At 33.9% G+C, this 72,089-nt stretch overlaps 2 protein-coding genes across 3 annotated transcripts; one reads left to right on the top strand and one right to left on the bottom strand.

Moving 5' to 3' along the window:
- Positions 1-15,069: 15,069 nt before the first annotated feature.
- On the bottom strand, positions 15,070-34,812 carry LOC129222617 (rRNA-processing protein FCF1 homolog). The gene is made up of 8 exons (XM_054857144.1): positions 34,746-34,812; positions 31,964-32,025; positions 28,605-28,670; positions 23,196-23,344; positions 21,697-21,769; positions 19,637-19,724; positions 18,688-18,782; positions 15,070-15,159 (listed from the first exon to the last, which is right to left on the bottom strand). Exons 1-8 carry the CDS (start codon positions 34,746-34,748, stop codon positions 15,111-15,113), a joined length of 585 nt encoding a protein of 194 aa, XP_054713119.1. The 5' UTR covers positions 34,749-34,812; the 3' UTR covers positions 15,070-15,110.
- Positions 34,813-35,066: 254 nt separating this feature from the next.
- LOC129222281 (negative elongation factor B-like) lies at positions 35,067-67,490 on the top strand. 2 transcript variants are annotated; one of them, XM_054856765.1, is made up of 11 exons: positions 35,067-35,365; positions 48,514-48,837; positions 50,405-50,521; positions 54,045-54,356; positions 56,050-56,198; positions 57,455-57,557; positions 59,222-59,317; positions 60,175-60,234; positions 65,134-65,287; positions 65,600-65,898; positions 67,070-67,489. In XM_054856765.1, exons 2-11 carry the CDS (start codon positions 48,529-48,531, stop codon positions 67,199-67,201), a joined length of 1,731 nt encoding a protein of 576 aa, XP_054712740.1. In that variant the 5' UTR covers positions 35,067-35,365; positions 48,514-48,528; the 3' UTR covers positions 67,202-67,489. The 2 variants fall into 2 exon arrangements, with proteins under 2 accessions (XP_054712740.1, XP_054712741.1); XM_054856766.1 differs by lacking the exon at positions 35,067-35,365 and adding an exon at positions 35,510-35,530 and having other exon boundaries at positions 67,070-67,490.
- The last annotated feature ends 4,599 nt before the right edge of the window (positions 67,491-72,089 follow it).

The following is a 72,089-nucleotide window of genomic DNA, read 5'->3' as shown; positions in this document are numbered from 1 at the left end:
CACGAAATTTAAGCATATATAAAATTGAAGAATGGGGGTCGTTTCCAAAATTATAAAAGTATTTTTTTCTGAAAGAGCATGCTTAAAAACATAGGATCTGACCATTTTTTAAAAAAATTGTTTAAGTTTAGTATTTAAAAAAAATGTTTAAATCGGTGCCCATTCATGGTTTACGCTCCTGCTGATGATATCACAAATGATGAAATGCCATTCAGTGTTGCCATTTACAGAGCAAAATATTTAATTTGCATCATAACTCACGTGTATTGGCAACGATATGGTTGATAGCAAGCGTAGAGCGCAATTTTAATTCGCTTATTGATTATCATAACGTGGAAACGTAGTAGAAAGATGCGCCAAAGAGCATCATTTGTGGCGTCATCAAGACCACGCCGTGTTTGAAAGATCAGACATTTAAAAAAATTAATTAAAAAATAACTGTTGGGAAAATGAAAGTATTTTCTGGGTCCATGTTATTATTTTTCTTTTGCTTATTCTATCAATTTCAGAGACAAAAAGTAGTACTTTTGACTGAAGGAAACAACCCAATTTCCGAAATATGAAATTTAACTTCACATGTTTCAACAGATTTATCAGTTAATACTTACTTTTTTTTTTTATCTTGGAGTCGTACCTTCTCTGTATGTCTATTGAAGTACGAACTGTTTAAAAAAATGTATCCGTAATCCCTTTATACTTGCTTTAGTTACTTTGGGAAATTTCAATTTCTGTGGGTTCTTTCTGTGATTTTAAATCTTACCGAATTTGCAGGAATCGTTTTGAGATACGTTGGATAATGCTCCTCCTCATTACTTTGTAAAACGGTATATGTTACTAATTTTCGTTAAAGAAATATTGTCATTCACCCCCATATTGGGTCTTTGATGCGATAATTGGAACTAAAATTGGAATAAAAAAGGAACTATCAATCGGATTTTTTTCGAACTGGTCTACAAACCTCCTCAGTACCAAAAAGAACAAACGGTGAAAGTTTCAGTCAAATCTGCCGGGTAGTTTCTGAGATCTTAGGGAACAAATTTACCAACTCCATTTTTATATATATAGAAGATTATACAAATTATATAAACAATGCCTCACCTGCTCTCCTAACGTCTTTAGCATTTAACCACGATGATAAATAAGATGAAGATTGTTGGGGGCCTCTTTTTCGTGGTCTTTCGCTCTCTTTCTGAATTCAGCTTCAGATAGTTTTTTCGACATATCTTAAAATTGATTTAAAACTAAACTATACAAGATGAGCAAAAAATATCCTGAGAACGGAGTAAAAAGCAGAAAAAAATTTCGTGGCACGAACTAGAGAAGATACTCTTCAGAGAATGGTTGTGTTGGATAAAGATAGTGGCTCCAATTCCTAAGCCATGGGCTACGGCCAAGGGAACAGTGTAACGATTTTCCCTTGCCCGTGGGGTGGGGTAGACAAGTTCTCGTGATTGTAATAAAAGCTGAGAGGAAGACATCATGTTGACAGCTTTATGACGTTTAATTGTAGAAAAAGGACATTTGAGCATTTAAACTGTTTTGTATTGGTGTGTACTTAACTCAGCTTAGCTCCCCTCCTCCGAGAGGAAAATTCTTAGATAAGATGTAACAAGTATTGTTCACTCTGAGAAAACACATTCATGCTATTTATTGCGCCCCCCTACTCTCTCTCTCTCTGTCTATCCTTCCCACTCTTTATCCACATAAAACCATGCAAACTTTCTGCCAGCGTCTTCACAGCTTGTTTTTTTTTTCGGGGGGGGGGAGGGTGGCTTTTAATAGCTTAATAGTTCTAAATAACTTAATTCTAATAACTTAATAGTTAGGCTTCTAATAACTTAAAATTAAATTTAAGCATTTATTTAGTCAGTTTAGCTCCCCCAAAATCTGGCGCCCGGGGCACAAGCCCCGTCTGCCCCCCTCTAGTTACGTCCCTGCACCTAATAGCACCAAAAATGTTGTGAAGCCAGGCAGCTCTCTCATGGAAAATTTCCGTAATTGACGCCCGACTTTAGGCTTTGTGTGATATTGATAATGTTAGGAGAAAAAAGGGACAGAGGGAGGTTTCCCTCAGTGGCGTACCGAAGGGGGGGGGGCGGAGGGGGCGGTCCGCCCCAGGCCCCGCTTTGACATAGGCCCCTAAATTTCAATTTTTGGTTTTCACCAATATTGTCGCATATCATGGTTTGAATGCTTAAACAAGTTGGCTTAATAAATCATAATTTTTTTAAAGAACAAATATTTGTTCACAGTGACTCCTCTTCGGGATCAATGTAGGGTTCATGATACCCAGGCCCCGCTTTGACATAGGCCCCAAAATTTTAATTCGTTTTCTTTTTCGCCAGACCTGCCTTATGTCATGGTTTAGACAAATAAAAAGTTGTCTTTTTATGTAGAATGAATATTTTCTCAGTGCCTCTTGCCTAAACAAAGAGAGGGCAAATTATGTCCCACCGACCCCGCTTTGACATAGGCCCCGAAATTGTATCTTATTTTTTTCCAATAGACCTGTCATATACATCACGATTAGAAATATTAATCAGTTACCTATATATGCGAGTATATATCATAAATTTTGTTAAATATGACTTTTTTTTCACAGTGACCCATCCTAGTGTACAAAGGCACATGAGCGCTTGGACCACGAATTTAAGGGGGGGCCCCAAATTTTTAAATTAACCAAACCTATTAAAATCGTTTGCTTTTATTTCGTTAAGTGCTTTCAGCAAAGTTTTATGCATTTTTTTTTCAAACAATTTATTTAAAAAAAAAAACGAATGCATAACAGATGCACGTTTATAATTTTTGATCATTACAGTATACAGCTAAACTATCTGTTTTATGTATTGTTTTGTGTATTAAGACTACGATGGTCTAGTCTTTTGAAACCAAATTCAAACATATAACCAAGAAAATCCATTCCTAAATGAGCAGTTGTCTATCCTTTGTGGCGTTGGAAGAATCAGTCAGATAAATTTTTCTTTTTACCAGCTGCACTTCTGTGGTTTTAAGTTTTGTTTTCTGCCCGAAGCTATATATAACTTCTAAGAGCAAATCAGACGGACCCCTTCTGACTCAAGCAAAGGGGACTTCCTTTTTGCTATGCCCCTTTCGACAGAATAAAACTGTTTAATTGGTCAATCCTTCGGGACTTTTGACCTTGATTGCATAATACCTCTTCCCATCCATTCTATACTCGATTGCAAGCTTACTTGACTATGGAGAAATGAGCTGCGGCCAAGAGAAAGAATTAGTTCCTAGCGCTTTGTCCGATATTCGGGGGAAATTACGCTCTTCGCTTTAGAAATCGGTTCTATATTTTGAATGCTCTCATTTTTACACGTGCATAAAAGGTCAGTAAAATGTAGTTACTAATATTTTTAAAAAATATTTCAATTTATGAGTACTAATTGAATTTTGTAATGAAGAATTGCAACTTCTATACAACTAGATTAGAATTAGCTGCTTTAATTTGTTTTATATGTTTTTAAATATATACTTGGATGTTCAGATGCAATAAATTTTTAAGATACAATATAATTTTAAGACTTTTTTCTGTTTTTGATATTTTCTGACAAAGCACAATTTTATTAAAAATATAGTATTTACTTAATTTCACTTAAAACCATGTGTTTTACTGTGGTATTTACAATAGTGTCCGAAATCAAACCAACACTACCTGAAATATGTAAAAATGTACCACATAAAGTAATTACTGTAATATATGGTACTAAGACATAGTTTGAGAAACTTCAGTTTCAATACCAGATAGGCCCCCATTCCGAGTAGCGCCCCAGGCCCCCATCCGTCTTGGTACGCCACTGGTTTCCCTCCCAAAATCTTTCTTCAAGCTAGAGATCATTTTAGGCTATCTTTAAGAGGAAAGAATTAGCGAACTTCCCACCCTCGCAAATTTCTATGAGCGAAATTTTAAGCTATCTTTGAGGACGTTGGGAAAAGGTCTGAGACGTTCGGCTTTCCTTCTATGAAAATTTTTCAAAAGTTTCCAAAACGCAGTTTTAATGAGTGGAGACGTTAGATGAGAAGGGAGGGAGGGGAGGGGTAATTAAGGTATCTTTCTCGGAAAAATTCCGAGTCCTAAAAACATATTTTAAGCTATCTTTGATCACGTTAGGAGATAAAGCATAGCCAAGGTTTAAATGCTGTTTTCAAAAATTTCGGTTTTAAATATGTAATTTTAGGCTATATGTTGAGACTTTAGAAGAGAGAACAGGAGTTTTCTCCAGGAAAGTTTCTAGAATTAAAGTCCTAAATATTTACTTTTTGGTTGTGTTTTCTACGTTAGCGCAAAAGACAGGGTTCGAGGCTCTGCCCAGAAAATTTTAAACATTGAGCTCTAAAACCGTATTTCCTACCTAACTTTGGTGATATCAGGAAAAGAGATGAAAGATTCGAGAGCTCTCCCTCCTAAAAACATTTTGAAGCTATCTTCCACGCTGTTAGATTACAGAATGGAGGTGGGAGAGGTTCCCAACCGGAATCATTTGAAATTGAATGCGCTAAAAAGCAATTTTAGACTATGCTAGGCTAAGTTGAGGAACCAAACCAAATGTTGATTGAAATTCGCTTACCTTCCATAAGAAATAGACTAACATGTGGTCCAAAGTTGTCGGATAGCTTTTCTACTCTCAAAAGAGAGAAAACAGAAATCCCTTTTACAGTGGCGCCGACTCCATGGAGCCTGAGGGGGCCCGAGCCCCCTCAAAAAAAATTTTGAGGGGGCAGAGCCCCCCCAATATTTTAAGAAAATTATTAGTTATTTAATGCTTTCTAAACTCACAAATTTGTCTCAGTATTTTTTATTTTCCTTGTTTGAAGATAGTAATCTTTCCTTGTTTGAAGTACCTTGTAAAATACATTCAGCAATGAGTTACAACAAATAATTTTTATGGTTAAAAGCAGGTTAACGGAAAACGAGTGGTGTGAATAATGATAGTGTTACGGTGCTGCGAGTGCTTAAATTTGTCCCAGTGTGCGAACCTGCGGATAGTCTGCCCGATCAACAATGGGATGCGATTGAACAACTTTCATAACCACCGGGATATTTTTGATGAATTGGATATTCGACCAGACGTCAACGACTTCAAATTCAGTAATCTAGTCAGGCGGTCGACATTCGCACCTTTCTAAAGACAGCCCTAATATTGGTATTTAAAGCAAGTTTAAAAATCTCTGTAATAGAGAATTAACTACATACAGAATGTTAGATTCAAAATTTCGAAATATTAGTATTATTTTATTACCGTATTACTATAGTACTGCATTAGTTATTTTCAAATACTTAAATATTTTTAGGGTATAAGACTCTATAAAAACCCGCTATTTACATACTATGTTAACTTTATTAAACAAATTAACTGTGGGATATTATTTTTATTTAATGAACTCTGAGCCTTATTCAAAGCAAGTTTAAATTAGCTATTTCACTTATTAATCAAAGTGCGACAGCAATATCTTATGCTTTATTTTTTTTAATGATAGTTTATTTAAATATAATTTCAATCTTTTCATCTTATACATATAAAATCTGAGTATCTATCTATCTATCTATCTATCTATGTCCAAGCTTCTTCTCCCGAACGACAGTGAACTGATCATCGAACCAGGTATCGATGGATTCGTCATCTTCCCGTCTTCATGTTTGGCTATTTAACATAATCCTCCGATAATAATTAGCGGAGATATCAATTAAAAACTATTAATTATGACTCTTAGATTTCAAAATCAAATCCCTATTTTTCGAAGGCTTTCCTCCATTCAAATTATTATTCAGTGCTTCATCTCAACTTTCCATAACAATGCTTTTATTAAAATGTATAGCGGGTGAAGAAAATCATTGAGATGAAAGATCTGTTGCCATTTTTTTTTCTCGAATATGAACAGGTAAAATTCTTGTTTTTATTTTGAGGCTTTTCCTGTAATCAGGGGATTTAAAATGTTTACTTTTTGGGGTTTTCCGCAATCTGCCGCAAAATTTCAGTGACTTTTTTTTTTTTGGTTCAAGCCTGATTGTTAAATACGCGTCACATGACATAACTTTCATTTTCGAGGAGGACCGTGCACGTCGTAAAGTAAATGAGTGATTTACAAGTTATTTGAGTTCTTTGAGGGTTTGTACCTGGAAAACGGATTGATGTAATTCTTGTACGACCATGTGGATAGAATCCATCCAAATATTTATCTGAGTGGTATGTTGCATTAATAAACACCCGGGCAACGCCGGGTAGTAGACTATTTTATGTAAAAAGCGGATTGTTATTGTGCATAAATATTTCCGATATAGTCTATCAGATGTAATTCAGTTTAACGTGAGTAAAGATTATAGTTGATAATGCATATATTTTCCCCTTTTGTGCTGACTGAAAATGTACTCAAAACTTGTATCATTGATAACGATTATTAACGTTGATGAGGTGTTTTGGCAAAAATATGTTTTACTGGTGTTTTGCAAACCTTGCTTTACGCGCATTTATTTATTCCTTAACGCGTTAGAAACTAGTGTCAGTGTACTACAAAAGCATCAACTGGACTGCTCTTACATTTTTTAGGTAGCCCGTGCAACGCCGGGCACGCAGCTAGTCTTATACATATAAAATCTGAGTATCTATCTATCTATCTATCTATGTCCAAGCTTCTTCTCCCGAACGACAGTGAACTGACCATCGAACCAGGTATCGATGGATTCGTCATCTTCCCGTCTTCATGTTTGGCTATTTAACATAATCCTCCGATAATAATTAGCGGAGATATCAATTAAAAATTATTAATTATGACTCTTAGATTTCAAAATAAAATCCATATTTTTCGAAGGCTTTCCTCCATTCAAATTATTATTCAGTGCTTCAACTCAACTTTCCGGATGAACGCTTTTATTAAAATTTACAGCGTGAAGAAAATCATTGAAAAGAAACATCTGTTGCAATTTTTTTTCTCGAATATAAAGAAATAAAATTAGGCTTTTGTTTTAAGGCTTTTCCTGTAATCAGGGTGTTTAAGTTGTTTACTTTTCGATTATTTTGCCATAATCTGCAGCAAAATTTTGCTGTTTTTTTTTTTTTTTTTTTTGTTCAAGCCTGATTGTTAAATACGCGTCACATGACATAACTTTCATTTTCGAGGAGGACCGTGCACGTCGTAAAGTAAATGAGTGATTTACAAGTTATTTGAGTTCTTTGAGGGTTTGTACCTGGAAAACGGATTGATGTAATTCTTGTACGACCATGTGGATAGAATCCATCCAAATATTTATCTGAGTGGTATGTTGCATTAATAAACACCCGGGCAACGCCGGGTAGTAGACTATTTTATGTAAAAAGCGGATTGTTATTGTGCATAAATATTTCCGATATAGTCTATCAGATGTAATTCAGTTTAACGTGAGTAAAGATTATAGTTGATAATGCATATATTTTCCCCTTTTGTGCTGACTGAAAATGTACTCATAACTTGTATCATTGATAACGATTATTAACGTTGATGAGGTGTTTTGGCAAAAATATGTTTTACTGGTGTTTTGCAAACCTTGCTTTACGCGCATTTATTTATTCCTTAACGCGTTAGAAACTAGTGTCAGTGTACTACAAAAGCATCAACTGGACTGCTCTTACATTTTTTAAGGTAGCCCGTGCAACGCCGGGCACGCAGCTAGTATATATATAAATTCCCTATTCTGTAATAGTCTAAAAACAAAATTATTATACTATAAATTAAACTATTTTTTTACGAAAACACCGTACATGTGGGGTTTTCTTTCTCTCTTTTTTTTTTTTTTTTTTCGTTTTTCAAAGCCAAAACATGTGTCGAGTTAGCGAGAGTAGAGTTTTCGGGGTTCTAATGTTGATAATATATTACTCTAAAATGCTTAAAAAACTGTAAAACTTACTTTCTCCATCTCCAATTTAGAAAATTTCCCGGGGTTAAACCCGCGGCATGCCCCCCACCCTCCCAATATTTTTTTGTATTTAGGCGCACTGGGTATTTAGGTGCTGGGTATTTAGGCGCCCTTCCATGCAAGTCAAGCGCCCTACACCTTATATCAATGCCTAGCCACGGAACTGCACGACTTCCACCAAAATAGAACTGCAAAAATGTCCCACACTGAAGATAAGTGACATGATCTAATTGAACCAGAAAATTTGTATACAAATTCTTAGATTGACTTTGAAAACGACATGCCACATATTGTTTGTTAGTATAAATCACATACACCAGAAAATATATAAATTGGCATTTTCAAGGTTCAAAGTATCTGAACTTTTTTTTTGGGAAAAGTGTGGGGGGGGGGGGGGGAGCGCCGTGGGAGTTCATAACCCCAGGACCACCGGTGACGTCTAGCCCCCTCAATAATTTTTGCAAGTCGGCGCCCCTGCCCTTTTACTTCTTTTGAAATAGAGAACTCTTGTAATGAATGAGAAATCAAAGCAAACCCTGCAACATATAAAGCCACCTTTGTGATTAGCAATAAATTGCTTCGTGTACCATTTTTTACCTCCACTCCCTTTCTAACTCTTCTCACTATTTTCTTGAAGTTAAAAAAAGAATGATTTTGTTTCACTAGAGGAGGTTTTCAATAAACTCTTAAAATCCATTGTTAATTTTTTTTTTTTAACGAAAATTGGAAAACTTCATTTTTTTCTTCCTCCTGGGGTTAAGTTCTACAGTCTAAAAAACATTGGTCCCATGCTCCCATGACTGTCCTCTGCCGCCCCCTCAAAAAAAAAAAAAAGAATTGCGCTGATAGGCTATCAAGAAAGGCTTTTGAAAGTTAAAAAAAGGCAGAAAGTATTGTATGAAACTACAGTCGAACCTCCATATATCGAACTTCCACATATCGAAATTTTCTATACATCGAAATCCCAGCAAATTTCTATGTTCATCATATAGAAAAATAGTTTCTATATATCGAAAAAATCCCTATATATCGAATTTTTTTTCGAGACATTCATAGATTTTTTTTCCTCTTTAGACTGTTTGTCTCATGAAAAATGAAGGTTAGAGGAGAAAATTACGTCCACTAAAGGTTACTACGGAACTCATAAGAAATCTGGGGTTGAAAGGTGTGTAGTTACGTCGTTGTTCCGTTCTGAAGTTCTTAAATTCCCTTAAGTTTATTTCAAAACTTAGCTGTAACCAGTAACACTGTAAAATCAGTTTCAAATTATCTGTTTTGTTTGTTGATTATCATTTCTAGTCTTCTTAGCTTCAGTAAAAATGAGTCAAGTTAAGTAGATTAATTTTTTACTTTTCTCTCGATCACATTTGTTAAAACGAAAATCCCCTAATGTTGCGATCAAGTTGAATTGCCGAAGAATATGAAGATGTATAGTTGGCGTAAAAATATCATTTCTGTTAATTTTTTAATCATCAACATTTAATTAATCCGATACTTGTATAAATTATAAATTGGGTATCATACACGAAAGTCAGCTTTTATTTTAATGTTTTAGGAGACTTTTATGATAAAATAAGATCGTTTCCATATATCGAAATTTCTATATATCGAATTTTTTTCCGGCAATTTGCTACTTCGATATATGGAGGTCCGACTGTAATTTTAATCTGGTAGTGACACAAAATTCTTAGAATTCGAAGATTTTCTTTTTGCCTGCAGTAACAGATTAAAATCATAATTTCCTTATTTGAAAAATATGTTTATTTTTTCCACACCAAAAGGGGTAATTTGCCGCCCCTCAAAAAGTGCCGCACAGGGTGGAGCGCCCCCTCCTAGCTCGCACTGCCCCCCGCCCAGAATCCCTCATTTAGTTTTCACCAAAGACTGTAAGTTTGTGTTTTAGATTTATGTTTCATAGAAAGAGCAACCCCCTCCCCTCCCCACATCGCCAAAGACAACCCAAAGTTTTAAGACTTCAACCTCGAAAATTTATCGAGAGATAGAGACTCCCGATTTCCCTAACTCTGAACTTACCCAAGGATAGCCAAAATAGCATTTCAATGATTCAGCATGGAGAAACTTTCACCGGGAGAGCTTTCCAAACTCATTCCCCAAAAGTCACTAAATTTACGCCTTTGCGATTCCAGTTTCAGAAATTTGAAAGAAGCTCCCTCCCCTCCTCCCTTGCCACCTTTTCATCATAAAAGACAGCCTTAAGTAAGGTTTTAAGAATTTAATTTCTCAGATTTATCGAGAGAAAACCTTCGAATTCCTTCTTAAGTCTCCCAAATATTGCCTAAAACAGATTTCTGAATACTTCAGCTTTGAAAATTTTTCGGGGTGAGCGGAATCCCCCCCCCCCCCCCCCCGATGTTTACTTAAGATGGTATAAAATTCTGCATTTAAGACTCCAGTTTTGGAATTACGCCTAAAGAGAGCCCTCCTCCCCCTAACCTATATTAAAAACAGCCTAAACGTTTTAAGACTTCAATTACAAACATTTCTTGGGGAGGGTTCCGAATACCCATTCCTTTAAGCCATCTAAGTGTAGCTTGCAACAGAGTTTTTAGTACTTAGCCACTAAACATTTTCAAGTTAGAATACCCGAACTCTTTTTCATAAATTCACCAAAGATTGCCAAATTAGTGTTTGGTTTTAGAATTTTTAAGGCTCCCCCGTCCCTACCCCACTTTTAGATCACAAAAGACAGCCTACAGATTTTTTATTTAAATTTCCAAGAGTTTGTACAGGAGAAATCCCAAACCATCCCTAACTTCAATAATGGCCTACAATTGCATTTTAATGACAATTTTCGATTTTTTATTCTGGAGCCGTCGTGTCCGCCCTCCCCTTCACTCTTAGGTTATAAAGATCACATATTAAGACTTCTGTATCGTGTGTAAATCTGCGGACTTACTCTTTGTAAGAGCAAGAGCCGCTTTTTATTGAAAGCCCATACAGCCGTTATTTTTCTTGCCCTCCTACCCACTTCCATTCCAGCGAATCTTAGATTGAAAGACATTAGAATTTAGTGATTCAAAGCAAGCTTTGGTCAATATTTAAGAGTAACATGTCAAAAATGCAGGAACAGTGTCTATCGTTGCTTCAAACCGGCTTGAGATTTTCTCCGACTCTTTCCAGAATTTCGATTTTTATCGAATCGTATAGGCTTATAGGCATTACGTTAGTGTAAACATTTCCTCCCGTCAGCAATCACTCTCAACCGGTGATTCAGATGCAACTTCGGATATTTTAGAGCGCACAAGATTTTCCTATATGCTTCTAAAGTTCGCAAAAAAAAAAAAAAAAAACCCCGCAAATATGAAAAAGCAAAAGGATGATCGAGAATGGTGAGAAAAAAGACTAAAGTTTTAAATCGGTACAAAAGGAAATAAATTCAAAAAATCAGCGAGAATAACGAGCAACTCCGCCGTCTGTGATGCAGTAAGTAAGCAGTAAAAGAGTTCCCTAAAAAAATTCAAGAAAAAACCACGCCTCCAAAAGCATGTTGCAAACAAAACCATGGTGGAAAATCGAGAAAATACACATGTCGATGTATATGCATAGTTAAGGAACGTTATAATGATTAAAGCAAATTTGCAATTTTTCTTAATTTTCCCCCCCAAGTAAAAACCAAAGGAAAGTCATTGAATTTCATTTCCTGTCCCGGCAACTTCGTCAAGACAGAAACGTTCATGCACCCGTGGTTTATGCAGCCACCGCACTGCAAATTCCCAGTACACATTGGACGAACATTTGGAACACTTCTATCAGAAAAAAAGAATTTCAGTTGCATATTTGTGCACTAAAATGTGTTCCACATCTTATCTAAATATAGAAAATTTAAAAAATTCTTTGTAAAATTTAAAAAAAGAGAGTGTACTGAAATGTGATTGGAATCTTTTCTGAATGTCTCGCTCAAGATAGGGTAACAGTACCAATGCCGTTACCACATGCTTATAATATCACTCTCAGGTTAACTCAATTTTCTGAGCTTTTCAATGTATTTAGACTTTGTAAACTATTTTTCTCTCATCCAACTACATTTCATCTAACGGTTGGCCCCTTCTGGATCCTCTGAATTAGTTAGTTCTACTTTTATTTGCTCAATCTTGAAAAAAGGTTGGAACCCCAGTGACAGACACCGACAATTCTGATGATACTCAGTAACAGTTAGGATGAGGAAAAGATGAGTAATGGACATAATTCTCCTTCAAAATATGCAAAAGTTCTTCATTTTTAGATCTAAAACCTCAATAAATTCAAATGAACATGAAAAACAAAAGCATTCGTTTTAGCTGTTCATAACCTTCTACCGCTGTCTTGTAAATACCAACTGGCTCATAAAATTCACTCTGATAACACTAGTTGGTTACACCGTATTCATGGGTCGCAGCAACATCAGTTTCACCTGAAATTAAATTCTTATTATTTAAATCGAAACTTACAACTGTCTGTTACGGGACCCTTGTCTGTTACTGATGCGGTTACTGTATTTGCTAAACTTAAGTTTGGGAACACATTTGAGGAACACACTTGTAAAATCATCGCTTTCCTTTGTAGAAATATAATTTCAACAACTTTCTTCAACTAACAATCAATACGCCCAAACCTGTTTTTGTGCGGTCTTTTTTTGTGAGAATTTTTTTGTGCGGTATATGAAAACTATTATTTATAAAACTAGAAGGAAATTACTTATAAAACAAGTGTGAGGTAATATTTTCAAGTGATGACGGGGGCATCCCGATGGGAAGTCACTGTGACCTCTAAAAATTTCCTAATTCGGTAAAATTTTCAGGAGTCGGCAAAATTATCATCACTTAGTTTATTTTGATTTTGTTTAAATATAACATTTTGGGATAGTTTCTACGTGAGACTTTTTTTATGCGGTCCCTATTCACCACATATAAAAAATATTTTTGAATTGTGTTGGAAAAACAAATTTTTATAGCTACTCATGAAGTTTTGAACTATTTTTTTTAATGCGATTTTTTTATGTGGTCCCTATCCACTGCATAAAAACAGGTTTGGTTGTATAATCTTTCAATATGATACTACTACAATTTTTTTTCAATGAATTGCTGTCAAGAATGTGGGTAAAAAGGATGGCCTTCCCTGGTTGAAGCACGTCCATAGCCCAGCGGCAGTTGACAGCAGCCACAAGAGATTGCTGTAAAATGAGCAGCAATAAATACTGTAAAACTTCATCATACAAAACTTACGGATTGCTGGATCCCATCATTTAAGATTGACAAGAAAGAAAACTACACAAATTTATCTGCTGTAAATGATCTTTATATGAATATTTAAATATTATATGTCGGCCATATAATCTTTATTTTTATTACCGCATACAAATCACCATTTCTTTTTAATAGATATTCCTCGAATTACTTATGCTAGAAAACCAACAGTCATAAAATGACGGGTGCAAATTTCTTGGCCATTTCTATTCCACTTGTAAAAATAAGAAACTGAAGGAGTAGGCTTCTATCAAAGTTCATGATTGCGAAAAATGTCACTTGAATTCAAGACACCAAAAATCAAATTGAATGTTGGATGCTGTATAGTTTTAAATATTTTATTAGTAATGGTGCTCATTCTTTACTGCATATAAATAATTTATTTCCTGATGCTAATGTAATACGGCGTAACGTTTTACGATTCAACAGTGTTCTTTTTCATGAATAAATGGAAATTCGAAAAATAGATTGAAATGTAATAATAAATTATAATTTCTCAAACACAGATTTTTTTAAACTCCCTCGCTTTAATCATTGATTAGGAAAATCTTACTTTATCAGAAACGAGGTCTAGTTCATTTTTAGCTCTGTTTTGTATTTAAAATGGTGATACTTGACATGTAAAGAAATATATGTCCCTTGTAAAAAATTCAATTTTTGAGTTAGTAACATTTTTTAATTTTTTTCTGAACATCATGTTTTTACTTCTGATCCATGCTAGTGAAAATAATAAGCTGGCTGGCATCAAAAAGGAAGAATTAGTCATTTTGTTACCAATTAAGTTTAGAAATCATTCTAAAAATGATCAAAAAAAATCCGTTCGAATCTTTAACTACTTGATGTTTTCATTATATATAGATGATATGTATTTTTTGTATACTTGTAGGTAAGGCCTTTGTTTTTCCTCTGTTTAGTTTCCAGTTTTAGGTTTTTTTCATTCTTATCAATATTGTTATTATTTCAGAACTACTAGTTACTAGCCTAGGAAGCCTAGTGGCGCTCTAGGCTTCCTTAAGAGGTTTTCCATCTCCAGCCCAGTCACTCCTATGCCGGGCTGATGAGTGCTAATAAGCATGAAACTGCAGTCCTCGGCTGGAATTGACTGAGCTGGCGGTGTATTTCATGTACTAGTTATAGAATTTGATTCTAATTTAAGATTAAAAATTTAAGTCATTTGCCACAAAATGAAACATATACTAAACCAAGCCCAGTTACCCCAAAACTTTAGTTAAAAGAGATAAAAAGAGTTCTGAGAAAATATTATGTGTGACGGATGAGTTCTAACTGTCACCTAAGATTTTATAATTGAGCAGGTATATATTCAACCCCCTTCCCCCCCGTTTAATACACATTCAAGTTTAATGATGCCCTATTTTAACTAATAACAAAATAACATTAAGAGTACTTAAAAGCGCCATTCAGTGTAGTGATATTTTGAGAGAAGCTACGTTGGCTCACGTTGGGTTCCGTCAACGCCAGACAGCAACACGCCTCCCATTCAAATTGAAAGGGAGTCTACCACACCTCCTATTACACGCTAGAGTGACTAAGGGGGAAGCAAAAAATGATGCTACAAATATATTTGTAGCTTGTCGTTTTCAGTACGAAAATGTCTTCGAACATATTTGTAGCCTGCCGCATTTAATATAAAAATAATTCCGAATATATTCGTGCTCGCCGGCAGGAGTGTTAAAATAGTTAATACATTAATACCTTTTTATTGAAAAAAGGTAAACACTATAAATAATAATTATTTTTAAAAAATCATCTGAGCAAAATCAAAGAATCTTGTCCATTTTGAAGAAGTGTAAGAATTTTCTAAAACTGCAAAAGAATTTTTAAGAATTTCAGACAGCTTTGATTGCTATAAGTTCATGAAACTCACGGGAGTCATTTAACTGATTGGACAACAAAAAGGATTCATGTAATAAAATAAAAATAATTTAATATAATAATTACAAAGCAGGAGCACCATAAGCATCTGGCATTCTCTCAATGGAATACCTGAAAAAGAAAAAGTTACGTTTTAGAAGCATGGAATTTCAATAGTCATTTCCAGCCAATTATACTTAATTGCTAATTGCTGGTAATACATTATAAATATCCCGTGCTTAAGAACATCCTCATACATATATATATATATATATATATATATATATATATATATATATTAGGGTGGTCCTTATTTATATGGGAAATTTTTTTTTTCGGAATTCAACAAGTGACGCCCCCTAGTTTTGTGACACTAAAATAAAAAGTAACGTGTGCAAAATTTGAACTCGATCGGCCAATAATAACACGTGCTCCTAGGCCGTTGAACTTTAACATTTTTGATAATTTTCCAACAAATCTTCGAGTTTTTACTTCAGACCCAGTACATCGTTTCTCCTAGGTTTACAAAATATTTTTACAATGAGGTAGCACTAAAATTAATCTTTTTAATTACTTTATATCATTTAAAGATTTTACGTTGAATAAGAATGAAATAATGCTTTAGAAACTTTCCTTATTCGTACTCTTTTCTCAATGTATCTTGATAGTGTGTATTTTTTTCCGTTAGTCTTGGACGGTCTGTAAAATAAATTGCTTTGTGAACCATATTTGGTAAATTAGTTGTGAAATTCTTCGATTAATTGTGCTCCTCTTTCAGTTGTATCATTCACAATTTTCAATATTTTAACAATCTCTCTTCCCTTTAAATAGCTTTCTTCATTTTGCCGTGAATCAGGATCAAATAGAAAAAAATCTTTTAGTATTTGCAACAGCAGTTTTAGTATATCAAGCAGTTTTATTGACTCGTAATTGATTCTATAAAGAGGAAGATCTTTATTAAGAAAGTATTCCAAATCATCTACTGTTATCTGAAATTTGTTAAGCAGTCATCAGACACGTCATCCTTATCACAAGCATTTTTGGACTAGTCTTTTCTTATCTTCAAAGTTAATTCTTTCATCCAATACGGACAAAGCTACTAGTTTATCCCCTAAATATCATAAGTGATTTATGAATTTTCCAATCATTGCTTCTGTTGCATGTTTGTCGTCATTTTGTACGCTGCTAGTTTTTCAGACATATTATATTATTCAAAGGAGCCTCGTTTGGGTTGCTGCGAAAAACCATATCTTCATACAGCATTTAATTGTGAAAAAGCTTTGTAAAACAGCATTGAAGGGCTTTCTTTTCATGTAAGGTCAATTTAAATTGTTTCCTAAACATAAAAATTTTCAAACAAAAATTCCTTTTGCCACCCATGTAGCCTTTGCAATAAGCTCCAGGTTGCCGAAAATATATCCCTGTAGGAGGAAATTCACCAGGAAATATTATTACAAGTTATGAGAATTCTCTGTAATCTTTCTCAATTCCGCTTTTTACGAACAATAATATGTCATCAACTTCTTCTTTTAGAATTTAAGTGGTATGTGTACTTGATTGAAATGTTATAAGTTCTGAATGATGGAGATCTTGCCACAAAATTTTAAAGCGCTTAAATACATGAATATCTGATCTAGAACTAAGAAAGGCAAGAATTTCTTTAAGGACACACTCTGCAGTACGATTTCAAGTGCATGATGATGGCAATCCAAATGTAATACATCTACGTTCAGTTTTTTCTCTAAAAAATTGCATGCACAATTTATACGGTTGGTATTGCAAGTCGTTGTATCGAACACTACAGCTAGAACAGTTAGCAATAAAAAGCTATCATCTAAGTTATCATATACAACTGAAGAAATATCTAAGGAATTCCGAGTAGCTGTTCAATATTAGGACCTGAAGCTATCACGGTAATCCTGTCGGCGTTCTTTTTTCAGTTAAAATTTAATTTTACTTATCGAAGAATTTCTTTTGCTCTCTTAAGGAATGTATGATTGATCTCTAGGTCGTTTGGATTTAAATTTACTGCATCTACATAGGCTGTAAATAAATGAACAACATCTTTATCCCTAGTATGGCATTTGTCTAACAGTGATGAAAGGCCAGCAAATATCAATAGTTGTCAAGCTTTTTTGCATTGTGGTAAACCAGCTGTAGAAAACAAAAGTTCAACAGATTAGGATAGATACCCATTTTGGTTTCTAAATCTTGTGAATCGCAAGAATTTGATGATAATAAAGGACTATGTACTGAAATAGAAGAAAATTAATTTAAAGTATAGATTTCTACATTGTTTCGATCTGGAAATTTTTTTTAAATTTATATTTTAGCTATGGAAAATGCAGTATATTTTTATGTTCGGAGAAATTGAGGATTTTTCGAAATCTATATTTTAAAAATTAAAAATATCATAAGCATTTAGGTATGTTTATAACTAAAGAACAGCGAATTAAAATATAATTGCAATTACTTATATTTATAGCATTGAAACCTTGCCACATCTATTACATACACTGGGAATTTTGTAAATCAACACCCCAAAGCTTGGAGGAGGCAATTTGTTGTTGTCAAAGATCGTTCATTAATGGCCTAGGCCATTCATTAATGGCCTACAGAATCCCTTGTGTCCACCTTGATGGGAAGAAACGTTCCCCTGTCGCTTGGTTGGAACAAGCGCAGAAGTAAAACGGTACGCTTGACCCAAGGCCATTGGTGCACATTTTATTCTCTGTAACATGTTAAATTTTACAGAATGAAAGTGAGAGAATCGTCGGTCTGGAAGTAGCAGCACCTATTGAGGTTCAAAATTACTTTAAATATAAAATGTTAGAATATTTTTACATAAAAATGAGAAAAATCCGCAATTTTTTCTTCGAAACTCAAAGAAGGGGGCCCTAGGGGCACGTGTTAATATTTATGGATTGACTTGAAATTTTGCTAGGATCATTTATTTGTACAATGGAACAAAATGGGGGGGGGGGGGGGTGCGTCGCATAAAATATCTGCAACTTCACAAATAAGGACCACCCTAATATATATATATATATATAATAGCAAATGATCGAGTAACGCTCCTGACATCACCAACAATGAAACTAGGGCCACGTCATGAACATTTGAAACATTTTTTGGTAATGTTAGACATGCAGGGCAATGCTTTACTTTGACAAGGTTGAACTGGATCCGGTAGCTTAACCGTTTTACTGGTAAGACTGTAATTCAAAGAGAGTGAAGAAACGAAAAAAAAAGGTCAGCAATGAACGCTATCTACTGGAGTTTAGGGTTCATCCACTGGAGTTAGGGTTAAAATTTCAAGTATCAAAATATCCTCAAACAGGCAATTGATTCATTCGAATGTAGATGCAATTTTCCCTCCCCATACCTTGATGGGCGCTTTTCTAGTAAATCAATAAAGGCCATGCACAGATCTTACCATGCTTATGGCTACTTTTCATTAATTCAATAGTCACTGTGTTTTCAAGCTATCTCTGGTAAAATCCTTGTTTGTGAGTTTGATAATTTTTCCCAGCAAATCATACAAAAAGAACTTAATGCAGTCTACCTGAAATACTGCACTGAGCTTCGTTATGAACTATATATTAATAATTTAGCTTTACTGATGAAAGAAAGTTAGTCTACATTCATTTATGTACTTACCTGTGTTTATTTATGTACATGATGGGTACACCAGGAATTTTTCTAATTCTCCTCTTGAGATCTTTGTCACATGTTGCAACAATGTAGCATTTGTGCTGAGGGGAAAAAAAAAAAGAAAAGAAAAGAAAACTTTGTCAATTATGGTGGCAGTTAAACATATTAGACTGCATTAAATAAAGAGGAGAACAGGTAATTAACAAGAGGTCAGAAATTACAAAATTTCTCCTCCACCAGAAATCCTCTTCTTGAAAATCATGGTCCCACCAAACTTCGCTTACACATATAGGCTGTGACAATCATTGAAACTCATGGCAACAAAGAGGACACTACAGATAATCCTTGTTTTTCATTACGTTGCCATTGATTGGTGGATGCACAGGATTGGGTTCAGCCCCTCGTGATCAAAATGGGCTACTTCCAATCCAAAATAAACAAACTTTGAAACATTGACATTGATTGGTGGATGCATAGGATTGGGTTCAGCGCCTCTTGCGGTCAAAATCAGCGTTATATAAATTTCGAGTTTCAGGAACAGATCAGAGTTTCATCGGTTTAACACAGAGAAGTCATAAATAGCCGAGGCCTGTAAAGCATCAGCGCCATTTAGTGGTGCCATGCAAAAGTACAACTAATAAACTAATCACAAAGCATTTTGTATACAGTCATTCAGGGTATCTTTGAGTCAGTTGAGATAACTTTGCACCACTTGACCATCTTCAGTTTATTTGATTAAAAAAAAAAAAAAAAAACTAGAAGTCCCAATGCTGCATTTTTTTTTTGGCAAGATCTTAAAAAAAGATTTCTGCTCTTAATGATTCTAAAATATATAATAGTATAAAAAATATGAGATGGCACAAAGTTACTCTTATTGGCTCGGATATACACTGAAAAACTATTCTCAAAAGAAAGTAAAAATAAAAACACTCCAGCATCACAACAAGAGCCTTACCTGAGTGACTCGCTGTACAATACAGTCGTCCGCATAAGTCCCCCGGTGCATGCAGTTTAGCCTCCCAAACCTTGGATCTTTCACAATCCTGAAGAAGGGAAATGGATCAAACACAAGAAAAGTAATTTGTTTAGTTGAGAATACTAGTCGTGCCTTAGAAAAATTGTATACCAAACAGTTGAAAAATAATTCATACAAAGGAGAAATTTATACCTAATATTTTATGTGATAAATAAGTTGTTCAAGTTATATTCCTACTTATTCAGGGTTCGTACTCAATTTCAGAAATAAAATGAAGGAGTTTTGGAGGAGTAAAATGAGATTTTGAAGGAGTACTAATGGGCTGTCATTAAATGATGTTGTGCACTTTTTTTCAACATATTTGACCCCCTTCCCCTTTTATCACACTTCACCTTACTCCTAATCTTGTCACATGTCATACTTTTTATAATCATATTGATATAATAACTGTATGGTGTCACTTATTGTCACCTTCTCTCTTCCCCTTGTCACAATTTCATGAACCTGTCTCCCCTTCAAAGCATTGACCTTTTTATAATACCATAACTGTAATTTACTAAACAATTGCTTTTTTAAACACAATCACTTAATGTAGTACATCTTCTTATGTATTTTTGAATAGTTAATAATGATTAGAGAACCTGACTTATGTTGTCAGAGTGTGGTGGAGAAAAACCAATATAATCATAAAACTTGAAAAAATAGTCAAGCACCATTTAAGCATGTTTTATTTCACTTATGAAATGTCTTTGTCATATAACAATATTTTCACCTTCAACTTTTATGACTTCTATGATCAATTTGTAAATCACATCTTTATAAGAAAAACAATAACACAAAATTACTACATTAAATTCGCCCTTATTCCTTCGCTCTTGTAACAAAGTTAAGTTATCGATCGAAGTATTTTATGTTACTGTCATAGAGGAATATTATGTAGTCTTAAACTATAAATGAAGTAGTATTGGAGGAGTTTTGAAGGAGCATACGAACCCTGTTATTCAATTGGAAACTTACTTCAAGATAACTTCAGGTAATGCATGCAAAACGTGTCTATTGCAATATGTTATTGAAATGGTTGTTTCACTAACCGGTTTATCATCACCACATTATGTCACGATACATTCAACAAATCATGGTCCTCCAGGTCAAAGTAATTTTCAACAAGGAATAAATTACAGCCAATCCGTATAAAGTCAATCAAATTAGGTGGAACAAATAATGTCAACAAAATGTTCACAGTCAATTTTTTGTTTATATTGCAACTGTTGCAAAACATACACTGATGTACTTTACAAATGCAACTTTAAATTTGTATTTTAAAGGCATAAACAACAATTGCTCCAACCAGAGCTCAGGAAATTTTTAACGGGTATCACATGAAATTTTTAGAAAATGAAGGCTGAAAAGTTCATTTTTAGCACTTGTATGTATGTTCAACATATAAATTTGTTGCCACATGGGGGAAGGGGGGGGGAGGATATGACCCCATATCTCCCTGGCTATGCCACAGGTTTTACCATTTAGAAATTTGTGAGACCTTATTTCTGAACTTTTTCAATCAGGAAGAATATGCACTTAGGAAACTATAAATAAAAGAAAAATAAGTTTAAAGTAAAAGACAACTATTCGGTTTAAACAAGATTTATATATATAAAACAAATATATTGAAAACTGGGGACAAGAGCTGAAGTTTTCATGCTGACATAACAATTTCAATATATAAAACTAGGACTTACTGACATGGGAAAGCTCACAGGACCTGAGATCCAGCACTTCTTTTCAATTTTATAAGAATGTTATCATTTCAGGCGAAAATCAGATTGTTTATGTGCCCGTAAGGAAAAGTTTTGGGGACTATAGGGCTCCTGCACTTCTCTCGTCAAAAATTAAGCCCTGGATAAAACTATACTTTTTAACTAAGTTGCACATAAATAAGCTTAAAGAAGGGAATATTGAATGTGTTGTATTTCAATGGAGTTTTCATTAAAAAAAAAAAAAAAAAAAAACTTGCAAACACACATGCACAGAATACTAACTTGAGTGCAAGACGGAACTTTTTGCCTAGTTTCTCAAGCTCACCCAAGACACAGTCAGTGACATAAGGGATGCCTGGAAATACAAAAAACATTTTTTAGAACAAGTATTTTATCCATCCACATTTCCATAATTTAGAACAACTTTATGTGTTTCTAAATAAGATTCATGCCATGTAAAAAAATCTGATGTGGATCTCACACTAATTCAATCATGGATGTTTTTTAACAATTCAAAAGATAATGAGTGACGCATCCATGTACCCACATGAAAGGTAAGATTTCTGAAATACTTAATGATTCAGAAAGTTTCTTACACTTATAAAAGACTGATCCAGAATGGCACTTTCAAATGTAAAGGAAGGTGGTGTTTTCAGTGGTGGATTTACATTTTTGGATGCTATCGCAATACATATTTAGGGTCCCCCTCTCTATGACAGAACTATGTAAAACATGTATCATGTGCATTTTTGTATCACCTTCAGGGCCCCTATTGTTGTGAGGGCCCCTCTCAATTGCAACACAGTAAATTCACCACTGGGAGTTTAGATAGGATCCAAGATTTAAAATTACATTTGCACATAAATTCAACATTTAAGCACAATACAACTTTAAAATTGGTGCCCTCCATTTTGTTGTGAATCAATGCACAAAGATCATTTTAGAGATTAATTTTAGCAACATAAAAAGTGTGAATGTTATAGGGGAATCTCAGTAAATATTGTCAAACTGACATCAAATTCAATACCTTATTTTGATGGCAACTCGGCTGCGGCAAACCTTGGAGCTCAAAAGCTTGAGGATAAACCACAAATCTATGACATTATTGCAGTTTGCATTAAAATTAGCACTGATTTATTACAACAGAGGTAAAAAAACCAATTTTAGAACACCAAGTGCAACAAAAAGGGGAGATGCATAACAAAATCCCAGACTCTGCACACAAAATTTCAACTTTCTACGGCATACTGTTCCTATGTTAAACGAGACACAGACATATCGTTGGCACAATGCTAAACTAACGAGTGTGAAAATTTGCACTTTTCAGGAGAGTCGAAGCAATAATTTTTTTCCCACCTGACCTGTTTAGTTATTTTCAATGTTATAATTTTTAAGATACATTTAAGTGTAAAACTATCATTTGGAGTAGTTATAAACAGTGGGTAGCCCTTTTTGAGTACTACTGCAAACCATCAAATTTGAAAAATGCAATTCAGGGTTTTTCACATTGGTTAGTTTAGCATCATGCCGAGGATATAGATGTCATGAGATAACTTGTGTTAACTTAGTGATGTTAAAATGAATACTTTTGCTATCCAAATGTTTGTGGATACATGTGCATTTGCAGAGGGCTGATAAAACTACTCTACATTTATTTGGCGGTCAGTGACAAAAATATAAGTCACTGTCATAATTTAAGTGAAAAATTTTTGTGAATACACTCCTTCCTGTACTCTGTACAAGGAAGTAAAAAGATAAAGTTAAATAAACTGATCACTTACACTTTCCATACAGGCAGTCCATCATGGAAGTGAAGACGTCCAATTTGTTTTTAATGGAAAAGTTGACAAAATTAGTGTCCACAATGATGTGGTATGGAGGACCCAACTGAGTGTTATATTTGAAAAATAAGGCAGATGAAAACTGTGGCCTGAAAAAACAAGCATTATAAGACACAAAAAAAAGGAAACAAGTACAAAGGAACAAGCTTCAAACTAAGGCCTTCATGGGAAGTCACAGGTCACCTTCGAAAAATGTCCTTATTTGACAAATTTTGTTTGACAATGCAGCAAATCTGGAGACATAATTGTAATTTTTAAATGCTAGAATGTCCTTTTCATTATAAACACACTCATGTTTGTAAAAATTGCAACATCAAGAAGGAATGCAAACGAACTGAAATTCACAGGAAATGCATAGCAGGATAAGATATGCAAATGATTACAATTACAGAGTCGTCGCGCATGGGTGGACCGAGTTATTCCCTCTGAACTGCGATGCAGACTCTGTATATAAAGGGCTGTAAAGGTACTTTGGAACCATTGTATGATTATTTACCAATGGTAAATAATCATGTTTCTCTAGTACTCAATATGCCTTGTACAAAACACAGAGTGTCATACAAACGAGTAACAGAGGTAGAATGTAGCCGCATGATCTGCATTGTGAGGGTGAACTTGCGTATAGAGAAATTAGTGCCCGCACAAGGCGTAATGTCTCAATTGTGGTGTGTATTTGTAAAAGATGGACAGAGGAAAATGAAATTAGCAGAAAGACTTGCGCCAGCCCACACAACAGAACGACGGCACGAGATTATCGACCCCTCACCCGCCTACCTGTGATGGATCGTATAGCGTCCTCTTGTATGCTGGCACAATGTTGAAGTATGGCTACAGGTGTCACACTTGTTGCATCCCTGTTTCGTCGACGTCTACTGCGCCAGGGCCAGCATGCAATGATTCCTCTATGCAGGATTCCCTTTACTCTTAACCATTGTCACTTCCAGCTTCAATGGGCCCACCAACACACCCAATGTGTGTGAACTAGCAACAGGTCATTTTCTCAGATGAGTCCAGATTTAATCTGCACTATAACGATTGACGTGTATGCGTTAGCCGTTACACATGGGAACGTCAGCTCTCCGAATTTGTAATCTGACGTCATACCAGCATAACACCAGGTGCCATGGTCAGGAGCGCTATTGACAGAGCCGTGTCCAGGGGGAGGGTTTTAGGGGTTAAACCCCTCCCATTGAAAAAAAAATCAATGAATCATTAACCGATTTTCCAAAACATATTTTAAGTTTTAATTAATCTTAGAGTTAAACTCTGATACAGTATTCACACTCTTTAATATTTCCCCAACTTTAACAATTAACATTTTCCTCAATTGTAGGATTCCCAAGCACCTTCGCTCTTAGCTAAAAGCTTGAAAAAATGGAATGGTTGGAGAGTACGGCAATGCGGTAAGCATGCAAGGGAAAATTATTTAAAAGAATATTAGACAATGACGAAGTCCTTCCCCCCAAAAAAAACTTAGGGACAGGGAAAATGGGTTACTTTGCTTTTTGTTTTTTATGGTACGCCTTTAGTATTGGATGAATTAGTCGTTTCACACAGTAGAAAAATGTTTCTATGCGAAACAGCAATTTTTTTTTAAATAAAATTTTTATTTTCATTCAATTCCTGTTCAATGTTATTTGATGGAAAAACAAAAGAAAGAAAAAGAAGGAAAATGAGGTGGCATAAAAGAAATATGTGTGCTTTTACAAAATGTTCAACTGTACAAATAAGATTTCATTAAAAAAAAAACGCAAAACGTATAAAAAAAAAAGCCTAGTTATTGAACTAAAATGAACTATTCAACACGCGTAGTTAGTTTTTTTTTTGACAACGGAAGTTACAAAGGGAAAAGGTTTCAACTCCTCCCTTTATGAAATCCTGGACACGGGCCTGGCTAATGAATATCAAGGGCAGTCCCCTCTAGTCCGAATGGGGTCGTTTCCAAAATTTTAAAAGTATTTTTTTCTGAAAGAGCATGCTTAAAAACATAGGATCTGACCATTTTTTGATAAATTTGCTCACATTTAATATTTGTAAAAAATTACTTAACTTTACTTGCGCTTTCATTGTTTACGGCTTCTGCCATGACATCACAAATATTGAAATGCCATTCAGTGTTGACATTCACAGTGCAAAATATTTAATTCGTATCTTTACTCAAGTGTATTGGCAACGATATGGTTGTTAGTAAGCATAGAGCGCAATATTTAACTCGCTGCTTGATTATCATTACGTAGAAACGTAGTATAGAAAGATGCAGCTAAGTGCATCATTTGTGACGTCATCAAGACCATGCCTTGTTTGAAAAATCGGACACTTAAAAAAATTAATTTAAAAAAACTGTTGGGAAAATGAAAATATTTTCTGGGTCCATATTATTATTTTTTGCTCATTCTATCCATTTTAATGACTAAAAATAGTACTTTTGACTAGAGGAAACCATCCCATTACGAGTAACCTCAGTAGCGAATGCTGCTTTAGGGATGCCAGAGGTATTACCCTTTCTTCAGAGCGTCCCTGGTGCAGTGTTTCAGCAGGACAATGCACGTCCACATGTTGCACGTAATGTACAAGTGCTCTTCGGTGCACGACTGGTTATGCTACTTCCCTGGTCTGCCAGTTCTCTGGATATGAAGCCCGTCAAGCATGTCTCGGATCGCGTTGGTCGGAGACTCGTCCATGTGTCTCGTCCAGCACAGTTGGTGCAGAAGAACTTTGGCTTCAGATTGAAGCCATATGAGATGCTATTCCCAATTGCGACATTCAGAACCTCTATGATTCGATACCAAACATGTATTGGCTCACATAGCTGCGCGGGTTAGCTACATTTGATATCAATTTACACCTGTTTTTTTCATTTCAGTGATCTGTAATTTTAATCCTTTATTTGTAGCACGATGAGTAATATGTGCAATAAATTTTATCCTTTTCCAATGAGTCCTTCATGATGTTGCAATTTTCACAGACATGAGAGTACATAAATTCATACCCACATTTTATCACTCGACAAATTGAGAATTCCTCCCTATTATTTAAGTACATGGGGTGCAGAGATGCCCACCTCCCTAAGGGCAAGGGTGCACCCCTAAATATCATAGAGACCCCTGAAAAGCAAAAGCCCCCAATCGAGAAAAACCCCTCAAAAATTTCAATGCTGCAGTCTGCACCATTAGCCCCTTAGGTGAGCATCCCTACCAGGGTGCAATGTAGATTCATCTCCTTGTCGGTGCACCCTGAAAACACTTAGCAGTTAACACTAGAAAGACGGCGTTTTGCGTATACCTAGAAAGACGAGCAGCGGTCACTTTGACCGCCGTACTTAAAAGATTGGAAATTTCCTCCTTTCGGGATTTTTAACCATAGAAAAAAGTTGTATCATCATATCAGAGTTTAACAATTTAATCGTAATATAGTCTGCAAATGAGTCTCAGATAGCTTTTTTTTAATTTTATGTTTGATCAAGTGAAATACACATGCTTTACACAATTGGCATTGAGAAAGAGCAAATTTGTACAAAAAAAGAGGAAATTTTCTTAGCATGTAATAACTAACCAGTACTATAATCAACCATGCATGTGTTGGTTTAAAAATATCTTAATATCGCAAGATACCGTGCATTACTATCTTTTACAGTATTTCGCAATACTTAATATGTTATCGCGTCACCTGTATATTAGCCATTAACAGTTTTTTTTTTTTTTTTGGCAATTAGGACTAATGCTTGTAGTTTTATTTCCGCATAATTTAATTTCACACTATTTTAATATTTTTTCTTAGGTAGATACTTATTTATATGCAGCAATATTGATCAGTGGAGGAAATTGGAGAAATAAGAGTTCTATTTTTGAAATTTCCCCCTTTTTTTTCGGCGTCGGACCCTTTTCCCTTTTTCTTTCACTACTTTTTATATTTTGAGTATCAGTTTTTATTAGCGAGGTTCCTTCTGATTCTAACTCAGAAGAACAATCCTTTTCTGCAAATCTAAGCTCCGAAAAATATTCGCAATAACCTCAGGAAAGCAAACTATTCTCATCGCAAGGAATATATTTCTCTTCAGATAAGTCAGATTGTTCATTCGAACCATAATCTGTTTTAGATATAAATCTGCAACAGTTTCAGGAGTTAATGTTCCTATAAGTTTTGCTTGTCAACGGTTCTTCTTGACATCATGAAGATAATTATGTGACTGAGCACTTCATTATCACCGAAGAAAATAAACGTCAATGCTTCAAGCAAAGCACATGTTTTGGTGCACAAAACAATTCTAGCAAACATTTTTGGAATTCATCTGCTTATATTTACTTCTTTTTGGACACAGAGTAATTTCACGTATCCAGTCACATGCTTTTCAAACTTACCTTTCTCAACTTTGCCCCCTGTGCAGTGTGTAGATAGCAGAAAACTAAAACCATGAAACCAGCAGGTGTTTCGCCTTTTCCTAACAGTTCAAAGAAACAACCTGACCCAGCAGGTACTACTCAAACTCAAAAGAAGATTACTCACCCTGACAACTAACAATAGTCCATAGTACACACAACTGATAAGAGAAAAAAAAGAAAACGGATGCATAAAAAAAGGTTCACTTAGCGGTCAAAATGACCGTAGTCAGTCTTTCTAGGTATAAACATTTATAGCCACTATGATAATAATCCTAACGGGAAAAAATTACTGTTGTAAGATCTTAATAAATAGTTAGGAAAAGTCAATGAAGGAAAAAGAGTTTGAAAACTAAACGCAGCAAATATGAGCATTTGAAAATCATTTGCGGTCAAAATGACCGCTTCCGTCTTTCTAGTGTTAAGTGATCTACTTTTTTCTTGCATCCAACGAACTCACTTTCAGCACAGCCCTACGCTGTGCTCTAAGAGTTTGTGAGAATTCTAACCGAATGGGTCCATAGAATTTTGCTTGTCATTTTATTGTTATTTCTTTGTTCATTTGTTCATCTGTTTTGATGCGAGGTCTTTGTGCCCGCCATTGAAAAAAAAAAAAATTAGGTACCCTCAATGAAAACAGTGTAGCAAAAGTCAGTTACATAAGAATACAAAAATAAACTAATGGAAAAACAAAAACAGGAAGAAAAAGAAAAAAAGTTTTGAATTTTAAATATTAGTACCGGAAGTCAAAAGCAGCAAACTGCTGTATACTTGGAAAGGGCTACAGAAGACTGATCAAATAGTGTATTTATAATGGTTGGAAATGAAAATGATGCTACAAAAATGTATGGGTTTACTTAATGAATTCATGCCTGCATGGCATATATAAAATTTATCAGTTTGTTTATAAGATAATCATTTAAAAATTTCCAGCTATCAGATTTAGAAAGCACAAGAACTAGATATGACTTACGCCACTTTTACTTTAGGTTCCTCATCTTTCTTTTTTTTTGCTTTGATGATACGATCTTTCTTATTTCTAAAAAGAAAAGAATACAAAAATTTAAAATAAATGAAGTTTTAAGTTAAACAGGTCATTCATATGAAAAAACTAATCCAATGAAATTCAAGAGAGACAGGTTTTACAATAAGAGAATTACTACAACTATTAATGAACAGAGAAAATGTTCAAATGTTTTTAAACAGATTCAAAATTCTTTTAATCAGGTGAGCAAGTCCATACGAGGGTTTCTTTTTTTCAAGGTCCGATTGATCGCGAAATGAAGACCACAAAAACAATGGAAACTCTTTTATTTGGAATATGTACGTACATACACCTTACAACTACTTCTCAACATAGTCGCCACTCCGATTAAGACATTTGTCGTAGCGTGGTACCAATTTTTCGATACCCTTGTTAAAGCAGCAGTGTGTCGTGCAGAAGGACAATGCCTGATGACAACATTAGTCTACGTTTGTTCTGAGTTGCCCTTTTTTTCAGCATTCAGAAATCGAATTACAGCACGCACTTCACACTTGGCGGGAGACGCAATTGTTTGAGGCATGTTTCCTCTTTCACTGCATGCTCCGAAATAACCACAGCGACCTGATGCACTGCACAATCTTACTTGAGAGACTGCACAACAAATCTACGCACGGCGTAATCTGCTTGACTTTCTAGTCATCACTCCGCGATCGATTGGACCTTGAAAAAAAAAAAAAAAAACCTTGTAATCAACAATCACTTATGTTACGACCCACACCACCAGAAAACTATTTTAGAAGTCAGTAACGGTAATGCTAAGTAATCCAGAAACAGTCTGCAAGGTAAACCAGCGCAAGATAAATCATCATTTTTGTTATATGTTAAAGCCAAGTAATGTGAAAACAAAATAGGCTAACTTTAAAACTACAAGTAAATGTAAAATAACAAGTTTTAAACTGAAATGAAAAACTTGGCACATTTTTGTGATTTTTGTTTAAAATATAGTAACAAGTAAGATGAGACTCAATTCTTTTAAAGTAATTTTGATCCAAAAGATTGTAGCCTAATAAAGAATGTTAAAATATAATTTAAAAGTATTGGTTATAACAGGGGTTCTCAAACTGGGTGCTGCGGCACCCTCGGGTGTGGTAAAGTGTCCGAGATTTGTAGCAATTCCATCCAGGGCTTGGAAGGCTTATTAACCCTAGCAACAATGACCAAACTTTTCCCTTACTTTAACTAACCAGGTACCCATTTTGAATTTTGAAGATTTAGAGCAGGAAAATAATTTTTTTTTTTCTGACACCTCTTATACTTAATTGGAACTTTTTCTTCCACCCTCATCTTGGGAAATGTGTATATCCTGTTTTTACCAAAAAACGAAATAGCTTATTGTTTTTCCAGCATTTTATGTTTACGTATCTTGATAAATGGTCTGTTATAAAAAAATGTGTTTCTCTTGTTGTTTAGTAATAATGGATGTATTAGGTTTTGATATTTCATAGTGAATTCGTAGTATTTTATTTATTTATACCAGTGATGTTCAACTTACAGCCCGCGGACCATATATGAGGCCTGCAAAGCTCATACATTGTTGCATTTTTTATTTTTTTAAAGTGGGAAAAAGTTTTTGGGCATGGAAAGTGAGTCCAATACTTTGGTTTTACACCAAGAAAATAAGGGAAAAACTTGTAAAACGAACCTTAATAAATAAAAAAAAATGTTTGAGGATTTTTTATATTTGTTGTGTGTGTGTGGGGGGGGGGGAGGGAGGTGTATTCGCTTGAGTGTCCCAACTTGCTACAAATGTTCATGCTTTTGAACTATACACTTCTCTAACTCTTCAGAAGAATATTAATGGTGAATACAATGCTGTTTCCCCTATCAAATATAAATAATTGCTATGTAACTGCTGAAAACTGAATAAAATTAGGGGGATCGATATCAAAAAGGGGGGGGGGGGGGGGTGGAGCGATTTAGGAAACGGTGGTCATATTTTTATTCAAGGGCTCATTTTACATGATAATCATCAAAAATGGTGTGAGAAGTATTCTCAAGGGGTTTTTTTTTTATGTGCAGTGTAACGAGTACCCAGGTACCCGGTCATTGAATATAGGTGTAAAAATTTTAAATGCTAAAAAACTCCCCCCAAAAATTTTTCTGAAAACATGGTTACAACTTCCTTTAGTTCAAATTTATGTAAATAACAAGGATTAAAAGCAATTTTACCAAGACTTAGTTAGAAAGGGTAAAAATTATGATAAAAGTTGCAAAAAGGTACTTGGGTACCCAGTCATTGACGCTAAGGGTAAAGAAACATATTATCAATACAGCAATAACGTTGACTTTACTGGAGAAAGAAACTGTACAAGTTTTGTTTCTCAAATGTTCTGTTAATGAAGCTAGAGTGATGCAAAAGGTAAGTCTAATGTCTAATTCTTGTTTCACTCGCTGTAACAAGTGTCACCTTCAATGGTTGTTCATTTTCGAACAAGACCCCCCTCCCCCCCCCCCAATTTCCTCAATAACAAGCTTTCGTGATCACCGTGCTCTCTGGACCTAACTCCAAGTGATTTTTTATGGTGTTACATCAAAGATCGTGAGTTCATGCCCCAATGTTTGCAAGATTTACGCCAAAAGATCACAACTGCATTTTCTAATATTGATCATCACAGGTTACAGTGAGATAAACTAAGACTTATAATTTAGACTTGAGATATGTTACAATACAAAAGGTCCATACATCGAACATTTCGGAAACAAAATAACAGTTTCATTTTCCAATAAAGTCAGCATCGTTACTGTATTGGTAATACATTTGTTTCAGTAAGGCATCCAAACTTCAGAGGGAATTTGATCCTATATGTATATAATAGAGGCAGACCGGGGTGCCGTGAAAATTTTAAAATTCTTTGAAAGGTGCCGCAAGTTGGAAAAGTTTAAGAACCCCTGGGTTTTATGTCCATTCAACATATTTTTTATCCTTTGTTCTGAATGTCATTTTTCCATATTAAACTTGACAGTTTTGTTATATACAAATCTGTTTTAATCAAGAATTTTTTCTCCCTAATTTTTATTATTATTATTTTTTTGCTGTGAGGAAATAGGCAAATTTTTACAAGAATCCGAGATAGGTATGGCAACATTAGTTTCTCTTTCGATACATCAAGGGTTGTTTTACATCACAGATGCTTTTTCGTATTGAAAAAATTTGCAAAATCTTAGTTTCAAAGTTCTTGCATTACAATGTAAACTTTTAATTTCTTAAATATATCATTTAATAATAAACACAACACGATAATTTAAAAACATTCATACAACATATTTTTTCGTTAAATGCTACTCACATTCTGCCATCACTTAAGCTAATAGCTTTTTTTGAAGCTGCAAACTTGGGCTTACATTTACCCTAAAAAGAAATGAAAGGTAAAAATATAATACAACAGGAAGAATAATAAAAAATTTTAAATATTAGAAATATTTAAAACACAAACCACGCTTTTCTCCTAAAAAAAAAAAAAAAAAAAAAAGTCAACATCATCTCAAGAATGAAACAAATGCATGGAATATTTTTTTTTTAATATAAGTAGAAGACAGAAAATGAAATCAGTAGTTTCTACAGTCGGACCCCGATTTCACGAATTCATTGGGACCGAAACTTTTATACGTTAAATCAGGGTTATTCGTAATATGGGGGTGTGATTTTTTTTTTTTTTAAATTGCAGTTAGCCCTTATCTAAAAGAGCTAATAAGCAACTGCACAAAAATATTCATAATTAAAAAGTGTAGACTTTTTACTCAGCAATCTGTGATTTATTACACTAGTTAATTTGAAATTTTAAAGTACTGTGTATACTAATTAATTTCCTTGATATTTGACTCGAAATAGTTCTCTTTCGACTTTACGGAGACAAGAAAACACTGTCATTTACAGCCTGCTGCATGAGATATGGTTTTAGTTTCCAGGCCATGTAAAACATTTGAAAAAGTAACAGTTTTAATGGGAGTTTCATTATCACTTTCTGCATCAGAATCGCTATTCATTAGTTTCCCCCTTGCCTGTAAAAATTTGTAGATTCCAAGAAGAGTCTTTTTTTGCTTCGGACAATATGGGTTAACTCAATTGGAAAACAATCTAATATTTTCTAACTCAAATTAACAAAAACTTTTTTTTTTGGCTGTTAAAATAATTCGTTAACTCGGGGTTTAATATTCGGTAAATTGAAGTTTTTGTCTTCAATTTAGTTATGGAAAAAGAAAAATTTGCTGCATCACAAAATTAGTTAAATAGAAGTTCGTTAAATCGGGGTCCGACTCTAGAATCTGACAGGGGGTTTAAGCGACATCATTTGAGTTACTCAGCAACATGATTTTTAATCTACAGTATGGAAAATTTATTCATTCATATGTCAGCCGTAAATTTGCATTATGCAGGTTGTAGCACTATAGCTTCACTACTGAATTTCATGAACTTTGTAAGCCAATACATGCTAAAGGTTGTTTACCAACACAAAAAAAAACTTATTTCTCCATTACAGATTTGTTTAAGAAGTAACAGAAAAGTGAAAGTTTGATTTCATTGAACACACTTAATAGATAAAATTTTATTTAATATTGAGACTACTGAAAGCAGTTGCATCCCTCCCCTTAAAAAAAAAAAAAAAAAATAGAATTATAAAAAAGGAACATACACAACTTAAAACTCCAACTAAAGATTATAAAGAGCAATTGGCAGCTTTTTTAGCAGCACCTATTCAACTAATTTGTGACTAACTTGTAGAAAAAATTGTATGAGATGGGAAAAAGGGCCATGGTGGCCTGATCGGTAAGGCATTGGACTTGGGGCCAAAGGGTCTCAGGTTCAATCCTCGCTGGTCGAAGATCCACCTTCGTCACTAATGGTGACTGGGTGACGTTGAATATGCTCGTGGTCACAATGTCCTCCAAGTGAAACGATACCTCTGGGGGTGCCAGACTAGAAAGTTATTCGGCTCCTGGCCTGGTTCTAAATTCTCGAACTGTCCATAGATGGCACCACCATCTATTGTGTTGTCTTCTGAAGATCAGTCGCATGGCACGCAGTCCTTCATAGTTTGAGGGCCAGAGGTCCCTTTAATAGTAGATAGTTGATAGATGGAAGAATAAATTTATCCTTAATTTTATCCTTATTTAAGGATAAGAAAAACGTGTCACAGTAACAGGAAATAAAAATTTACTGGTATTAGGTCTCCCAGAATAGTACGGAAATGCATAAAAAGTAAAATCAGTGTCAGATCTTCGATTTTTCCGAGCTGCAGCATAACTTTAAATCTCCTCCCTTACCAGGCCCAGTGTTTCAAATATTTCCAGCGACAAAAGATTTTTCCTCAATGCAAGTTATTCTAAAAAGCAGCAAAACCACCGCCCACTTACATGTAAATACATTAATTTATCCAAGTCAAGGGTAAAACCAGTCTCAGAGACAATAGCTTGAAGTTCTTGAACATTTTGCGAATAGGGGATAAGATAATAGGGGAGTGTGGGTATGAGGGAAGTGCAGTAGTTCTTTTTATCTCGGTGTTTTTCCCCGGAGTTAAAATTTTCGTGCATTTCTTTCAGGTATCTGTGTGTTTGTGATAATTACTGATGTAATTCTTCATAACCTTGATACCCCGAAATTTCCACCCGTCCCCGTGAGATTCGAGATTGCACTGAATTACACAAATTAAATTAAAAGCTGATTCATTCGATATTTCCCTGGGTTTCACTCATAAGCCGATTATTTATAACTAATTAACTTTCATCTTCTTCCGTCTAAATTCTTTTTTAAAAAGCGGAATTCCGTCAAAAGACTGAAAACATTCACCCCTGATTTCACTGGGCAGAAAAAAATAAAAAATTGACTACTAGTCGAATTTTGAACACAGGTGTGGTAAACTACAACATTAAATTCTTAATTTTTCAAGCAAATGAATTTCATGATCATTTTTTATGACTGCAAACATTCTATCATCCTATTATAGAATAATTAATGTCTGAACATTCGCAGTCAGCCAGAATCGGTATCCATGCAGGGAAACAAAATGCTCAGCATGAATTTTGTACAAAAAATTAAATTAATACAATATTTCTGTCTTAAAAAACATTTACCATTATAAATAACACGTGCTTTTCACTAAATCAACGTCAAAAACGAACAAAAATATAAACAATCAATGAGGAAGAGGAGTTGAGTAAATACATCAGACTTGATCACTGGGTTATAAGAACGCAATACCGAAACTGACATCTAAAACTTCCTTGATGTTCCAAAGCTGAAACTCAGTGTTTGAAATCATAATATTTTACTTTTTGGGGAAATATTAAATACTTTTGTCTATTTTTTGAAATCAGCTTTTAGCAAAGCTATACTACTAAACTTTATTGTTGTTCGAGCTTGTTCGTCGGCCCACTAGATGGCGCTGTGGCCGTAATTTGTTTATGTACATTTTTTTTCGAAGAATTAGATTTTAGAAATGTAAAATAAATACTATTTTGAAAGTGCAATAGGAAAAAAAGGTCTGCTGTTACAGAAAAAATTAAATTCTCAGAAGTTGTTTAATTTCTGATCCCAGAAATGAATCGCTTCGTTACTTAAAGAAAAAAATATTTTTAATGTTTAAAATCTAAGTATCCTAACAAACCAAATCATTCATGTCTGGTGTGAGCATCTATTGCTAATTAATCAAAGTGAAAATTGATAATTTTTATTTATTCAGAAAGTAAAATAGGTATGTATTTCCTCTTTTTATATTTATGGTTTTAACCTTTAATAAGTAAGCAGTAGTAGAGAGGTAAAATTGCATATTAGCGGTGATACGAGTGATCCAGAGCCTCTTTCCCTTTTGGGGACATTTCGATAATTGGGAATCTGGCGCGTTCGTCGCATTTTTGGCGTAAATAATTTTATTTTGGTAACTCTACTGCCTAACCCTATGTGAATAGATGTTTTCATTCTCTTTGTTTAGATTTGCAACGAAATGTCCTCTCGCGCAGGAACTGAAGCCAAAAACTGACGCCAATGAAGAAAGCTCGCCAGATTCCCAATTATTGAAATCTTCCCCTTCTTTTTGAGCTGTCTGTTTTTTTTTCTGTAACATGTATTGGACCATTCATAGTTTTTTTTTTCTCTTGACTAATTATCGACAGTATCATTTAATTTTGATATTCTTCAAAAGTTAATTTAAATGTTTAACGAAAACAAAATTCGAGTAAGATTTGACCAAATGGTTTGCTGTTTTTCTTAAACTGCTGGGCTGCATAGCTCTAGATAATATAGATGCGCGCTCTGCGGGGATACATTTGATGCTGGCTGTGCGGATGCAATTGCTGTTAGATATGTGCATTGGTTGAAAATTGTTACTGATATCCATATTAAACACGGATTCAAAACCTGAAGATAAATTAATGAAAAATGTTCATTATTGCTTTCTGAATACATGATTGAAAGCAAAAGGCATTTTCTTACCAAAAATTTTACCTACCCACTGCATGTTGATTTTCATTCTTGCTGACAGTTTTGAGCTATGTGTGCAGATACGTTTTTTATATATTTTACTATGACTGACAGTAATCTGGACGGAATTTTTATATTTATCTCTGGAAATACAAGTGCCCAAGTATTCCAGCTAGATCTTATGATTAGGAGACCTTCATGTCAACTGAGTTTTAGGTGGGGGGAAGAAAATATACCACGCTATGCAAAACTTTAGCTGTCAAAATCCAATGTTTATTTGCAAATTACATCTAACGACCCATTAGTGGGTCTAAGTCCAGACACTAAATGTAATGCTCTTTTTTTTCTTACCAAAAAATAGTGTTGTATTACTATCAAAAGTTGAAAAATCATTTTTCTCTGCTATAATGGCTGTACTGTACATATGTTGATTATACTTATGTTAAAGACTGATAGAATTTCAGTTGGTAAACAAAATCATGTTTGAAGATTTGAAAAAAAAAAAAAAATCCACGTCGTCGCTACAGACAGCAAAGTTTAATCAGTGGCAACTTTTGGTTGGGTCCCCCTTCATTTTTCATGACCTAATTTTACATTACTTATCAGTTATTTTATTACTAAAAATTAAATCTGATCAGCAAAGAACATAAGGTCAAAAATATTGAACTTGTCAAATGCAATTTGATATGCAATGGTGCTTGACCTACAACCCATGGGCCAAATGTGGCCCACGAAACCAATCTATGTGACTCGTTGCTATGTTCAATATTACAAATTAAAAATATATATTCTAAAACCTTCCAAACCAACAGATAGTCTTTATTCAGTGTTATGAATGATTTTTGCAAATTTGAAGCCAAAACAGTTTCATATCATAAAATAAGCATGTAGCAATGAAAATATCAGTTTTTGGTTGTAATTTTATATCTTTTTTTGCATTATTTATAAAGTTTTTAAAAAATATTTTTTAATTTTACACTTTTTCTGGCCTGGAAGATTCATTTAGTAGGTTGAGCAGCCCGCAGGTGGGCAGTTCTCAAAAGGTGGGAACAACACAGACCTCAACTTTGAAGCTTCAACACCAAATAACTTTCATTTTAATTAACTCAAAACATTTTGAGTTAAACTATTATACTGTATAGAGACAAGAATTGATATAAATTATGGAAAAAGTGCTCTTCAAATGCCCTTAAAAAATATTTTCTTTGCTAAAAGGCACAATTTTGGACATACCAAAACGTTAACTGAGCAAATGTACCATTAAAAAAAATTTTTTTAAATCATTTCCATACGTTTCAAAAAAAAAATTAAAGGTATGAATCTTACACTGAATAACTTTTTGTTAATATTTTACACAAATAACAAAAGTAAAGTTAGATTATTTACTTTGTAAACGATTTTTAAAAAAGCGTAAGTTTGAAATTTGATGTATGTCTAAAAGTTACGATCTTTACAATGCTGTTATTTGAGAACTAAGTATATGATGTTTTCATTTTAAAGGTATTTATCGATCCTCAGAATCAATTTTTAATTGTTTTAAAGTGCTTTCATAAGCTTTTATGCAGTATCTTAGAAGAAAAATGATTTTTCTTAAACATACATGTGAGATGTCCAAATGGCGTTACGATCTTGACGCTGATAATTCCGTCCGTTTATTCATAATTTTTGATGATCCACTGTCTTCTAACCTCAATAAAAAAGGTTATTATAATGTTATCTTCTTTAATCCATTGGTATTTTGCATAATTTATGCGTTACACATTGAACAATACATAAATTACTCATGAAACATGACTGGTTATGTTCGTAACGAAAGCCATTTTGCGCTAAAATCGCCAAGCGAACCTCCATTAGTGACAAGAAAGTATACGATAAGCTAAAGGTTACCAGAGGAGAATTCCAGTCTGACAAATGTAGTTTATCGTCAGCTGCACCAGTTTTGGCGACTTTATCACCTGCGCTAGCAATTTTTTAATTTTTAATTTTTTAGAGTTAAAAAAAATTGTCTGCAGTTGATTTGTAAACAAATATCAGTTGCAGGGGTGCCCACAAGGGGGATTATGGTGCAAGTTGCGCCATCAAAATTTTTGGGGGGGGATTTTTTTTCCAGAAGGTTTTTTTCCTTTTAGAACATGAAATTTTTGAATTTTGGAGAGGAAAAATATTTAAACTCATTCAGCAAGAAATAGATGCATTAATAATACTTTTTTCACGTATACCTCAGGGCCATTTTCGTTGCCCCCCCCCCACACAGTTTTTCAGAAGTGGGGTCGCCAATATCATTTTGGCGATGCAACTAACGAAGAAAAAGAGAAACTCTCCGTTGTTTTAAAAAACTAAAATAGTAATTATAAATGAACAATTGAAATAATAGTGACAAAAAGTATTTTTTCTGTAAAATTTTAATAGAAAATTTAACCTTAAAATATGATTTAGGAACTTCCATGATTCTCTTTTATTAAGAGTATCTAAGTAAGGGCCGCAGAAATGTACGCTTCAAACATTTTTATTAACACAAAAAAAAAAGGATTCATTACAGCACACTCTTCACTTGTCCACAGAGTGGGTATGTCTGCCCAGTCGGAAACAATCCACTCGGCTCAAATTATTGTGCATAGAGTAAAATTACCATAAAGGGAGAGAGAACGGGCACCAATTTAACATGGTGCACGCCTTGTCTCCCGGCAGCCCTGGTTATACAAAATCGTGCTTCATGGTTCTTCAGTTAAAAAAAAAAAAAAAAACATAAATAAATAGGACAGCCCATAGGATAGGAGTTGCCGAAACATTCCCACATGTTTTTTTTTTGATGAAAAATGTCCTGAAAATGTCCTAAGAGGAGAAAAATGTATAGGTCGCCAAAATGAATTTGAAATAGAGAGAGAGAGAGAAACAGTTAAATGAAAAGAGAGATCCAAAGTATTGTAATGAAATGCACACCAAAAATTCTAAATGTTTGAATGTAAAAATCGTAAGTAAATCAAAGCTTGATCAAGATATGCAGGTGGCATATTTAAATTAAAATGAAGTGGAATAGAGATCTAAGGTATCGCAGAAAATTACCACATCCATTCAAAATGTTAAAAGTCCTTTTTCTAAGGCCGTAAACGCTTGTATTGCAAGAAAACAAAAATATTATGCTGGGAATTGGAAAACTTTATTATTGAAAATCCAAGCAAATGTATGTGTTTGGCAAAGGAAAATTTGAAAAAAATGTTGCCACAATATGTTTATCAATAATTAAAATTTACAAAATGAATATAGAAGGGACGTAGCCAAACTGAAAGGAAGAGTGGGGAATTCAAACCCTTCTTTTTACGTCCCCAAAGCTGGCCTGGAAGTGTGTTTTCAGGGGTCTGGCCAGAGGATATTTGGGTCCGTTAACGAACCCTTCACAAAAATCCGATCAACCAAAACGGACCTTTCACTAAATCCCGATCAAACAAAACGGACCTTTCACAAAATCCCGATCAAACGAAATGGACCCTTCACAAAATTCTGATAAACAAGATCGGATCTTTCACAAATTGTTTATTGAAAGAGCAAATCTGAAAGCAAAATAACGCATATTTCTGATTTCTGTGTATAAACCGATAATTTTTGGAACCTTTTTTAAAATCAAATTGAGGGATCAGTTTATACAAAATCGGCTAATTTTGAAAAAAAAAAAAAAAAATCGGCACTCTTGGATGCTCCTGCAAATGATAAATAATTGCTACTGCCAAATAAATATAATGGTTGTTTGTTTTATCACAGCTAATTAGCAGCAGTGTTGTTTTGAACTTTTCTGAAAAGGCATTGGTAAGCACTTTTCTCCCCCCCCCCCCGCTCATGATTTAATAAACAATAATAATATCTATCTGCGAAATGAACTTAGAACTGCAAAGGGATAGGGAAAAGGGGGGATATGGGTGGGGAAAAAATATGATCGCTTCAAATAGGGTTACCAACTTCAAAATTATCACCACTTAGCGTCCTCTGGCGTTGAACCTTTATAATGACTTGAATAGAAAATATTCTCATCATTTTACCAGTTTGTCAATATTTGCGTTTTTATGGGTGTGGTGCGATGTTTAATTGTTATTTTGGGAGAAAACTATATGGGTTTTGATTTTCCGATGCTAACAAGGATGATTAACTTTAAAAAAATTCTTTTAATTACCGTTTTTTTTTCTTTAGATGTCTACATTTTGAAAAATGCTATCTTTTAACATCCGATATGAGAATCATATTTTGTTCTTTTTTCAAGCTAACTTCGCTTTATTAGGATGCAAATAAATAAAAAGTCTATTTATTTCTGTTAGAACTCTCTTTTCAAGTTTTTAAAGCAAAATTCTATTTTCTGTTATGAGTCAAAAATTAAAATGCTGAATGGATGGTTTATTTTATTTTATTTAATTTTATTTATTTCATTTATTTATTTATTTTTTATTTATTTATTTATTTATTTATTTTTTTGCGTCAACTGTGTCCACAGATATTAATGAAATGTTTATCATAGGATTCTAAAATGCAATTTTAAAATAATTTTATCAAAAATATTTCTTTTACAAGCCGTTTTTATACTTTTGATGCCTTCACTTTGAGAATTGCGATCTCTTTGCATCCGCAATGGGAATCCGATTTTTCGAATTTTTGATGATTATTATGCTTTGTTAAGAGGTAAACAATTAAAATATCTTTTTATTTTTGTTAAAATCACGGAATTTATAAGTTTTAAACGAAATTCTGTGCTTTTAAGGAATGTCTTGGGTCAAAAAGTTAAATGCTGAACCCTATTCTGAATTTTATTTATTTATTTTTTTGTTACAATTATTTTAAATACTGCACAGAAATATTTGTAGTATAATTTAACATAATGTAGAATGGTAGATAAATATTGATATTGAGAGAGCAATGCCCCCACCCCCCACCAAATATCAGAAAAACACCCCAGAATGATTTTCTTGACATAGAAGAGGAAAACACTCAACTTTAAGTTTAATTGATGCAGTTTGTGCCATCTCTAAATTCTAAAATTTTGTTTAAATTTTTTTTTTTTTTTTTTGCGAAATTATTTGATTTTTCACAAAATTAATTTATTTTTCACAAAATTTTTGATTTTTCACAAAAAACGGACCCTGTGAAAAATCCTGGACAGACCCCTGGTTTTTAAAACTTAGTTTTTGAAAATATCCCGGGAAAACATTCCCAAACCCATCCTTTACCCTAACGTCATTAAAGATGGCCTGCACCTGAGTATTTAGGACTGCAATTTCGAAAAACCATGAGAGTGCTCCCAACGTAACCTCCGAGAAATGCCCTCTCAATTAATCATTCATCATCATTCAAGGCTGAATAAACTTCGTCTTTTGGACTTTAATTTAAAAAAAAAAAAAACTCCATAAGATGTCCCGAAACTGACGTCCTACAAATGTTACCTAAAAGATATTCAAAATTTCATTGTTAAGGCTTCAATTCACAAATTTTTTTGGGGGAGATCTCCAAAACCTTCTACCCCTCTAACATTATTTAAAATCGTCTATGGTTGCGTTAATTGAATTTCAATTTTGAAAATTTGCCAGGGGAGGACTCCAAATCTCTCCATTCCTTAACATTACAAAAAAAACTTCTAAAACAGCGGCTTCACCAAATCGAATTTTTTTCCAGAGAATGACCCCCACCCTCCTTCTCTCTCGCCAATATCATCAAAAATGTCTTAAATCTCGCTTTTAGTGCTTCAATATTTCAATTACACAACATTTCTCGTCGCGATCCCCTTCAAAACTCCCCACCCCCCCTTTCATCAAAGGTTGACTTAAATTACGTTTTCGTAGCTTTAATTTCAAGAAACTGACAATGCACTAAATTTTAGAAAAAAAAAAAGTCTACAATCTCGTTTTTAAGGCTTCAAAATTTCAAAACATTCCGGGATTGGATTGGCCCCCGCATCTCTCTTCCCTTTAATATCACCATAGATCGTCTAAAACTGCATTTTTTGAACTACAATTTTCAAGTTTTTTTTCCGGGGGAGTGCCCCGGACTCCCTTTTACGTGTCACAATCAGAAATAATTCACAATAGGGAATGTGTGCTTGAAGTTTGTATTTTGAAAAATTATAGAACGATGACCCCGAGTCTCTTCCTCCCTTAACATCACCATAGATCGTGTAAAAGTGTGTTTTTCAAATAACAATCTTGAAAACTTTCGAGGGAGAGCCCCCGGATCCTCTCTTCTGAACATAATTAAATATGGCGTACGATTGTGTTGGGAACTTAAATTTGGAAAAATTATCGGGAGAGGCTTCCTGAACCTCCCCTCCCCTTCTTCCCAAACTTAAAATATAGTTTAAAACTGCGTTTTTATGTCTTCAATTTCGAAATAATGCAAGAGGGTAACTCTCCGACGCTCCCTAATTCTGATTGAATATTATCCTTATGATTAAATTTATATTGCTAGTACTAAGGTCTAGTAATATGACTTTCCCTTCTAAGCCCCAGAAGTCAAATCTTCTTTTTCTCTATCTGCATATTTGAACATGAGTTAGAAACAATTAAGGGGCCGCAAAAAGCGTAGACCCCCCTCCCCAGTTTTTTGACCTAGCGACAGCACTGGTACTCTTTCCAAAATTTAATGACCAAGTCTCTTTTTCGATGATGGGAACATCATACACGACATGTAGTTTGTGTCTGTTTCAAAGCTGGATCAGACGATTTGATTTCTTTTCAATATTTTTATAAATTTTCTGGAAGTAGCACAATTTTGCATGATGAATACGTGTGACAGTGATGAGAGGGAGAGAGGTCAAAAAGGTTTTATTGCTTGTAATAATTCTGACCAGTACGCTCTTAGTCTTTCATCGATTCATTTGCACCTTGACAATCGTCAAGAAATATTTTGAAGTTTGCGAATGACATATTTTTTTTATCCCTCCAATCGACAATTAATATATTTTCTTCATTAACTAGCTTAAGCTTATAAAGAATTTTTCTCTCTCATTTCACTTTACTCCCATCTTCTCTACCATTTTTTAAACTGATTGTTTCAATTTATCATTAGATGATTTTAATTAAAACTTTCAGTGAAGTTGGTTTTCGCTGATGGAAGTAGAACAGTCTGTTCTTAAGATGTTTAAATTATTTTTCGTAAATCATATTTATTTTCTTCTTTGTCTGATATGTGTATAGAAGGATATTTGATTCGTTAATGTCCTTGAGTTCTGATTTTCGATGTTGATGAATTGCTGAATCCATTTTTGAGTATTTCCGAAAAATATCTGTCAGTGTGTGTGATCCATCATCTTTTTTGGCTATGCGACATCAATTTTGGAAAACTTCCAGGAGAGTGCCTCCACTGTAACGCCAGAATAACACCCTCTTTATCAACAAGAGTCATCTAAAACTGTGTTTCAAGAACTGCAATTTTGAAAAATTTATAGGAGACAGCCCCTGATTCCCCCTTCCTTAACACAATCAAAGACAAGCCTAGAGTTGCGTATTTGGTGTATCAATTTCAAAGAATGCCACGGGAATGGCACCGAAATTCACCGTCCACTAACATTATCAAGATCCATTAAAATTGCGTTTTTAAAGCTACAAATTCGAAAATTTAAGTAGAGTGCCCCTCTCCCCCCCCCCCCCTCTCGTCAACATTATTAAAAAATCGTCTTAAATTTGGTTTTCAGGGCTTCAATTTCGAGAAAATTCCGGGAGAGCTTCCGAAAACTCTCCAACAAAGGTCGGCTACAATTGCGATTTTAGAGTTTCAGTTTTAGAAAACTGCTTTTCTCCCATCCATAGATAGCATTTTTAAGACTTCAATTTTGAAGATTTTCCTGGGGCGAGCCCTATAGGATCTCTTCTTTCCCTAAGATAGTCTAAAACTGCGTTTTTAGAACTACAGTTTTGAAAACAAAGGAGAGCCCTCCTTAACACAACATTAGACTATCTACAATTGCACTTTTAAAGTTTCAATACTGAAAAATTACCGGGAAGGGTTCACCAAACCTTTTATCCCCTTAACATCACCAGAGATCATCTAAAACTGTGGCTTTAAAACTACGATTTCGAACATTTTCCGGGGAGAAACCCCCGGTCCCCCTACCTAAGTGACAAAAAAAAAAAAAAAAAATCATATTGTATAGATTTATATTGTATTATTCTAGTAATTACTCCACCCCAAGCCAGAAAGTTGAATCCCCTCTCCGCCTTTATTATTCATACGTTTGAAAAAAAAAATAATAAGGCGTAGCAAAACTCAGGGGTACCCAAAACTTGTTTACTCAAGCTCCACATTGTAAAATTTGGGAAAGCAAGACGGGTCAACAATCCAACAGTAATCAAATGGTATTTGTTTAGCGCTCCCCCCCCCCCCCCCCCGTGAATTTGATTGGAAATTAAACACTCTAAAAACTTATCTTTAACCCGATTCGAAAGCGAGAAAATTTTTGGGGGGGAATTTGCGCCATTGAGCTTGGGGGGGATGGGCACCCCTGATCAGTTGGTAATTTTCATTCTATCTTGAGATTTGAGAGATAGTAAGCTTTTTGAATTAACAACATGTTTTGAAAAAGTGCTTTAAATAATTTAATTAAGTTCTTTTATGGAATTTGTGTTGTATTTATATGCTTTTTGAAGTCATTATTGATTTTTAATACCTACTTGCAAAAGGATTTATTGCAAAGTTTAATGCTCACACGAGATTATGTCTCCTAGAAGTAGAACAAAAAGTGAGGTTCTGGTAGAAGTACATTCTAAGTTCGGAAAATATCTGCAGAAATGAAAGTTAATAATCCAGAGAAATACAAATGTTATTTAATAAAAGAAGCTACGAGTTTGTATAGTTATTTCCATGAAGCTTTTTTTTTTACCTTTCATCAACTTCTTCAAAATCATTCCAAAACTTTATTATATGTAAAGAGCAGTATGTATAGCCATTCAAGTACTTCATTAATATCCTCTTTATTATTAAATTTTAAAATTCAAAAAGTAGTAAATAAAATTTTTATTGGAAAAGTTAAAAATCAGATTAACAGTTGTCAAAAATGGTGAAACTTACATTATGATGATGTCCAAAATCCGTTACCTACAGGACAACAATGTCCAAAATCTGATACCTACAGACAGCTGATTTAATTTGCTAATTAACAATTTTTAAAAATACCTGCTGTCTTTTCATGTTCATATATTGTGTTCTAGGTATGCATGCTGTAGAATAAAAGCAAAATTGATGTCAAATTTGAAAATTTTTGAAATTGCTCAAAGTTAACTTTTTTGTTCTCACCTTTTGAGAACTGCCCAGATAAAAAAAGTTTGGCACCACTGTGATAGGCATTACCTTATATTGCTTTTCACCCCTCCTTTAATCGGTTTTAATATTCTGAGTAGTCCTACTGTTATTGTGTTTAGTTTTTCATTTTGAGGTTTCAGGTAGAATTTTTTTTTATTTTATTCAACAAATTTATCTTCATTCTGTGGTCATAAAAGATGCACTCAATAAAGATCTTGCTTGACATGCAGTTTTGCTATTTCAAAGTAAATTGGGAAATGATAAAAATTTAATTCAGCAATGTACGTACAAAGCAAAAAACCATACACTTTGAGAAAAAAATCATTCAGATCTGTTGCCACTTTCTGAACGTGGAAGGCCTTCTAATCACGGTTTGATCCAGGTTCTACTTTTTCTATACCGTTTCTATAAAACGGTTAAGGTCTGATTTTGATATGCTTCAAATATTGGAGCCAATAAAAAACAACTAAATGCATATATTTTACTCTTAATCCATAAATTTTTGTTGAATGTCTGTTTTTGAACTAAAAATCCATGACTAATTTTCAACTTCTATGATTTTTGAGCATTTTTTTCTGAAAATCGTGAATTTCTATGACCAAATTCGATTTAGAATACAGGGGGAAATCTGTATCGTGTCAAATCCTTACCTTATTTTGTAACTACGCTAATTTTTGTGTGTACGATCATATGAGTGTACTTAAGAAGCTAATGGAATTATTAGTTTATTTCACTAATAATAACAAGTATAGAAATAATTGCTAATTTGGGTTTAAATAAAGGATTAGAATGATGTATTTCTTACTCTTAAAAAGATTTCATCGAAATTGGACTAACAAGTTGAATTTCTTGTTCATTTTTGTTCAAGAGAGCAGTTTTTAGTAAACAATATGGCGGTGCCTATGAAACACTTTGCTCATGTTATTGGGGGGGGGGGGGAGAAGAAAATTAATTCTTCTTCCTTCAAAATATTTTGCTGAAATTAATCCTTCTTTCTACTAAAAGTTTTGCTAAAGCTAAAGAATGTCAAGATTGGTGGCTTGAATTAAAATTGGTTCACAACCTGTGAGTCACAACATTATCTCTTTTTTAAAATGTGCAATTTTTAGACTATTACGTGAAAAGAGCATTATTTTTATTTTCCTTTGTAGCAATCAGGCCCATAACCAGGATTTCCCAAGGGGAAGATTTCTAAAAAGAATTCCATTGCTGGTGGAAATGCCAAAAATTAAATTAAAAAAAAAATAATAAATAACTACGTGGAACAAAAATAAATTTTAATGAATTTTGACTTAACACTCTAAATAATTTTTTCAGTTTGATGAAAAATGCATGCAATTTCATTTTACAAACATTTTCTTTTAACATATCCTTTTATTTTCTACATAATACTGCATTTTGAAAAATTCAACAAATATTATTTTGTATCTTATACTAATGCCTATTCATTAAAAATCACACTTCAATCAGCTGATTCCTAGAAAATAGTATAATGGGCAAGGATTAAAGAATAGGTGCGATTATTTTACTCCCTTAGCTTCAAAGGAAGTCAATGTAAGGTCTTGTCCATTCCTCAATCATGATTGCATAGGCAAGAATAGGGGTGTTTGAGTCTGATAAAGTCATGAGGTCTATTTTTATTCATTCTGTTGATTCTTCTTTGTCATTTAAGCATAAAAACACAATTACTAAATAAATCTTTGCCATTTCCTCAATTTTTTTTAAAGTGGATTCTATTCATTTTGGTTTTTTGAGTATTCAGGACCTGAAATTACTCGGAAGTTGCGTCCCTTTTCGTCAAATTTGTGTAAAAACCTGTTGTAACTCGCCAAATGTCGCCCCGTACAACTTCAATTTCGAAAATTTTCCAAGGAAAGTCCTAAACTCCATCCTATTCCATAACATCATCAAAAACAAAGTCTATACAATTGAGTTTTTAAGACTTCAATCTTGAAACATTTTAAGTGAGAGTGCCATAGAACCCCCCTGCCTTAGTATAATCAAAATCATCTATAATCGCATACAGTCAGCCCTCGGTATGAAGTCACCCTGCATATAAGGTTACTTTCCTAAAGTCCTGACTCATTCAATAGGGATTCTGTGTTATGGATTATCGGATATATGGTTAGGTCTCAATAACTGCCATCGCTTATCATTTTGTCTGACTTTCTTAGGGTAATTTCAATGCCTCATTGATTCAGTTCCGCAAATTTTCCCTAGTACATGATCTTTTATCGACAAAATGCCATCTGCCCAAAGAATGTAAGGAAAACTTTTCCACAAAATATTTAATCCCCTCAAATTCTAGGAAAAGGGCGTGAAGAGACACTGGAATGCTGTAGAGAGAAGACGATTGGAGTGAGTAGGAGGGATCATTCACCCCTCTTACCGCAGGTAAAAAGGGAGAGTTTGTTTCCCCTGGCTACTTACTGTTGGTCTCTATTAATGCTTTGTGGATTGAGGGTGACAGCTTTTGGGGTCAAGGTCAATAGAGATGGCTTTTAGCAAAGCATACAAATTTCGAAGGCAGTTAGGTTCCCCATAATGTTACATGTTCTTCGTAAGCACGTCTATTTTCAACCAGCAAATCACTAAATGATCTTATTCCAGCCATTTTTTTTTTTCACTTGTATAAATTTCTGAATAAACATATTTGCAAGTAATTTCCTAATTTCTAACTAATTGTGTTAATTTTATTTGACTTAACTTAATTAAACCATCATAACTTAATCAAGTGATATAGATTTGAAAACATTACATTTTGAAATTTATTTATTTATTTATTTTGATAAAAGTTTATGAACCGTTCATAAGGGCGCATTCTTGAAGTCCCGAGGGGTGACCTTATATCGAGGTCTGACTGTATTTGGAATTTCAGTTTGGAAAAATCTCCTTTGGAGCGTCTATGAATAGAGATTCGTTGGATTAAAACCCAATAACTACTCAACATGCTATAAAACTAACATGTTTCTATTATCTTCTGAAAAGTTTTCTATCATAGAGTAAGAAGTCTAAAGTCTAATCTATAGATATATCCCTTCATTCAATATTTGCATTTCTCAAATCATACAATTTTTGAAATTATGCGTCTTTATAAGAATTTGTTTAATTTTTACTGCTGTTTGTATTAATGAAACCTCTCCAATTTCATTACAGACTTCTTTCACCATCATGTCCGGGCTGGAAGAGGTAGGCATTCCTGGCAAGGACTACTTGCGTGAGGCACTCACTAACTGTGCTGATCCCCTCAAGGCTATCGAGGATTTCCAGACAGAGAATGGTATTCTGTTGCCCTCCTTAAGACCAATGCTGCCCCTATTGGACCGTCACAGTGTTCCACGGTTGGAATTTCACCTCTCTGTGCTTGAAGAGTTGAAGGAGACCCTCGTAGTTCAGATTGAAAACCTCTCCAGACAGGAAGGCAGGGAGAAGGAGAAGAAGCTCAAGGAATTGCTGCATAAGTGTTTTGTCCTCATCCATGTAAGATGCCTTCTGGAATTTTTAGAGCTTCTAAATAGCAACTTTTTACCTCTACAGGATTTTTTACTTTTTTGATTCAAACATTGGATATTTCCAAAATGATGCAAAATGCTGCCGTGTATCAGTACAGTTGACCCTCATTTTATGAAGGGGGGGGGGGGTTACGTTCCAAGGAAAAGGCGCATAAATCAAAACTGGGTAAATTAAGATTTTAATAGTATTGTTAAAATAGGGGTTAGGTTCCATATATTAAAAAAATCTTTGTTCTAGAAATAGATTAATATGTTTTTGTATAATAAGTTTTATCATTATAATTGACTCGACAGCTCATTGCGGGCCTTGGCCTTCCTTATAGGAGATCCTGCCAGGCTGTCCTTTTTCTTTGCTGTTGACCTCCAGTTTTCGATTTTAATGATATCAAAATCAGTATCCTATGTCTTTTTTGGGCTACCCCTTGATCGCTGTCCAAAAGAAACTGCATTGAAGACCTTCAACGCAGCTGTATCATTTTCCATTCTCAAAAGATGAGCAGCATATCTCATTCTGTTTAGTGTGGTAAATTTCAAAGTGTAATAAGTTTAGTATGTACTTATTCCAATACATAAAGAAAACATGAACTTAGTGTTGATAGAAGAAGAACTGGTTATGATGTTCTTTTGGCAGTTATTAATTATTTTTCTGTGTAGTTCTTTGTGGGGCAATAACGCTTCCATAATCACTTGCGTCATTTCCACAACGGTATCTTACTTCACAAACAAGTCTGAAAGATCATTTGTCATTGTCAAGGAATAGCTCAACATTTTCAGTGTGAAAACTTTTGGTTGTGTGTCATCAATGTCGGTATCCTCTTTGGTTTAGTCCTCCTTTGTCACTTCTAAAAGCTCTTCTTCGAGTGAGCTCTGAATTGTGTAAGATTAATAACTTTACTTCTGGAAAGAGGTCTGAAACCAATCGCTAAAAATGTCACCAGCGGCCCAAGCTTGTTTATTAGCTCTCCAAAATGCAGTTTATTATGTGTTATCTGCAATCTCAGGAGTTTGGATTTTGAAAGAGGGGAGAATTTGATCTATTTGCAATGCGTATCCGCGTAAAATCAAAACTCATCCAGGTAAAATAAAATAAAGGTTTCAACCTTAAACCGCTTACAATCAAATCTGCTTAAAATAATTCCGCGTGAAAAAAGGGTCTACTGTAATTACCTGCATGTTTTTGTTATTTCTTTGCCCCCCTCCCTCCCTATCTGAAAAAGTAATTAATGTTATTTTCAATTAAAACATAAATCTTTCTAGTTCTGGTGCACGATTTTACTTAATACTTTTTATCTCCACTGCAAGAAATTTTACTAGTCATTTTTCATTCTGTATCCTGATTTATATCATACACCAAACCTTCTGAGTTTTCATTTCCCAATGTTGATAGCTGTGAGATTATTAATTGGTCAGCTGATAACTATGATAAATGCTGTGCCAACCTTAACCTTCAGACAAAAATTGAACTCTTTAATTATTTCTACCTTTTGAAATCTAACTTTACTGCTGATACATTATTATTATTTTTAATTGTTTAGGTTCCAAAGATCAAACCTGTAGTACTGTGCATCCTTAAACATATGGATAGGGTGGATGAGGAGTATCTGGAAACACTGGTTGGCAACAAGCAGCTTTATGATGAATGTGATGTTCAGGTTTGTGATGAATGTTCATTTTTATCTGACCTCTGTTCTTGATTCTTTTGAGAAACTTCTAGCATTTTAGACACCCAAAAAGCATGACCTCCCAATCTTTAAAGATCTAAAAACAGTTTTTTGATTTATTTTCTGTTATTTATTTAACTTTATTTATTATTTCTTTCTTTCTTCCTGTTTTTTCTTTCTCTTTTTTGTTGTTGTTGTTGTTGTTGTTGTTGAGAGAGTGAGACAGAGAAAGAAATTGACAAAAAATGATGAAAATATAAATTACTGATTTTTAATTAGCGTGGTTATAAAGCATCTTCAATGCCGAATTTCTTTTAATGCAGAGTAGGCGGCAAAGTTTTTTGCATAGCAATGTTACTTTTTATGCTTTTTTGACTGTTATTGAAGCAAATTCTATTACTTTTCATATTGTTGTAAAAAACTGTTGTAAATTTCAAAAAAAAAAAAAAAAGTATTTTCCATAATGACATCTTTTTTTATTGTTAAATAATTTTTATTCTCCATCCATCTCTTGAAAAAGAAATATTTTCCAAGCATTGTTCTAAATTATTTTAAGGAGTTCAAAGGGGGTATGATTAAGGGGAGCAAAAGGTTTCAGGTCACAGTTCTAATTTCAGGATTGAATATTTAGCTTTCATTTTGCTTAAACTTATGATTTTGTTGCATAGTAAAACTGAACTAAAATGTCTATGTAATTGGTTCTAAAGATACATTTGTAATTTAACAGACTAGGATCTTGTTACTAAAAAGTTTTTTTTTGCTTGAAACTTCTGTGACCTTAATAATGACCTTTTAAAATAAGTTTTGAAAATTGCTGTGCAAAATTTATTTTTCAAAGCCGAGAATCTTTGCTATTAGGTGTATGCAACAAATTAGAAAATTCTGTCTACTGCTTGGAATTTTTTTTAGCTTTTGAAGATTTTGTTTTTAACTTATTGATTTTAAATGGTGATTATTTTTGTATTGTGCTTTTCTCTACCAGAGCATCTTTTGGTTAGTGCAGCAACTATGCTTCTAAACTTGAGCTCTTAAAAGAGTTAGAAATCATTCTGATGCATATGGCCTTGAGTCTTATTTAGTTCTGCATTATTTTCAATTTTAAACATTCCTCACTAAATTTCAAACTTTCAAATCATGCTTCATGAACAATTTTACACCATTTTTAACACAAAACTTTTTCTACCATAAATCTTTTCCACTCCAGAGAAATCTTGTAGCATGCACCCATAATACTCGATTTAGTCATGCAGAGTTTGAAATATACAGGCTGTAAGTAAAGTGAGCAGGCTGTAAAGATCATTGTACATGAAAGTAAGAATATAAGAAAGTGGTATTGAAATCAAAATAATCCGACACAATTTCAAATAATTTTATTGGTTAGTTCATAGAATGCAATGTGATCTGTTAAAAGTCACATTTTTGCTCCCTTGTTCTTGCTTGAAGCTATGTTTTACAATATTTTGAAAATATATTCATGAAAATAAAATGCAATTTTGCATGTACAGTACTCAGGGGTCTCTCCAGGATTTTTCCCAGGGTCCGTTTTTTTGTGAAAAATCAATTATTTTTGTGAAAAATCAATTCATTTTGTGAAAAATCAAATTTTGCAAAAAAAAAAAAACGAAATTTTTGAATTTTGAGACGCCGCAAACTGCATCATTGACGCTTAAAGTTGAGTGTTTTCCCTCTTTTCTGTTGAGAATATCATTCTTGCGTGTTTTTCGAGTATTGGGGTACGGGAGGGCGGCATCGCTCTCTGGGAGATGGGCACCCCTCAAGTATCAATATTTATTTACCATTCTACATTATGTTACATTTTTCTAGAAATGTTATATGTATAGTATTTAAAATAATTGTAACAAAGAAATTCAGTCAGAGGTTTAGCATTTAACTTTTTGAACCAAGACATTGTTAAAGAGCACAGAATTTAGTTTAAAACTTATAAACTCTGTGATTTTTACAAAAATAAAAAAATATTTTATTTGATTACCTCTTAACAAAGTGTACTAAACATCGAAAATTCGAAAAATCAGATTCCCATAGCGGATGCAAGGAGATTGCAATCCTCAAGTGAAAACATCAAAAGTATAAAAACAGCTCGTAAAATAAATATTTTTGACAAAATTATTTTAGAATTGCATTTTAGAGTCCTATGATAAACATATCATTAATGTCTGGACACAGTTGAATCAAAAAATAAATAAATAAATAAAAATAAATAAATAAATAAAAATAAATAAATAAATAAATAAAATAAAATATGAACCTTTCATTCAGCATTTAAATTTTTGACTTATAAAAGAAAATGGAATTCCGCTTTAAAAACTTAAAAAAGCGTTGTTATAAAAATAAAGAGACTTCATTTATTTGCATCCTAATAAAGCGAAGTTAGCTTAAAAAAAGAATAAAATATGATTCTCATATCGAGTGTAAAAAGATTGCGCTTTTCAAAATGTAGACATATAAAGATAAAAACGAGAAATAAAAGAGTTTATTTAAAATTAATAATCCTTTTTAGCATCGAAAAATTAAACCCATATAACTTTCTCCCCAAAATAACAATTAAACATCGCCCCGCCAGACGCTAAGTGGCGATAAACAATCAGAATTTTGTGAAGGGTCCCTTTTGGTTGGTCGGGATTTTGTGAAAGGTTCATTTTGGTTGATCGGATTTTTGTGATGGGTCCGTTAACGGACCCAAATTTCCTCTGGCCGGACCCCTGGTACTAAAATGTAAATCCATCAACTTTGAAGCAAATCACTCAAATAGCTTTCATATAGAGATCTAACAATGTCACCATGTACAGCATATGAGTATTTTAGCAAATATACATATTGCCGCTTCAAAGCAACAGTGGAATATCTTCTAGCTATTTCTGGGATTAGATATCTTACTGTTGATCTGAGGGGATGGTGTAACTTTACATGTGACAGTTATTTTCTTGGAGCAGAAGAGGTTAAAGTAAAATCTGGTTACCTGTTAAATCCTCTGAATATGTTATCCAGGTATCATCGTTTTAGAACAACTACATCATTTCTGTATTTTTCAAAGGAATGTCATTATTTGCTGGACATTTATAGGTAACTGGTGGAGAAATGATCCATCAAATTTACAAATGGTTTTATTATTTTCAGCCAGCAATTATTCGTTGATCTTGGGCATGACGTAGCTGTTGTATAGTAAAATCTCAATATGAATCAAAATATTTCCTAACTTCCTTCCTGTCCTGAAATTGTCTTGCAACCAAATATTTTTAGTCATTTTTTAATTTTATTAACTCTTATAAAGTTTTTAATTGTTTTTATTAATGCTTGGTTGTCTTTTTACATTTGTCTCTTTAGTTTACTGAATGTTCTGTACTTATCCTTTTAATGTACACACCACTTTTGTTGTATGCTGGGACTTCTACTGTTGTTCTGGACTAAATAAATAAATGCTCTGTTTGCAATCCCTTTGACATTTATATGTTAGGTAAATTTTTGTAATATAAAATAATACTGTTGTGCTTTGCAGGTAAAGCGCCAGATCTGGCAGGATAACCAGTCGTTGTTTGGGGATGAGGTGTCGCCACTCTTGACCCAGTACATAAAAGAGAAAGAAGATCAATTGTTCAAGCACTGTGATCCTCCAGAGAGCTTTTTTGCCCCTTCCCCCAGGCAGAGACGGCAAGGGGAAGTAGTGCGGAAACTACTCACCATGATAGGCCACAATGTGCGTCTATACGACATGGTACTGCAGTTCCTCAGGACACTGTTTCTGAGGACCAAGAATGTGCACTATTGCACACTCCGCTCTGAACTACTTATGGCACTGCACGATCTAGAAGTGAGTATATTCAGTTAATGTAGCTGTGTTCTTGAAAGCAATATCCATTTGTAAAAATATTCCTTTACTTTTAGTAAGAGAAATTCTGATTAATTAAAGTGAAAATGTAGCTAGAAGTGCAAAATCACAGTGATGTTTTTCATGTGGCTGCCATCATAAAAATCATCTTACAAAAAGGAGATATCTTTTCACGAGAAAAGCAAAAATTCCAACTTTCTGTAATCACATGACACACTCTCAAATGGCAAGTTATTGCTATTTATTATTTGAAGCTGAAGAATTCATTTCTTTCACTAGAAACTAGCCAAACATTTGCTTAAATTAGCTCTGCTATGGTTTTCTTTCATGATTGTTTTCATAGTGAAGTTATGTTATCTAAATAAATCAATAGTATTTTTAATGCTTAGTAATCATTCCACATCAACTGACCTCATTTTTCAAATCACTCATAACCGACCCCCTTTGACTTTGATGAAATTTTATGGAGGTGTATGCATGACCTTTCAAACTGAAAACTTTCAACTTCTCCAAAATCTAAATCCTGAGAAAATGGGATCCCTCAAATGAAGGGCTCCAAAATGTTGGAGCAGCTTTGAAACAAATTACCATGTTTTGGCTTAACTTACTGAAAATTTTGTAACAACGGACCTGAAATTTTATGGAGCTGAAAGTATATTTTGTTGTAAATACATTCTAGTATTTTTGTGAGCTTAAGCTCATTAACTTTTGGTAGTGCCTATATAAACTCATAACAAAACTTGGTGGGAATTTTTTTTCCTGAATTTTAGGTTGATATAATTTCTGAACAAAGCACATTTAAAACCTTGTACTTTGTAACTCTACTGACAAAGTAGCTATATTTAATGGGTTACAGTTTCTGAGCTATTAGATTTCAAAATAGAATCCTTTGTATCTTCATTTTCCTGAAAAAAAAAATGAAACAGATTGGACATGGGGGATGTATAATGGGGATCTTATACATGGGGGATGTATAAGACTCATGGCTTTTGGTCAATGTTAATGAACCCTTAATGAAAGGTTCATTTTAGAACCTGAACACAGCTCTCATTGCCATTTTTTTTTAATGTTTATCTTGTATGTTTTATAAATTACAGATGAATGCATAGGCAATTTCGCACCTACCATCGCAACCACAAAATGTATTTTTGTCAACCCTGGACCTCTTGACTGTTTCCATACCAATAGCTAACTTCACCATACTAACCAGCAACTGCCAACAGCAACAACTTTCTTGCTCAATTTTGTGTCAAATCACAATCAAAATCTCAAATAGCTCTTAGGTAAAAGTCATTTTTAGTGATTAGCAGCCAAGAAGTTTTGATCACATTGTATGAACATATCTTGAAGATTCTATCATTGTTCCTGTTGGTGTAAAACTAGCTTACGTTTTAAACAAATGTGTGTAATGTTAGGCAGGGCCTGGTTACTGAATAGGCAAACTAGGCCATGGCCTAGGGCCCCCAAATGGCAAAAATTGTTTTAGGCAGTTGGCTAAACTTGTTTTATCCAATTGGTAAAATTGTAATGCTTGAGAATACTTGTGGTCCCAAAAAATTCTTTGGCCTTGGGCCCCCTGATATCTGAATCTGACCATGACGTTAGGTGTTGAAAAATACGAGAGGTTTGTGAAAAATGTTTGGAAAATATTGAATGGAAGTGATATCTCTTTCAGATCCAGGAAATCACCCATGTAGATCCATGCCACAAGTTCACCTGGTGTCTAGACGCCTGTATCAGAGAGAAGAACGTTGATGTCAAGCGTTCCCGGGAGCTCCAGGGATTTCTTGACAGCATCAAGAGGGGGAATGAACAAGTATTGGGGTGAGACTTGTGAAAAAATATCTTTCAAAATTTATTTTTCATCATTAATTATTTCAAGCCTACAGTGAATTGCGTAGCCATTCAGCAATACTTTTCAGATTTTGCATTAGGAAAAACCTGTCATAGTAGTTGGCTAAAAATATGCTAAGGTTAATCTTTTCATTCAGTTTTAGTCAGAAGTTAAATAAGATGCCAATGAAACACATTGCCTGCTTTAACATCTGCTTTGAATACAAGATATCGACAAAAGCCGTGCAGTGGTTACAAAATAAAGCTGCTCTAAACAAGATCTTCTTTTATATTGTTTCTGTTCATGATAAGGTTTTTCCATGCATCAGTTCTGTTACTGTAGTATAGCCATTTGGCATGGTTCAAATTTTGCTTTGAACGTTGTTTAGTCCATAATTCAACCAGTTGTCATACTTTGAAGTTTTCCAAGGATATGAAAAAAAAATTGAATTGTAGTTTTTAAAATATTTTTTCCGTTATTTATGCAGTAATTAGAATCACTTAAATCATCAATTGATCAACAACTGATTCAGATTCCTTCATCCTAAAAGACATTCTGATCAAAACAATACTTATTCCTTTCCAGTTGCACTTGTTTCTAATTAATATGAAAGTTTATGGGAGAGGGATGTGGAAAGAAGTGTTAGTTGATTGGCTATGCCAGACTAAAAACTTGTCTTTCTCTCAAGCCTGTTAATCATCCGAATTCTGTCTCACTTTCCCAAACTAATCAGTCTGAAAATTCAAACTTGATTGACTTTTAAAATTTTTGAATTCAAATTTTCATTAATTACAATTTTAATAGAAAAGTAGACATTTGCATTTTTTAAATTGATTTTAACATTAGTTAATGTGTATGTGCATTAGTCTTTTCATTTTGTACTCTTTATGTGTACTAGCATTGGTTGCTTTCGTTGGTCAACTGGTAGCTCACCGGTTGGTTGATCACATGACAACTAATGACATCAGCTCCAATGCTTTGGCATGCGCTGACATCATTAGCTGTCACGCAATCAACCAACCAGTCGCTACTGGTCGAGCTCGTCGAACACAAGCATTGTAAGTTTTAAAATACTACGTTAGTTTTTAGTTTTATAGTCAATCATTTCGCACTGTGTAACTGTAATACCAGCTTTTGGTTGCTTTAAAAGTTTCTGCAAAGTATAAACTCTGTTATGAAATTGTTTTGCATTATTCTTTTCTATCTTGCATTCCTTTTGTGTTCATCGTCTCCATTTGTTTTCCAGAGATCTATCCATGACCTTGTGTGATCCTTATGCAATAAATTTCTTAGCCACCTCTGCACTCAAAATCATCACCTACCTCATCAGTCAGGAAGGATATGCCAGGGTAAAATGCTATAAAATCTTATGTTTCACCTAGAATAAATGCAGAAAGATGCCAATATATTGGATTGAGAGAAATATTTTCCCCCCACTCTAACTACCATGTCACACAATCTGATACTTGTGTTTTATGAAATGTTATTGAAAACCAGTATTATGAAAATTGTAGTGCAACATTCAGTGTATTATTGAACATAGATTATTTAAAAAAATTGCTTTTAAATAAAAATGTACACAAAAAAAAAATACAGTGAAACCTGTCTATAACGATACTGTCTATAACGATAACCTGTTTATAAAAATTTTTTTTTTTTGGCCCCAGCAAAATCTCAACATGAATAATTAAACTGTCTATAACGATAGCCTATCTATTACGATATTTTTTTTAGATCCCAACAATATCGTTGTGGACAGCTTTTACTGTACTTGTTTTCTAAATACAATAGACATCAAGCTGGATAACAGGTAGTTTTTAATTTTTCTGGAGCATAAAAAGCTTAGCATGCAAGAGTAGGTTTAATTAAAAGATTAGATGTCCAAGACTAGGTGCACTAATTCAATGCAAGATGACAGGATTTTAAATGTATTTCACAGAATAATAAGGTACAAAATAGCACCCATACTGTAAACAATTCTATGGCATACTGAAGCATACTATAAGAGCTCTCTACGATATTTTAATTTTACAATTTTATGAATCAAAACATATCAAAGTTTTTTTTCTCATTCACAATACTAGTTCAATACCAAACAATTAATGCAGGATCAAAAGAATGCTTCACTCCTTAAAAATATCTTAAAGCATTTTATTTTTAACTTTCCTCTGGAAGTCCCTTATCTTTTACTATTACTCATTTAATTCCAAAATGCACACAAATGTGTATGTGTGAGTTATCACCAAGTGCATGTTTAGGGAAGTGAGTCATTAATGTCAAATATCATAGGAATTAAATTTGTGTTTTGTGAACTTGCAGTTTTGGAAAAACAAATTTGATGGAAACCCAAGCTAAAAGTCAAGATAGCAAATTTTTTCTGCTCCCCAGTGGATAGTTGAAGCAAATTTATTTGTGCTCCTTCTTTTTTTTCCTTACTTTCCACTTTTATTGCTTACCAAAAATAGCACTTAAATAATAAAATAACTTTAAAATTGCTGTTAAAGCACAAAAAAATATCATTTAAAATAAACATTAATGTAACTAATTTATGGCACTAATACTGATTGTATAATTTTTTCATTGATATGCTTTGCCATTCAGTGTGTTTCAACTAAATTCACTCTTCCAAAGCTGCATTAATAGATGAAATACCAAAAGTGTTTCAATGAGAATTCAGATGTATTTCATACAGTTTTATAAAACCTCCACAAATTATCTAAAGAGTTAGTTATTTATTGAAGTAATACTCTTTAAAAAATTGATTTTTCAATGTACTTATTCCATTTTCCCAATAAGCAGTAATTTCCTAACGTGTAGCACATTTTCATTTACAAGTTACTGTGCAACATGGCAATGCAACTTTCAAAGCAGCCACTTTTTCCCCAAACAGTTTTATTATTGAGATGTATATTGCATATAAAGTTAGAGGTGATGATTTGGAACTTTGTATCTGATATAAATATTGCTTTTCTTTAGTTTTATTTTGCTCAGAAGTGCTTACATTTTATTTCAGGAAAATGCAGTTCTAGTTCTATTGCTGCGCATGCTGGCACTGGGACTGCAAGCTTGGGAGATGATTAGCACTCAGGTTTTCAAGGAACCAAAGTTGGTGAGTTATAAAATATTGCAGTTTAAAGTTTAATTTTCTTTAAAAAAAATATGACAGTCAGGAATTTCATTTCTAAGATTAACAATTTAAATATTAAAGTATATATTTAAGATTAAAGCTTAAAAGAGTATGTTTTTACCATAGACTGAAGATGAATGTGTTTCAATTAATAAGTGCAAATATTAGTAAGAGGTTTTTTTTTTTTTTTTTTTTGATTAAAAAGTATCAAATTTAGATTGAATTCAATCAAAGTTGACTGTCATCATTGCTGTGGTTTTTATGGAACTTAATGAACAATGCTAGATTGAAAACTTATTCCCAATTCTGCATATTTCAAGTTATGATAATTCCCCGAAAAGTTCCATTAAAACTTAAAATAATCCACCTAGTAAATTAAAGACCATTGAATAACATCAAAAGTTAAACAGCAATAAAAGCTATGAAATTTATTGACAATCTCTCCAGTCATTTATTGACTATCTCTCCAAGTGAACACTGCTGTGAGATAGTGCTTTTTTTTTTCTTTTTTTTTCAACATAAAACTTTTTTGTTCTGTGGAGTCCTTGTTTAGATAAAATGTAATAAACAGAAAATGAACCATTTTACACCTCAGCTTTTATTTTATTTATTTAGAAGCATTATTTACACTCTTTTGCTACATTTATTCAAGTGCTTTACAGTTGGTACAGACATTTTTACCCCTGCATTTGTGCATATTTTTATTAGTGCTTGAAAAATTTTCTTTTTTTTTTTTCTTTGATAGGTTGCAATTAAGAACTCAATCTTGATTGTAAAAAATGATTTAAATTTACATTAAACCAATTCAAATTCATTTCAGTTTTTCTTTTCTTTTTCAGGATGTTCAGTTGGTAACAAAGTTCCTACCTTCTCTAATGTCGCTTATGGTCGACGATCAGGTACGAAAACTTCATGCAACTTAATTTTTTGCAATAATTATGTGTAAAAGAAGGGAGGGAAAAAATCCAGTCTCAAGAAAAAAAAGACCCAACAAAAAGATGTAGGATGTAGTCATTGTTATACAGAGTGTGAACATCATTTTGCATTATCTCAGCATTGTATACTGTAAAATTTTGTAAAAAGTACACTAATGCTGGCAATATTAATATTTATTAGAATTTATTGAATTCTTAATAAGTAAAATGCATTAGAAATTCAAGATTCCAAAGTGCTTTTCTACATGCTTTCCTGTTGCTTTTTTTCTTCCTCTAACATGCATATTTCTGGTTCAATTATTAAATCTTACAGTGCGGTCCAATCAATGCCGGATCTTTGGTTTTTCCATGCCGAGACAAATCATGAAACTCATCCTTACCCATTTTTAGGTTATATATAGAGTTTCAGCAAAACCTCACAGTAATAGGCGAAATTTTCTGCTCCCATTAAATCTGGCACTGGATCCAATAACCACAGATTTTTCAGTTTTGGTTCAATAAATTATTGAAACTCTCATAGTAACACTTGAACAATCCTAGTTCAATAGGCATAATGCATAGAGAAAAGATTTGCAACACTCACATAAAGGACCAAATGCTGGATCATATACATCAACCTATAAACCTGTTTGTTCTCCTACTTTTTTCTGTATGTAGAGGAAAAGGGAATCTAATTTTTTGCTCTAGCAGCTGTTAGGAACTGTAGGAGTTAATAGGGGATTGCTGTTGAAACTAGCTCTGTAGGCAGAAACAGACTTTAACCAGCTATTCCATTGCCTTTGTAAATATGCTTGTGAAAGTAACTTAATTAAAGCAATCATAAAGCATTATGCCTCAAATAATGTGCAGTTCCATGCACCTTTCCCAGAGTATGCTTGGTCACTCTTGAATTCCCCCCCCCCCCCTGGCACCACATCCAGTTAAACCCTTACCAGTATAGACATGGTGGTGATTAGCGGGATTTAAATCTGCATATATGAAGTAACTTGTCCTGACTGACAATCAACCCACAGCAAAAGCTACTGAGGCTAGAAAGCTGAAATTTGGAACATAGGTTCATTTTATGATGTAAGTGCGTGCTAAGAAAGGATTTTTCGAACTTTCGAGTTTAAGGGGGGAAATGGGATGGGGAATGTTCTGCACTCATATGCAAAATTCTCAAGAATGGACTCGAGTTCAGGGTCGAACCAGATATTAAAAAATTCGAAATTTTACGAGGGTTACGAATATTTCAGCCTCATCTACGTAGGATGCTAATTAATGGAGATATTAATTAAAAACTCAATTTTATGTCCACTTGAACATACGTCTATGCCAAAAAATGGTTCAATTTTTCCGGTTTTTGTACCGTTGGAAAGCCCGTAAAAAATAATCATTTCAAAAATATCCGCAAGGACTAAAGCCACGGACATCAAAAAATGAATACAAAAAAAGTTATAAGCATTTGAAGTAAAAATTAATTTATTTCAAAAAGAAATTTCTTCCTACATTTTTTGCACAAGATTAATTTTAGCTTGAAGAAAAGCTGCACAATATTATTTGTTGCCATTTCTTGCTTGAGTATCAAGAAGTAAAATCCCTTGCAATTGGCTTTTAACGCATTGGGACTTTGTAGCAGGGCATTTAAAATACATTCCCTTTTGATTAGGTTTTCGCAAGTTGATGTTTTCATGTACGATTTTAATGGATGTGCACTCTTTAAAAAAAATCTGACTCATACTGGTTGTTAACGTTATTTCTTAGGGGGGATCGATGAATGATATATTTTGTTTTAATGGCGATACTGAGGAATATTTCTCCTATTTGAAAAGTGTTTTTCATGCTCTTAGACCCATTCTGATGAATATTTTCAAAAATATTGCAGACGAAGATTTTAAAGAGCCGTCGACTCTGTTTGAAAACTGTTACCTTTATTGTATCGGAGACACGTTTTTTTTTCATTATAGGTACTTTACGGCACATTAGTAATCTTGGCGATTGTTTTCGTTTAGCTTATTTTGTTAGCATGTTTAATTATATCTACGTAGAAACTATTTATTTGTTGAAACCATGCATTATTTTGTCACTGTGCTTTTTTTTTGAACAAAAAACAAGAATTGAAACAAACTAATGAAATGAAATGTAATTTTCCAAATAATTAAACCAAGCCATTTAAAGTAAAAAGTCCGCCAAATGAAAATCTCCAGTAATTCGCCAAATAGACTTTAAATGATCCATTAACATGTAAAATTATTTGTTAAAGGAATAAATCTAGTCGTAAATAAATGCAAACGTTCCATTAAAATAGAAATTAAAAAAAAACACGGAGCAGACATGACGACGATGTAAGCATATTTTTCAAATTTTCTTACATTTTACGGGATACAAGATTTCCTTTTCGTAGTAGATGTACTGTGTTTTTTAATTACATTGTTTTTCTACTGTTTAATTTTTGTTTGAACATTTTCGTTGAAAACATTGGATCGCTAATTGGTTGGAGTTCGCTTCGCTCGCTAATTGGGTGGGTTTCTGTAGCACTGTCGCTTGGCGATAAGCAATAGAATTGTGGGATTTTTTTTAAATTAAAAGCTACTGTTAATGTAATTTTGATATATATTTTGTTTATTTGGCGAAAGATTAAAATTGAAAATAATTGTTTTTAGTTATTTAAAGGCTGTTTATGCATTTTAGTAAAATAAATTGATTATTTTACATCAGAGGGGGATTCCTTTTAATCAAGGAACTTTTTTCTTTGATCTTGTTACAAATCGACCAGAGTTTGCATCACTCGTTAATCGGTTGGGTTACGGCAGTTGGGTCACTTGGCAAGTTTGGCGATAAACAATAGATTTGGGGAATTTTTTACTTTTAAAAGCTACTGTTAATGTAATTTGACGTCTTTTTTCGTTTATTTGGCAAAACTTTTTTAATTGCAAAAAAAAAAAAAAAAAACATATCCGCTTCACTCGCAAAAATACTGGGTTCTGGTACTGCGATACTTTGGCGATTTAGGAGATAACAATAGTTGGAAAATTATTTAAAGTTTTAAAGCATCTGTAAATGTAAAATAATTAGTTACCCAAATTTATGAAGCACAACGATGGATAACTAATTATTTTAATTTTCAGCACAAAGGTATTTATTTGTTAACTGTAAATGTAATTCAATGTTTTGGCGAAATGTTTTGAATTCCAAAGAAACGTTTGATTTGTTTTTAACCAAATGAAATATGACTTTTTCTTCTTCTCTTTCTGACGATGATTTTCGAATGTCTCACAGGATTTTTTTCCTTTTTTCTTTAGATGAGATGGCTAATCAATCGGAGTTTGCTTTGCTCGCAAAGAGCTTGGTTACGGTAGCGTGGTCACTTGCCGAGTTTGGCGACAAGCAATAGAGTTGCAGAATTATTTTACATTTGAAAGATACTATTTGGTGTATTTTTTGGTTAATTGTTAAAACATTTTCAATTGCAGATAAAAACCGCTTCATTCGCTAAAGGGTAGGGTTATTGTACCGTGGAACCTTGGCACGTTAAGCAATGAACTATAGTTGGATGATTATTTTGAGTCTTAAAACTTCTGTAAATCTTTTAAAATGTTTTTGCGAATAGTTTTAAATTTCAAAGAGACTTTAAAAGGTTTTTTTAAAAAAATGATTATTTTACACAAGGGGGAGGGGGTGTGTGGATTTTTTTACTCAACAAAATTCCTTTAAATTCTCAGCACGAGCATCCCCGGGCGAGTACTGCTAATAAATAAATAAAATAAAAAAGTAACTTAGAAAAAATCTTTTGAACTCTTCAAGTCACAATAATAAGCGCAAAAGAATATTAAAATGTTTCTTTATGTTTCTTTAAAGCTTCAGAGTCCTAAGAAATTTTCTTTGTGTATAGTAAACTAATAGAAAAATTATAATGTTGTTCTGTTTGCTTGTAGAAAACTTCCCACGTTAAAAAATAAATAAATAAAAAGTAATAATATCAATTTGTTTATCTATATACCTCCCTGAAAAATAAGTTTTAAGTGCAACCCATGCATCATATTGTCTGCAGTACATATTTTTACATAGTGTCAGGATTCACAGGCCTCAGTGGAACCCTGAATATTCAGGCAATTTGAAGTCTTCCTGTAATCTCTGGCAATTGTCAGGGAAGATGCAATTTTTTTTTGCATACAAAAGGGGTAAAGGTGCACTAATAACCTTTTTTTTTAATGTTCCTACAGGAAATCAAAACACATAATTGTCAATTTTACTGTTGTGTTTGTATTTCATTAATGAATGTCAGTTTTTTTATTGAGATGAATGCTATTTTGATTTTTAACGCTTGAAATGTTCCACATTTTGTGTTTTATAAACAAAGCATTGAAGCATAATATTTTAAGAATTCAATTTGCCTTTTCTGTTTCATTTTCCATGATGGCAAATTTTTATTTAAAATGCAAAGTAAAATTATGTGTGACAAAAGTTTTTAAGCATATTTCTGTTTTTCAATATGTGGAACATTGTTTATAGAGGATTTAAAACTATCTCTGTCCCAACAAAAATTGTAAACATATGTGCTTGTGGGTGAGTGTGTATATAAGGTTTTGGTTTGTTTAATTGCTGGGAAAAGTTTCCATAACATAATAAGTTTGAAGATTGTAACTCTGCACTATAGGTTTTGGGAAAGTTATGAATCTACAGTTGGGACGAATCTAATCTGACAGCAGCATAAAGGCTATGCGTATCCTAATCACAGCATTAGGACCCTGCCAGGTTAGGATTGCCTCAACTATAAACAACCCATTTTTTGCTTCTTCAGAAACCCTAAAATAATCATTTTAGAGCTAGAAGATTTTTTTTTCCTTTTGTATTTATTCAATTTAATCAAATATCCCTTTTCAGATTAGGGCCATTAATTCAAAGCTTCCTCGTGATGACAGGGAATCAGCCATTACAACCATCGAGCATTTTGGGCCTCCTCCAGATGCCTACCAGGCCTACATCCAGGAGAATGGAGTGGCTTCTGTCCTTGCCATGTACTACACCCTGCAAAATGGTAAGTCTTCCAGTGAATGTTGCTATTCTTTGTTATTACTCTAAATATTTATTTTAGGGAAAGGGTTATGTAGCTTTTCATCATCTTTGTAGCTTTATTCATGTCTAGGAACTCTCTAAAATGTTACTCGAAAGTATTTATTCATTCATAATATTGTCCACTCCTGCAATGTCAGGAAGTTCCAAGTTTTCTTTGAGCACTTGAAAGATACCATGTACCGAAGGAATATTTACCACTTAATGTTTTTGTTCAATGTCTCATCAACTTCTTTTAACAACAATAAAAAACACTGCTTCTTTATCTTGATTGCAGCCCGCCAAAAAGATAGACATGGCCTGATGCGTGTCCTGGGCACTCTGGCTCTGTGCGAGAATGACCGTGCTTTTGAGGACCCTTTCATTAACAGCCTGATCTGCTTCCTGGCTACCAACTTGGTGGAGGAGTTTGCCTGCGAAGACTTCTGTACAGTGGTATTTGACGAGTTCTTCCTGACCGGTCTAGCTAAGGAAAATGTAGTGGGTCACATCTTGAAACTCCTGTTCTATGTATACCCCAAGCTACCCCCCAGCAGGCTGGATGGGGTGATGAAGGCATTACAGCCTTGTGCGCAGGTGAGGATTGTATTACTGCCATACTTGCTTCTGTTTTTTGATGTAGACTGGTACTAAAAAATCGGAAGTTGAATTAGTTTTTGTGAGGATTTTTTTTACAGTGACTTCATTCCAGGAGGAGGGGGGTGCGGTCTGCTCCAGGGGATACTTGTCATCGGGTAACACCCAAAGTGAAATTGCAAGTATTTGAAAAAATAAATACTTTAATACAAAAAAATATCTCCCAATATCTTGAATTATATTTACTTTATCAAACACAGTTTCATAACCAGGGGGGGGGGGTCTGGGATTTAACCAAACTTTATCTAGGATGTATAAAAAGTGTATTTCTAGTTTAGTTCAGAAATTTTCCCCCAACATTTAAAGTTATTTTTAATCTATCAAACAGAGCAGCATCACTATGAGGGGGGAGGGATGCGCTAGCTGATATCCTTCTGTGGAGTGACACCATAGGGAAGTCACACCACTAGGTTCACATTGTCAATAATTAGACCTTGTAGTGACTTCCTCTTAAACCAAAAAACTGAACCCTATTATCATTCCCCTATTATCATTCCTCTTGATGCAATAACAAATATTTCATAAGAAGTAAACAAAGCTGATGCTCTAACCGCAGAAACGAGAACAATCACAAGCAAGACACTGTTGATAAACCTAAAAAGTAAAAGTTTTCTTTATCATCTCCAACCAAAAGTAGATTACATATATAAACATTCGCTACAAACAGTAATTGCAAAATAAGACAAAGATCTTCACATGCATTTGTAATAATTTCGAAGTATTATTTGATAAGTTTGGTTTTAACAAAAGGTTTTGAATAATTTCGTATAATTTGTTTGCAGACATCCAAAATGCCCAAATTCATATTTTGGATAGTGATAATAGTTATTTTTATTTATTTATCCTACTTTTTCCTTTGGAGGGGGGGGGGGTATTTTTTGATTATCTTAAAGTCCCGGTTCCATGCGCTAGTAGCACTTTTCAGAATTTTTTGGTCAAGATCAGTTTCAATATTATTTACCATCAGGTTAAGTTAGTCCCAAGTTAGTTATAATTTGTTCTCCAACAACTTTTTTTTTTTTCAAATAACTAATTGTAACTCAAGTTAACTGTATTTAGACCTTGTAAAACTTGCTTCTCTTTCTTTTTTTGATGGAATACTTTTTTCCAGCACTATGAAAGCATCCAACCAGCTTTCCAAGAGATCCAAAAGCTTTTGAAAAACCACCAGCCAGTATGCATTCCTAAGCCAATGGAAGTGGATTCTCCTCTCTTGAGTGTCCCCACTCCTGCACCAGTATAGGAACATAAGAACTGAAGTCATTCAAATAAAATGACAAAAGAGTTTCCCACCAAGGTATGATTATTAAGGAGTTACAAGGATGCAATTAATTCTGTCTTGGAATTCCTCATTGAACAGAACAAGTTGGAACTTTTTGCTGAAATATAGACTGCTGGAAACTACTTGACCAAAAACAAGTTCGACTTGTGTCTTTCTAGGATGCATTCAAGATGAGCTTTTAAAATAAATAAAAAATCTATTTGGAAAATAGATTTGCCTATTCATAAGCAATTTTGTATTTTTTACCCTGGTCTTCAGCATTTACGTAACTTTGTATTTATGTAACAGTAGCAGAAAGGAAATAATTCTAATACAGTAGACCCTCGTTTTATGCGGGGGTTTCTTTCCACGAAAATGCCGCATAAATTGAGACCTAATACTAGTGTTAAAATAGGGGTTTGGTTCCGTAGATAACAAAATACTTCATTCTAGTGGTGACTAATTGTATACATAATAAGTTTAATGTGTACTTCTATCAATTTTTATGCACAACATGCGTAAAGAAAACATAAAATAATTTCGTATCCTGTTTATGAAGAGGAGCTATCTATGATAGTCTTTTGGCAGTCAATAAGAATTTTTCTTTGTAATTCTTTGCAGAGCATTAATGCATCCGTGATCATTTGCGTCATTTCCATGATAGAATCTTCCTTCGCTAACAAATCAGAAAGATCATTTCTATTGTCCAGGAATGGCTCAAAATTTTGAATGTGAACGTTTTTGGTTGTGCTTCACCGACGTCGGTATCCTCGTTGGTCTTGGCCTCCTTTGTCACTCCTAAAAGCTCTTCTTCCGCTGAACTGTGTGAGTTTAATAACTTAACTTCTGGAAAGAGCTCTGGAACCAATCGCATAAAATGTCTCCAGTGGCCCAAGTTTGATTATTAGCACGCCAAAATGCAGTTGATTATGCGTAATCTGCAATCTTTAGGAGTTTGGATTTTGAAAGAGGGGAAAATTTTATCTGTTTGCATTGCAGGGCTAGAAAAATCTTGGAAAATTTACATGCCCAGCCGGGCATGTTTGTCTAAAAAGTACATGCCCAGACAAAATTTTTACATGCCCTGTTTTTTTTTATTGTATATTAATAAAAACCTTTAAATTTGTCATATATAGCATTAGCCATTAATCAGACAAAATAACTACACAGTTTCATATAGGAGTTTGTTTAATATAAATCGTAAAAAATATAGTTTAAATAAATAGTACATAATTAGGCATAGTTGAAAATTTACAAAATTGTATTACCAATATTAATTTTGGCATTCATGTCCGTCAATATGTCCAGTTCCTTTTGTGTTAAACAACCAGTGTTCGATTGCTGCCGATGGCTCAAAATTATCTGCTTCCACACCATCAATTGCTATTCTCATTAAACTGCTAACAGTCTCTGTGGATAAACTGCAACGAAGAGGGCTTTTTATACGGTTCTTGGCACTGAATCCCCTCTCACATGCAAATGTGCTGGGAGAAATGCAGAGCATAATCTCTACAAGCAAAAGAATATTAGTGAATTCTTCTTGTTTACTCTTTAAAAGGTAAGAATAAACAGCCAGAAGATTAGAAGATGTTGCCCGCATTTTGTCGATCATTGCTTTGAAACCTGCCCATTCACTCATGGCCAAACGAGTTTCATCGTCACTTAGGTTTTGGCTGAAGTGATTACAAAGTTCAGCAATTTCACTATTGCCATAAGCAGCCAAAGCAGTAGGGTTTTCTAATGGCCAATAGTTGAAGTTGAAAGTATTGAATAAAGAAATTGGGGTTGAATTTTGAAGCTTTTGAAAACGGTTGTCAACACACTGCAACACATCATCAATAAGGTCTTCAATTTGGAGTTCTTTTCCTTTAAGTTCAATATTCTGAAAGGAATTACTTTTGAAATTATCTTTAAAAGCCTTCATGTGCGGTCCATCAGTATGTCGCAGAGCTTCTAACTGTAAAGAAGAAACCTCCAAAGTGGTGATCACATCCAAAATTGAAATCGTCAGATTGAAATTTTTTTGACACTGTCACTAAAATGTCAACAATATCAAGCCAATAATGGAGAGCTTGAACAAAGCAAACAAGCTTTAGTTCTTTCAAGTACCCCTTCATCTTGGCGGATTTTTCATTATTCTTTTCCGTTGCAGCACTCTCAAGATGTAAGACAATTAGATGAAATATCTTTTTTAAAGCTGATAATACTCTTTGCTGAATACACAGCCACCTAATTTGGGATGCACTTCCCATTTGAACAGCTGAAGTTTCAAAAAAATGACTCAATTCAACCAGCTCTCTTCTGTGTTTTGGAGAACGGCTGTAAAATTTTACAACCCCTTCAATGGTCTTTTCAAACAGTCCTTTGATATATGTGTTTTTTACTGCATCAGTTACAACTAACTCCAAATTGTGAGCAATGCAATGAATGGATATGAGGTGGGGAATATTTTCCCTCATGATAGCAGCAACACCATCATATTTACCCATATTTACTGAGGCTCCATCCACGTTTATACCAAATATCTTTTCAAATCTAACTTCTTCATTCAACTTCACACTTTCTAATGATTTAATTAGAGCATCATGCACACCTGGAGCATCTGCGTGTTCTAACTCGGCCAAATCCACAAAACGAGTAAGTGGTTTGCCTGATGAAATGTACCGCACATAAATAATATCTTTTTCAATTGTGCTCCGATCTGTACTTCCATCTGCCATAACACAAATGAACCTTACTCCTTCTAAATCTGCAATGAGGTCATCTTTCATCACTTCAGCAATGTGGTGACAAAACTGTGCACCTCCCTTATCATTTAAATAGTTATTTCCACATGAAATACCGTTTTTGATTTATAACTCGCACAGTCCTTTAAATTTTAGAAATGTCATTTCTTCTTTTGAACAAATAGGCTGTATTGAAAAGGATAGACATTTTTTATGCTGTTCTTCTGTTAGCCTAACAAGACATTTCCTCATTGGAGTGGCAGTTGGAACATCGATCACCAATTTGGCTTGAACACATGAAACGTGCTTTTTTGTTTTATTATGAGCTCTAACAGATGCGATGCGGATTGCATCTCCTTGCACTCCTGGATTTTTGAAATATGAGCTCGAATTATCGGCGATTTTCGGGAAAGCTCGACAAATCTTGACACACATTTCAGTACGCTCTTCATTACAGTCTAGCCAGGCAAATTCTTTTAGCCAATCTTCTAGAACTAAACGTTTCCGTTTTTGTTCGTAGTCCGATTTCATTTTTTTTGTTTCGCGGTCATCAATCACATCCACTGTACTTGATGACCGCTTTTCAGAAGCCACAACATTGCTGCTGAATTCAGGTCTTGGTGTTTTAAAAAACTGTCGTATATCCATAATCTCCGAATCCGAATATTTGCATAACCAAAACTCTAAAACACTTCTCCGAGTAGAATGCACACGTGCTCTGCCGAGGAAGAATGCACGCTTCACGAGGCGTCGAGGGAGGATCTTATTTCACAAGCTAAGGAAAGGAGCCCCGCGATGACGACACGCACTCGTCAGACCAGATTTCTCCCTCCTTACTGACGCATGCGCAGTAGGGGAAGATCGCTTCCACACAAGCTGGAAACATGAAAGTCTTTTTCTACTGGCCTTGAGGCATTCTGCGTTGCAGTGAACGAAAAAAACGCACTCGACTTTAGGCAGATCGCTTGGCGACTTTGCCGATGATTCCTAATGATTTTATCTTAGTCCAAATATGATTTTAGCGTTATTGCGTGAAATAAATTTTGAGCTCCGGCTAGGATGCGGTAAATTTTCAATAAAATAAGACAAAAAAAAAATTTTTGGAGGAAATATTTCATTAAAAATTTACATGCCCAGCCGGGCATGTAAGGGTAAAAGATTCATGCCCGATCGGAAATTTTACATGCTCCGGGCATGTCGGGCAATGTAATTTTCGAGCCCTGTTGCATTGCCGCATCGACATAAAACCGAAACTCATCCGCGTTAAATAATCTGAAGGTGTCAAATCTTAAACCACGTATAATCGAAACCGCGTAAAATAAATCCAGGTAAAACGAGGGTCTACTGTAATAATAATTTAAACTAAATGAATCCAGCATAGCGACCAAGGGCTGTAGGAGGGTCACAACTCTCTCGTTCCCGATGAATTAATGTCTCCGAACATTGACACTTCACCTAATATTTGTACCTCAGAGCCAGAAGAATGCAAGTCCAAATTTCGTAATTTTCCGTTTATTAGTGCATTGTATGTAGAAGTCCATCTTGCATTGAGCCATATGAACGTCATTCTTCAAAAAAAATTATTTTCAATACTTTACCAGGGTTAAAAGAGCGTGCGTCCCATCCTTTGCATGTGCCAGAAAAAAGTTTTTCCTCTCTACTGTAAAATTATGATTATCATAATGTGACTTATGTTCCTCTGACTCTGAGGTACAGATATTATCAAAGATATCCAGAAATGCTTTTTTAAGACCAATTTCAAAACATTTCCAATAGAGGGTTCTAAACCCATGCCCACTGCTCTTTTCTCCATGCTGCTATCACAAAGCCTGAAATTGTGTCTTTCGGATTTGTATTTCAAAAATTTCTATGGGAAATCTTTAGATCCCCCACATCCAGCAGCTTAGTGTAGGAGGACTAAAGGGGATGTTCACCCTGGGGAAAAAATGCTGTTTTCGTCATTTCAAGCCTAAAAAAGTCGAGGGACTTGCAGCTGGAGGAAATTTTTTTTCCTGTTGCAGTTAATTTTGCGTGCTAGAAGTACAGAAAAAACAGGCTGATCCTAGTTGTCCAATGAAAAATTGCTTAAACAAGAAAAAATGTTTTTTTTTAAAATTAATTAATTAATTTATTTTAATTTGAAA

The sequence above is a fragment of the Uloborus diversus genome, chromosome 5 (genome assembly GCF_026930045.1).
Source record: "Uloborus diversus isolate 005 chromosome 5, Udiv.v.3.1, whole genome shotgun sequence".
NCBI classification, from domain to species: domain Eukaryota; kingdom Metazoa; phylum Arthropoda; class Arachnida; order Araneae; family Uloboridae; genus Uloborus; species Uloborus diversus.
The sequence above is the reverse complement of the archived record's forward strand: the minus strand, read 5'-3'. Positions and strand labels throughout refer to the sequence as shown.

Bases quoted from the DNA above. Each gene is read 5' to 3' on its own strand.
- LOC129222617 (XM_054857144.1), bottom strand. The intron at 23,345-28,604 runs GTAAGTCATATC...TTGTTTTTTCAG, and splicing joins GAACCTAAAGTAAAAGTGGC to GCCACAGTTTTCATCTGCCT. The intron at 19,725-21,696 runs GTTAGTATTCTG...TCCCTTCTTCAG, and splicing joins AAGTTCCGTCTTGCACTCAA to GATTGTGAAAGATCCAAGGT.
- LOC129222281 (XM_054856766.1), top strand. From the start codon at position 48,529: ATGTCCGGGCTGGAAGAGGTAGGCATTCCTGGCAAGGACTACTTGCGT. The intron at 50,522-54,044 runs GTTTGTGATGAA...TGTGCTTTGCAG, and splicing joins ATGATGAATGTGATGTTCAG to GTAAAGCGCCAGATCTGGCA. The intron at 65,899-67,069 runs GTGAGGATTGTA...ACTTTTTTCCAG, and splicing joins CATTACAGCCTTGTGCGCAG to CACTATGAAAGCATCCAACC.